At 36.1% G+C, this 72,089-nt stretch overlaps 3 protein-coding genes across 5 annotated transcripts; all 3 read right to left on the bottom strand.

Moving 5' to 3' along the window:
• Nucleotides 1-41,941: 41,941 nt before the first annotated feature.
• Nucleotides 41,942-54,712, bottom strand: LOC122309958 (regulator of G-protein signaling 1). Of its 2 annotated transcripts, XR_006242576.1 has the most exons (13): nt 54,435-54,712; nt 54,098-54,218; nt 53,911-53,974; nt 53,703-53,787; nt 52,137-52,210; nt 50,739-50,930; nt 50,029-50,117; nt 49,676-49,914; nt 49,313-49,437; nt 47,407-47,528; nt 43,544-43,585; nt 42,507-43,417; nt 41,942-42,410 (listed from the first exon to the last, which is right to left on the bottom strand). XR_006242576.1 is itself a non-coding variant. In XM_043123787.1 (11 exons), exons 1-11 carry the CDS (start codon nt 54,509-54,511, stop codon nt 47,095-47,097), a joined length of 1,416 nt encoding a protein of 471 aa, XP_042979721.1. In that variant the 5' UTR covers nt 54,512-54,710; the 3' UTR covers nt 46,805-47,094. The 2 variants fall into 2 exon arrangements, 1 of the variants encoding a protein (XP_042979721.1); XM_043123787.1 differs by lacking the exons at nt 41,942-42,410; nt 42,507-43,417; nt 43,544-43,585 and adding an exon at nt 46,805-47,322 and having other exon boundaries at nt 54,435-54,710.
• Nucleotides 54,713-55,736: 1,024 nt separating this feature from the next.
• Nucleotides 55,737-59,922, bottom strand: LOC122308821. 2 transcript variants are annotated; one of them, XM_043122069.1, is made up of 9 exons: nt 59,711-59,922; nt 59,490-59,586; nt 59,232-59,290; nt 58,891-59,136; nt 58,193-58,253; nt 57,148-57,272; nt 56,756-56,818; nt 56,529-56,653; nt 55,737-56,094 (listed from the first exon to the last, which is right to left on the bottom strand). In XM_043122069.1, the coding sequence occupies exons 2-9, from the start codon at nt 59,575-59,577 to the stop codon at nt 55,953-55,955; spliced, it is 909 nt and encodes a 302-aa protein (XP_042978003.1). In that variant the 5' UTR covers nt 59,578-59,586; nt 59,711-59,922; the 3' UTR covers nt 55,737-55,952. The 2 variants fall into 2 exon arrangements, with proteins under 2 accessions (XP_042978003.1, XP_042978002.1); XM_043122068.1 differs by having other exon boundaries at nt 59,490-59,620; nt 59,711-59,918.
• A 764-nt stretch (nt 59,923-60,686) lies between these two features.
• LOC122309439 (myosin heavy chain, non-muscle) lies at nt 60,687-68,270 on the bottom strand. Its single transcript, XM_043122928.1, has 8 exons — nt 67,756-68,270; nt 67,379-67,678; nt 64,328-67,273; nt 63,268-64,129; nt 62,518-63,167; nt 61,323-61,470; nt 61,169-61,250; nt 60,687-60,971 (listed from the first exon to the last, which is right to left on the bottom strand). Exons 1-8 carry the CDS (start codon nt 67,939-67,941, stop codon nt 60,869-60,871), a joined length of 5,277 nt encoding a protein of 1,758 aa, XP_042978862.1. The 5' UTR covers nt 67,942-68,270; the 3' UTR covers nt 60,687-60,868.
• Between the last annotated feature and the right edge of the window lie 3,819 nt (nt 68,271-72,089).

The raw sequence follows: 72,089 nt of genomic DNA, 5'->3' as shown, positions 1-72,089 counted from the left end.
TTCTCAATATATTAGTCAATTTGTTAAACTTAACTGGGTCTAAGAAGCATATGCCCGAGACAAGCATAAAAAGTTCCATATTTATTTTATACATTCAAAATTTATGCTTTATTTTGCTTTACTCTTACAATTAAATATTTTCCGTACTATGTTTTAAGTTATTGATTATCTTGGATTCTTATTCAATTTTGTTTTCATATTTATAATTTAGTTAAGCTATGGACAAAAGTTGGATAAGAAAACCTTGACATACAAAAGAGTATGTTGATGGTTTCAATGAGTTTTTGAAGTTTGCATGCGAGAATTGTGCTACAGATTTGTCGATTTGTTGCCCATGTAGAAAATGTGGATTACGTAAGATGTTCATGCCCAACATGGTAAATGATCATTTGATTAGCTATGGAATTTCTCAAGGTTACACCATTTGGCATGCTCATGGGGAGAGAATAGGGGAGGCATCTTACCATGTTACTGATGCCCAAAATAATAATGAGCCAATACATGAAGGCTCGAGTGAGATGACAACCATGTTACATAACGTTTTCCCTATGCTTGATCCTGAAATAGTTGAGGGTGGGCCTGAAATAGGTGTGGATGCTGGAGAAGCTGGAGTGCAAAATGAAAATCAACAAGGTTTTAGCGAAAGAGTTAATAAATTTTATAATATGTTGAAAGACGCTGATGAGCCATTATATAAATGGTGCACAAAACATACTAAGTTTAGTGCTATTGTAAGTCTATGGAATATGAACTGTTTGGGTAGATTGAGTAATAGTATATTCACAGAACTACTTGAATTTGTAAATGAGTTACTCCCACTACGAGCATTATTGCCTAAAAATACATACGAGACGAAGAAATACATGAATGAGTTAGGTCTTGCTACGAGAAGATCTTAGTATGTCAAATGGTTGTATGTTATTTTGGAAGGACAATGAGAATCTAGAAACATGCCTGGTATGCAAAGCGTCAGAATGGAAGCAAAAAGAATCTATGGATGATAGGTCTAGAAAAGGGAAAAGAAGTCCAGCGAAAATATTATGGTGGTTTCCATTAAAGACAAGGTTGCAAAGGCTTTTTGTGTCATTGAAGACTTCTTCAAAAATGAAATGGCATTCTATAGGCTGCAATAATGATGGGGTACTAAGGCATCCAGCAGATGACATGGCTTGGAAGACGTTTGATTCACAACATGGTGATTTTGCCTCTGACCCTTGCAATGTTAGGCTTGGTTTATCTGCAGATGGCTTTAATCCTTTTGGTAACATGAGCATTTCCTATAGTACCTGGCCGGTTATGTTGGTACCTTACAATTTACCTCCTTGGATGTGCATGAAACGATCAAGTTTCAAGCTATTGTTGATTATACCAGGACCATCATCACCTTCAATGAATATAGATGTATACTTAGAGTCTCTAATATCAGAATTAAAGGAATTATGGCAGGTTGGTGCACCAACCTATGATGTTTGCTCCAAAGAGATCTTTACAATGCGCGCGGCTTTAATATGGACGATAAATGATTTTCCTGCTTATGGTGATTTGTCTGGATGGAGTACGAAAGTCATTTAGCATGTCCTTGTTGTATGGGTAACACACGATCTAGATGGCTGAAACATGGACAAAAGTTTTGCCAAGTGATCATAGGTGGAGAATGATGGAAAAAAGAACTACATAGATGATTCTTGCCAAGTGATCATAGGTGGAGAATGATGGCAAAAACATTTGATGGTACACGAGAAATTGATCATTCACCTACTATGCCAACACCTGATGAAATTTTGGAACAATTAGATTATTTAAATTGCAATGATAGAACAGATCGTAAAAGAAAAAGAGTTGTGGGGTCAACTAATGTTAAGGAACACTCATGGAAGAAATGTAGTATTTTCTTTAGTTTGCCTTACTGGAAAGACAATTTATTGTATCATAATCTTAATGTGATGCACATTGAAAAAAATATGGTGGATAATATTGTTGACACACTGTTAAATATTGATACAAAATCAAAAGATGGCATAAAGGCATGACTTGACTTACAAGAGTTGGGTTTGAGACCACAACTTCATTCGGTTATAACGGCTGCAGAGAAGACATATTTGCCTCCAGATATTTTCAGAATGAGTAAAAAAGAGAAAGAAGACTTGTTGAAGGTTATACAAAATGTAAAAGTACCAGACGGTTATTCTTCAAATGTTTCACGTTGTGTCAAGCTTCAACACTGTACTATAGTGGGCATGAAGAGTCATGATTGCCATATATTGATGCAACAGCTCTTGCCAATTGCATTACGTGGTCATTACCTAAGAAGGTGATAGAACCATTAATCGAGCTATCTGGATTCTTCAAGAGAATTTGTTCCAAAACGTTGCAGCTCAAAGATTTGGACCGATTGGAATCTAGAATACCTTACATATTGTGCCAATTAGAAATGATATTTCCATCATCATTTTTCACGGTTATGGTGCACTTGACCATACATTTAGTTGCAGAATGTAAGCTTGGAGGACCTGTTCATTATCGATGGATGTATCCCGTTGAAAGGTATGCTATAGTTATTGAATTAAAAACACATAAGTATCAGTGGAATGAGAACATATTTTCTAAAAAATAGTAAAAGTCATCTAATGATTTATGTGATAGGTACCTACACCGACTTAAGTTTCATGTGCGTAATAAAGTTGCACTAGAAGGTTCCATTGCTGAAGGATATTTGTTGGAGGAATTATTGATGTTTTGTTCTCGTTATTTAGAATCTGCTCGAATAGTTTTCAATACACCATCTAGAAACCCGGATGATTCTAAAGGGAAAGTTGTTGACATTCACCTTGATTTTATGTCGTGGACTCAAGCACATCGCTATATTCTCTTCAACTCTAACGATTTCACTCCATTTCTCATGTGAGTTGCAATGCTTAATAAGTACGAATCAAATTACATTTTATTTATATTTGTGTACTTATAACAGACATTTGTGATGTCATGAACATATATAGGATGCACTTGGAAATAATGAGGAATACAGTTGATGGGAATCATTTATCGAATGACGAACTACAGAAGATGCACGAAGACCAATTTTGTAATTGGTTTCAAGACTATGTATGGATTACACCCAAGACCAATTTTATTATGCCTCTGTGGCTAATTTTCATCATTTTAATCAATGCTAATAATCGAACCTTTCAGGTAATGACAATGGAAGAAGTGAATTGGGCCATAAAGTCGCAATGCATTCTAAAGGTCCCAAGCAAGTTGCCAAATAATTTAAGCGAATTGTCATTAATGGCACAAAATTTAGCACTAGGAATCATGAAATTGGGAAGAAAACTCAGAATTGTGGTGTTAGTGTGTGTACTGATCAAGATGGCTCTACTTGGTATGGCCAATTAACATGCATAATTGAGGTTATGTATCATGATGGGTCCCGATATGTGTTATTCAAATGTGATTGGGTAGATGTTGCTCTGGGTAGAGGTTTCAAGGTGGACGAGTTAGGCTTTACTCTTGTAAATTTTTCTCATTTAGTACACACTGGTAGTCGAATAACTGATGATCCATTTGTTTTATCTTCCCAAGTAGCTCAAGTATTTTATGTGGTAGATGAAAGATGCTCAAATTGGGTCGTGGTTATTAAGACAAAACCAAGAGACGTGTATGAAACTGGTGAAGAGGAAGCGACTGATGACGATGAGGATGAATATTTAGTCAACGAATATTGTACTAACACTTCCAACCATGAAGCTATTGAACCTGGTATTGACGATGTTGTGTGGACGCGAAATGGCAGATGGAATGACAATCAAAACTCCTCAATAGTGTTGAGTAAGAAATATATAATGTTAGACTATTTAACATGATATCTCTTATCACATAAATCTATCCCATATCATGCTCCAAATATTATTATTTCTATTGATTTGCATATATGTAAATTTGTTTTTGTATAGGTACAATGGGTAAAAAAAAAGGCAAAGACTACCATACCACAGTTGTGAAGACAATCTACAAGACTACAAGCTATCCATAGTGAGCCACAATCTGATAGGGCAGCCCATTCATTACCCTTTGTCGATGGGCCACCCCTTTCGGTTGATAGGATGGTGGAGTCACCACCTTCTATAGATTGTCCTTCCCAACCATCATTATCTTCACAGCAAGGGACCCAACATTCTATAGAGCCATCATTATCTTCACAGCAAGGGACCCAACTTTCTTGAGCAGAGAGACCGAGCCATGCACATCTGTACCAATAGCACCTAGTTCGAAAGTATAAAATGTCGACTTGTGTTCTGACATTGGAGATCGCTTTCTCATCATCGTCGGTATGTTTTTATTTTTCTTACTTATTATTTATTTCACTATGACTGCAGATTTACAAAATACTAACAATGTAACTAAATCTATTTTTGTAGATAGTAATGGAGATAGAGTAAGGAGACTATTGTACTCTATTCATGACATTTGGCATCTTCCAGAAGGGGAGCGAATTGAAATGGAGCTCAACAATCTTGGTCAGCCCATCAAAAAGCAAGACTCAAAGGTGGTAAGGTTTGGTGGTCTGATAGCGAGAAGTAATAAGTTGGTTCCAATAATTTACAAAGATTGGAGGTTGGTACCTAAAACCATAAAGGAGGAAGCGATGGGTCTTATAAAGGTATATATGATTTTTCATATTAAAACATTATTATTAATTAAATAGGTATATTTTGAAATTTTTGTTAGAAAGCTACTTACTCACTTGTGTAAATTTATTTTGACTGTATGGCAAGTTTAAAGTTTCTGATGACAAATTGGATGTATTCAAAAAATGGATACTACAGGACTTGGGGAAAAAATGGAAAGACTACAAGCATGAATTGAAGAAAAAGTTACTTAATGAAAAAGACACCTCTGCAGTACAAGTTGTGGCAAGGGCAAGTCCCGATATGGTGGACTTAGAGCAACTAGCAGAGTTGGCCAATCTTTGGTTTGATCCAGAATATATGGTTACAATGCGCATATTTCTATTATAGATTTATAAAGTCAACCAACTAGTTATTTTAATTATAATTCTCATAATATTTTACATGTTGTAGTCAAAATGTAATAAAAATAAGGAGTGTCGTAAGAAGCAGGTGGTTGTTCATAGCAAAGGATCAAAAAGTTTAGCAAGATATGCCCATGATGTGGTATTTATTTAATTAATATTTATTTATTGTTGAATATTTGTTAGTTCTTTGTTTTCAATATATGTGTTTAATCTAAAATATTGGACGTAGAAAAAATCAACTAGGACAATGCCAAATCGAGCCCAGTTGTTTGTCAAGACCCGTAAGAAAAAGGATGGCACACACTGCGATGATGACACGAGGAAGAAAGTGGTATGTTTATTTTCAAATTTATAACTTTTTTTAATTTTAAATGATTTATAAGATGAAGAATAATGTTTATTTTTTATCATCTATTACAGGTTGAGATGGAGGAACTTTTAACACAGGACATAAATTCTATATAAATAGGGTCTAGAGGAGCCATGACTTGGGCATCAAATGATGTTTATTTGAAAGTTATGGGCCCAGAACGGCCTGGACGTGTGCGCGGTTTGGGGTTTGGGCCAACCCCTACAAGACAAACTTGTCAACATTCACTACCAACTTCAGACCAAGAAGATGGTATATCAAAGGAAGAGTTTGAGAAAATGCGGAACAAATTAATTAAATTACAGAACTTAGTAAACACATTTGTGCATGCACAGGTGAGCACCCCACATATGTTTAGTTGATATAAATCAACCTTATTTTGAAATTGTTTGACCCTCATTTGAATTTATATTTAGGCTTCAGGACAAAATCGAAAAGAGAATGAAGAGGAAGAGGAAGATGAAGAAGAGGAAAATGCTGAAGAGAAAGAAGATCAAGAGGAAGAAGAAGAAGAGGAAGAGAACGACGAGGACGATGATTGAGGGTCGGGATTATAAGTGAGACTACAATTGAGACTATATTTATGGTATTTGCAATATATCAACGTTTGCTCTGTTTTGGTAGTATTCACAACTTTCCTTAATTGAGACTATATTTATGGTTATGCCATATATCGAAGTTTGCTATGTTTTGCTAAGTTGAACTTAGGATGGATTATAAAAGGAGAAGTGCTGGATTATGCATTATGTTTACTACTTTTTTTAGAAGTTGTGAATCTTAGTATGATGTTTAACATATTTTGTCATAAAGTTCGCAAGCACCACATTCTTTTTTAAAAAAGAATAAATATGAGATCCATATTAAAAGATTAAATTTTAAGTAATAAACTCTATTTTTTCCAAAAAGAATATTGTACGACACTTACACAATTTTTGGGTGTATTTTCGTATCATTTAAATAAGTTATTTTATTTTATTTATTTTACTACCAATAAATTTATAATAGTTTTACCGGCGTTTCATTGATCAAATTTTGACATTTTATAAGCGTCGTCAATGTATATAATTATTTCCGACCTAACAATATAAACATCGGCAAACTACTAATTTACCAACATAAAATTAATCAATGGCCGGCATTTGTTTAAACGATATAAACGTCGAAAAATTCAATACTTTACTGGCATAAACTCTATCAATTGTCGGCATTTTGTGAAACACCGCTGATGTTATATATTATTTCCGGCGGTATATTAAAAACGCAAACAGACACAATTAATATAATGGTGAATAATTAATAAATTATTGGCATTTGTTTAAACACCACAAAAAACATATATTATTACTGGCATAACAATATAAATGCCGGGAAACTACTAATTTCCCAGCACATCATTACTATATTGGCGGCATTGTTATAAACGCCGCCAATGCTATATATTATTTACCGACGTAAAAATTTAAACGCCATGATTCTCATTAATTTACTGGCGGAAAAATTAAACACCCGTAAATTTATATATCTATCGGGGCATAAACAAACGCCGCCAATTTAGCCTTTTTTGTAATGGCTGTATATATCAATATATATCATGTGTAAATGAAGATGAAAAAAATACATATAAGATGAACAACACTTCTTTTCAATTTCATATACTGATCAAAGATTTTGGTGGCCTTAGCTCTTGGGTGATTCATTAAAATTGGACATACCAGTATTCAGCACATGCACACACCTATTTTCCCACATTCAACGCCCAAGACCTAGTTCATTTAAGAATTGGTTGTTAAAGGATATATCCATTTAATTCAGCTTATATAAATTACACAAACTAGTTCAGTTGACCAAACTTTGCTTTTCTCCTTCTATTGATTGTCTTTCGAGAAAAGTAGAAACTATGGACATGCTTAGTTATGGAAAGTTTAGAGAATATTTGAGGATTTTGATAATTCTTTTAGATTGGATTTTTGAAAATGAAAGAAAACTTTAATTATTTTTAAAAATTAGTTTTGGTACTAATTTTATGAATTATTTGATTAAGCACCCATCAAAAGTGGAAACTCATATAAAGAACATGTTCAAAATCTAAACCACTCCGGGTGTAAGTCACCACCTAAAATTTACTATAGAAATTTAGTTTGTTACAACCAATTTAAAAACACTCACAGGATCCTTGTAGTAGCTAAATCTGGCTTGCAACATCAAGAGTGACCCACTTGATCTCTACACGCATGCAGCTCCGAAACTCCAGCCTTTCTATAGCTTTACCATAAAAACCTCTCGATCTCTACTTTAGCGGCAGCTCTGGAATCCCTTTGGGCCAAAGAACATTCACACAAACTGATTTAGCAGTAGTTGACCTCAACCACCACAGGATGGAGATCTATTTCAAGAGAACATTGAAGTATATGGAATGAAATCTTTTTCTCTCTATCTTAGCTCTTTATCTACTTTGTACGTGCTTGCCCTATGAAGGAACAAACAAGTTTCCTTTTATAGCCACAATAGGAATCAACGTTGAGACCTTAGTCAAAGTCATACTTTTTATCATTTGCTCGAGCAAGCTATCAAGTGAATGTCAAGCGCACATTCAATCCAAGTTTCACTCAAGCCATGAGTCGAGCACATGTTGTAACAACAATCTATCTGGGTTACCACTCGAGCGTCATGTGAAGCGGGTGTTGAGCAAACTCTTGGTATGAACTTCCACTCAAGCACTATGTCAAGCAGGTGTCAAGCAAACTCTCTATGCTAGCTTCGCTCAAGCTCCATGTCGGCGAGTGTCAAGCAAACTCTATATATGAGCTTTCGTCCAAGTGTTAAGTCAAGCGAGTATCAAGCAAATTATCTGTATGAAGCTTAGCTAGAGCCATGTTGAGCTGATTTCAATCCCTTGTCATTTAATCAGTTTTCTTTAGCCTCTCAACACTAAAAATGTTACAACACAATTTAATACATGTTGTCACATGAATATACCAACACACTCATTTTACATAACAATCTCCCTATTTAGCATTTCTGTGATAAAACTCTGACCTATACATGAACCTATCTTGACAGATCGTATGCAAGATTGCCAAGTACATGTAGATCTCGTAATAATCTAGAATTTTTCTACAATCACTTAACAAACAGGTAAATACACCAAAAGCATAGAGATGCAAGAAATATTCTCACATGTTTAATCAATGCCTGCTAATAAATCAAAAAACAAGAATTCAAGTATAGACATGACAAGTACATTTTTCATCAAGGAAATCATCATTAAGAAACAATCAAACATTGAGTTTAATCAAGGACTACAGCAACATAAGAAATTGCGTTTCATAAAAAAAGTCAAATTTCTCCCTTTGTTTCCAAGCTACTCAGCCTAAATGTATCCTATCCTACTTCCCCTACATATATGTCACTCCCCTTTTTTTATCATGAAACGACAAAGGGCTCTCGCAATCAATTCTCATCATCCTCTTCAGTTGAGGCAGCTAAGACCTCATTTATGTCGTTGAAGTGCCATGTTACTAGTTTTGTTGAAGGCTATCTATGCAAGCATCTAGATAATCAAATCGACAATCCATGTGATCAAGATGAACATTCATGCAGATCAAGTGATCAAAAACTATTTGTAAGGTTGGCTCAGTAGAATCTGGTGTAGAACTAATTGGTATCGAGCTAGATGGAGCAAAACTATAAGGCCGAGTGGTGGGTGCAGGAGGATGTTCAATATCCAAAGGATTAGGATGAATGTGTTGATGACTTAGCTAGATGGTCTTACAACCAATAGAAGCCTTAAGCGTAATTCTAGGCTCACGAGGAGAAATAATAATGGATTGGGACAAGGAAATACGAGTGATAAGACATTCAAAAGGTAATCCAGTTCGTGTCTTACTAGATTGAAACACCTCAAGAATAACTCAGCAAAGATGACTTTCCAAATCAATAGGAATTGATCAAAGCAAAGAGTGGAGTAGCTCTGTCTAGGCCTATATCACTATGACGGACTGTAGGGTAGAGATTAGTGAGCATCACTCAATTAAGGAAGAGATAGTTAGGTGTAAACTCAACTGTATGATATAGTATCCTACCATCCCAATTAATTTCATACCCACACAAGAAAGTGGCAATGGTGTCCTTACTGGGAGTAGAACTGGAAGTATAGGGATAAGGGGCATTGGTCACACGGGGGACGTTAAGCAAGTCAGCTAACATCTACAAAGTTACTCAGAATTGGATGTTATGTAGGCTAACTCCAAATGAGTCATCTTTCGAGATGGAATGAATATTGGAGTAAAATTCCTAAACCAACTCCATAGAAGGGGAGGGATGAGCAGTGGTTAACAACACCTACTAACGAGATTAAAAAATGTGAGGCACTATGGTTGTCAAGCTCATTCAGAGAAATCTCAGGCTCAGCAATTGAAGTGCGATGAGGAAAGTTTTGAGCATAAAGTTCCCTAGCCCAAGCATCATAGAATTGTGCTTAGGTAGGAGCGGAAGTATTTTGTCAGGGATGCACACACCGAGACATGGTAGCACTCTATAGATAGTCCACACAATAATAAGCATTAGACATTGTGTGCAAGAGTGACATGAATGACCCAATGAATGCATGCAATGTTTATGAGACCCAAGAGGCCTAACATGCCTAAAATGAGATGTCTCAGTTTGGATGCCTTAGATGACATGATCTACATGCATGTTCTAGTGAGAATACCGTTTATGATCAATGCAAGTCTAATGCATAATGGTTAAATAAGAAAAAAATATGTAAATGCAACAAAGTGCACCATTTAGGCATTTTATTAAGCTCCTGGTGTGCATTCTATGCCAAGGTGGGAGTTCAAACTCCATGCATGTTCCATGGCCTTTGTAAGTACAAACATCACTTAATAGTGATTGGGGTTCTTTAAAACACAAAATTGAGACCCAAAATACCTCCCAAACTGATTTTATGGTGAACCACATGATGAACAAAGCGTTATGTTCAATACACTTATCAACCAGAAATATTATGTTCAATGCACGGGGAATTAAACAAATGTGGACCAAACATTATGGCAATGATCAAAGATTATAGTGAACCATGTGATACTCAAATGGATGTAATGAAAACCAATATGGACCAAATATTTAACCTATGGAGACTCAATACTGAAATCCCTATATCAAAACAAAATTGATAGAGAATTCACTTACCATGATTAAAAGAGAATTTGGTAGGAATTGAATGGCCAAAGCACGAAGAGGTGAGAAATAGGGAGAAAAGTCATGCAGGGGCTACTTTTGGGGGTGTTTTTGCAAAATGCTCGAACAGGAGTTAGGTTTTTAAACATTCGTTCAAGTGAAGTTTAAATGCCTCGAGTAACCACTCAAGTGAGAGAAACATGTCTCAAGTGGTGTGTCGAGTGAAGGATCGATTTGATAGGCAACAAACCCAGTATCACAAGGTTTGACTCCAAACATTAGTGAAGTCAATTTTAAAACCTAAAATGCACATAAAATGTAAAAGAGCATCATACTCACATAAATCATGCATGTAGCAAATACAAAGTATCACAAGTAATACGGACTTGCGTGTTCAAGTAGTCCTTCATCAAGAAGTTTCAGCCTGAGGATGTGAGTGGGGCCAGGCTGTAACAAGAAACTAGTAATGCTTGTGAAGCTCTCTCAAGATATTAGAAGTCAAACCAAATTCTACTAGGACTTAGAAACTTCTGTTTGAGTTCTTGAATCACTAATAGCCAATGGGTAATACTGACCCCATGTTTTTTTTTTTTTTTGTCCATTTTTCTTTTCTTTTCTTTTTTCTCTTTTATTCTTTTTAAACAAGAAGAAAAATAATGGTGTAATCTAGCCCATGGTCAATTTTGTATGCAAGTAGAGCTCCCTCACACCTCTAATTACCTCCCTAAAATCTCACAAGGTGGCAAAACATCAATTAACTGAGCAAGATGTGTAATGTGTGATATGCAAATTACAAATAACGAACATGCTCCAAACCTTTGTGACGTATATAGGCATATGATACCGTTTTCAATAGATACATGCACTTAGATTTTTCAAATTGTCAGACTAATGTCCTCTATCACATCCACGTGCACAGCACCTTGCATGACATTGTTTTTAAACATAATAACATGAGGATGCATAATTGAAAAAAAAAATAAACATGAGAATACCAAAGAAAAAAGAAAAAAATGCACAAAACAGAAACACAAAATATGCATGTAATGTATGCAATGCATGACTCTCAACCTTCAAGTCAACACAACAATACCAATAGCCTTTCTAAGACATTCAAATTGAAGCCCATCCAAGGGTTGGTAAATAGATCGGCTAATTGGTGTTAAGTGAGAATGTATTCAAGAGACACCACATGTGTTTCCACAAGTTCTCAAATAAGATGATGCTTGATGTCTATGTGCTTGGTCCTCTAATGTTGGACAGGATTTTTTGAGATGTTTATGGCACTAGTATTATCATAATACACACTCATTCAGTAATGCCATAATCACTCAACATCTACTTCATCCAATGCAATTGTGTGCAACAACTTCTAGTAACAATGTATTCGACCTCAACCGTAGACAAAGATATAGAGTTTTACTTCTTTTTCATCCAAGCCACAAGATTAGTGCCAACATAAAAGCACCCTCCAAAGGTATACTTTTCCTATGATCTACATTACCTACCCAATCTACATCAAAGTAGCCAATAAGCTAAGTATTTGAGTCCTTAGAGTACCAAATACCATAATCAACTATCCCTTTTACATGGTAAAGTATGCGCTTGACGGTTGTCAAATGGGAGTCTTTGGGATTGCCTTCAAATCTGGCACATACCCCAAAACTAAATGCAATGTCTGGTCTACTAGTAGTGAGGTATAATAGACTCCCAATCATACTCCTATAGAGTGATTGTTCAACACTCTTGCCAACCAGATCAACGCTAACCTTGAGACTTGTACTAGTGGGGGCTTTGACAAGACTCTTGCAATCTAACCCAAATCTTTTGATAAGATCCTTTGCATATTTGGATTGAGATATAAACATCCTGCTGTCCAATTGTTTCACTTGGAGACCTAAAAAAATGTTAGTTTACCTGCCATGCTCATTTCAAATTCATTTTTTATTTCTTTTGAAAATTCAAAAGCAAGTGCATCAATAGATAATCCAAACAAGATATCATGCACATATATCTAAGCAACTGTTATATCATCTCCAACTCTCTTAATGAATAGTGTCGTATCAACATCACCTCTAAAAAACCTGTGATCTAATAGGTATGTAGTCAGCCTCTCATACCAATACTTGGGAGCTTGTTTTAAACCATAAAAGTCATTCTTCAACCTATAGACATGTTTTGGATACTTTGGATCCTTAAAACCCTTTAGTTGCTCGACATTTACTTCTTCTCGAAGGATGCCATTCAAGAATGCACTCTTGACATCCATTTGATAAAACTTAAAACACATATGCCAGGTGATACTCAATAATATCCTAATTGACTCAAGTCTAACAACTAGTGCAAATGTTTCATCTAAGTCTATTCCTTCTACCTGAGCATATTCAACTAGTTTCACAATGGTAACATTTTCATTAGACTTGTTTTAAAAAATCCACTTGGTACCAACCACATTATAATTTTCAGGTCTAGGAACTAAGTACCAAACATCATTTATAACAAATTGATTTATTTATTCATGCATGGCACTTATCCAATTCTCATCAATCAGAGCTTCTTCTACTCTTTTTGGTAAAATTTGTGAAATGTAACTTATCACTTTCCTTCTTAGCATCATTCCTTCATTCAAATTACCAATGATGTTATCATGAGGATGTTTTGGAATTTTCATTCCTTCATTCAAATTACCAATGATGTAACTTGAAGAGGGCTCTTTAGCAGTATTGAATTGTTGGTTGGAAGATGTTTTGGAATTTTTGTCAAACTAATGAGAATCTTCATTTCTAGTCTCACTTGGTGCATTTACTTGCTCTTTCTTACTCGGTGCCCCTCTAGGAATTTCATCTAAAACCACATTTATGGATTCCATATTAGTTTGAGTGCGTAGATTGTAAATCCTATATGCACAACTATTTATGGAATAACCAAGAAAAATTCTCTCATCACTCTTCTATCAAACGTAGCCAAGTTTTCCCAATCTATCAACATGTAGCATCTACTTCCAAATACCATGAAGTACTTTACATTTAGGTTCTTTCCTTTCTACAGTTCATATGGTGTCTTGGATGTGCTTGGTCTAAGATAGACTCTACTCACAATGTGACATGCAATGTTCATAGTTTCTCCTAAAAAATGACTAGGTATGTTCTTACTATGCATCATGACTCATGTCATTTCTTGGATGACTTTTTTCTTTCTTTCAACCACTCCATTTCATTGTGGAGTGATAGGTGCAGGGAATTCTTGATGAATACCCTCTTCATCATAGAATCTCTTAAAACTTGAATTTTCAAATTCCCTACTATGACACTTCTAATTCTAGCTATGAGATTTCCCTATTCATTTTGAAATTTCTTACACAATGCTCTAATCAAGCCAGAAGCTTCACTCTTTTCTCTCAAGAATTCTACCCAAGAGTACTTGGTAGAATCATCTACCACCATCAGTATGCATTGCTTTTCCCCTAAACTTTCGGTCCTAGAGGCTTCTATAAGATAAAGATGTAATAACTCCAATGGTCATTTGGTAAGGATGGCTATTGTGTTCTTATCAGTTGCTCTAACCTATTTCCCTAATTGACATGGCCCATGGACTAAAGACTCTACTTCACCAAGCTCAGGTAATCCTTCTACCAATTTTTTGTTGGAGATCTTAGAAGTCATGACCCGCTTTTACGTGTATTTTCACTGAAGGGTTGTTTTTAATTTAATTAATATATTGTTTTATTTATTTTAAATTATTGTATCTTAAATTGGTTTTAATTTATTTGATGCGGTGTTTAATTTATTTTAGTCGTTTGACGGTTTTTAAAATGGTTTTCGGCGGATCAGTTTTTGGATCCCGGAGTGAGGATTGGACTTCATTTCTTTTCTTTTCTCTTTTTCTTTTTCCCTTTTTCCTTTTCTTTTTCTTCTTTTCTTTCCTTTCTTTCTTTTTCTTCTTCTTTTCTTCCCCGTTTTCTCTCTCCCCGCGCAGCCCCCTTCTCCTTCCCTTTCCCGTCGCCGCCTGTTTATAAGCACAGTGCGCCGCCGTTCGGCCACCTTGTAGTACACCACCCCCACCATTCTCTTCCCCTCCTACCAGAGATCATCCCCACCAATTTTCAGAGACATCGGACCAGCCATTAGCCGCCACGCATGGCTAGAAGTCACGGCACCAGTCCTGTTTTTCCTCTCTGTCACCGATTGCTTTCTCAGTCCAGAACCGCCGCTCGCCGGTGGCGTGGCCTACACCACCCACCCAGTTTTCTTCCCCTCTCACCGGTGAACATTCCCACCAAGTTTCACCTCCATCCGAGCTACCGTTAGCCACCACAAGCTCCTCCAAGCCACACTGTTTTTCACCGATTCCGGCGCCGTCGCACCACCTCCGGCCACCATCTCTTCACAGCTTCTTCCCCTACCTCTTGCCGACCTAACCCACCCATTTCTGGCCTCGATCCGTTGCCGGAGCAGCTCCCATGAGCTCATCTCCGTTCAGCCCATTTTTGGCCTTCCACCGCCATTTCCACCACCACCCACGGCCAAAGCTCACTCCCATTAGCTTCATAAACATCTCAAGACCCTTCCCTATCAATTTTGTGACTTGGTTTGTCCCCGTTCGAAAGTGGGTAATTTATTACCCACGACCACAGTGTAAATTACACTGTTACGTTGCTTTTCCTCCTCCGTTTGCAACGCCGTGAGCTTTCAAAAAATACCATATAGCGCTGTAAGTATTTTCCAAACTCTACTTTTAGATTTAAATATATTTTGCTCTTACAATAATTATTGGATTGGTTGATTGATTCTGGACTGAGTCCGAGGAGTTTGGGGGTCGGATGGATTGAGGACGGAGTTGTTGGGTTGATGTTGATGTTTGTTTGAGATATTTGTGCCTTGATATTTGCTTTGTATAGTGCACGCATGTTCATGTTTAAAAAAGGAAAAACCGGGTTTTTCGTGTAGTTGCATGCATGTACATGTGTTTGTAAAATGAAAGCTGGGCTTGTAAACAAGAAATGATTTATGGTATTGTGAACAGTTGGACTGCCTGGTTTGAGTCAGAGGCACGTGTAGAGATGGTGGTAAGCAGGGACGGTGGTAGAATCCCGCCTGTGATTCCTACCTACGGTGCTCGCGTAGAGATGGTGATAAGCAGGGACGGTGGTAGAATCCCACCTATGATTCCCGCCTACGGTGCTCGCGTAGGGACGGTGGTGAGCAGGGATGGTGGTAGAGTCCCGCCTGTGATTCCCGCCTATAGTGCTCTAACAATCTGATTTTTGGGCCATTATCGGGGATAATGGCGAGCTTATGTTTAAAGGATACGTTTTTTGGGCCAAATGGGATTTTGGCGTGCGTGGAAAAATGTGATTTTATGGGATGTGAGCATTTACATTCTTTCATGCATATTGTGGAGTCTATTATGTTTTTATCTAGTGGTGTTTGGATTTTACTTACCTGCTGCACCATTTTTGGTACCGTAGATTTTGGTGCAAGGATCGAAGAGGAGGAGGAGGTTGAGCCCGAGGATGCGGCTCTGCCGGAGTTTTGAGTTGAAGTTAATATCTTGTTGTTGCTTTGAATAATATTTGTATCTTGTAATATTTTAATATGTAGGTTTTGAACAGCTTTGTGTTAAACAAGAAAAATTCAGGTACTTAGTTATGACTTTCGTTATTCGCTGCGTGTTTCTTCGTGCACATTTGTTGCTTATACACACACTTGGCACTCATGGATAGGGTGGTGACCCATGATATCATCATCTGGAAGTCTTGATTTTCTCGTGTCCGTGCGTGGGGATTTGGGGGCGTCACAGGTGCTATCAGAGCGATTTGGCTCTGGGTAAAACGACATGTCCTGTAGGTAGTACCAGAATGTTTTTAAAGTTGTGTTTTAAAAATTTATTTTAAGTAAAGTTGCTATTTGACATGTTTTAATTGTTTTATTTGTTTGAGCTTGTTTGCTTGTATGTATTTATTTAGTTGGGTTATTGCATGATGGTTTCTTTTTGTTTTCTTGTTATGTGGTTTGGTTTGGGTTTTTGGTTTTATGTTGTTGGTTTTTTTTGTTTTTCTAAAAGGGGGTCAAAGGTTGTATTGTGACAGGAAGGCGGTGTAATCGAGGATACTATTATTAGGCATGAACATTTTGTGTAGTAGGCTTGAATTTTTTAGCGATGTGGTTTGCTTGTATGATGTTGAGGTATGAAGGGAATGTCATGGTTTAGGCAATCTTTGTAAGGTGGGAACTTACGTAGCAATGAGGAGAGGAATTAGCTTTAAGTCGCTTAAGATGATTGAGGTCAAGGTTTTGTAGAATTTATGTAACGAGGCTATAGGATAGGAGAGTATAGGTTCAGCGAACTTTAAGGATGTGTTTAAGGGAATTTTATGTAAGGTTTGTGACCAGATTTATGCAAAATGGTAGTTTGCCACCGGATTACAACTTTTCAGGATTTAGTGGATTTGCCCACTCTAGTAGAGCGTGAGGTTAGTTTGAGTGTGGGCTCCCCTCTAGGACATGAGAGGCAGAGTTTGTCTGGTGAAGGAAGTAGTTCGGATTCGCCTCAGAAATTTGTTCAGCAGATCGGGACCCGACCACAAGCGGCCTCAGGTGTACGTATGGGAGGACAGGTGCCAATTTGCGGAATATGTAATAGAGCTCACTGAGGCGAGTGTCGTCTGGGTAGTAACAAGTGTTTTGAATGCGGTCAGACGAGGCATTTAGCTCGTGAGTGCCCTAGTCGAGTTCAAGAAAGCCGTAGAGCTCGTCGCAGTGGTAGAACTAACCAGAGGCAATTAGCTCGGGTTCAAATGTACGCAGTGACTCTTGGTAACGTTGGAGGCGAGGTTACAGAGACTCAGAATGCTGGAGTCATGGCAGGTGGGGTCTAATCTAATCTTTAGTGATAAACGCCTTGTGTGGTTTTTTTTTTTTATATTATCGAGGCTTAGAGAGAGTGGCATGATTTGGGTGATCTTTTAGGGAAGTAGAATAATTGAGTTCTTTGGTTCCGTGGAGTTTATGATAATGGTCTATAACGTAGTAGGTTGTAAGTTCAACAAATTTCGATGTTAAATTTTATGAAGTTTCCTCAAAGTTTTAAAGTTTGGGGCCTTATAGATTTTAAGAAAATAAGTTTATGGTAATTAAGGTGTTAGGTTCGACAAGCTTTGGGGGGGAATAATTAAATTTCAAGTTGTAGATTTCATGATTCGGATGAGTAAATTGGTGGCAATTGGGGCTTTAGATTTTACAAGTTGTTAAGGTGAATGTTTTGGATTAAAGCCACCAATCTTGAGGATTTCAGAAAATAATTTATTATCTATTGATGTTTTAGAATTTGAAAGATTTGGGAGTCGATTTTTCTTTTAGGGGGTGTAAGTTCTTTGATCTTAGGAGTTCCGGAAGATGATTCTTATTTAATTTAAACTTTTAGAATTGCAGAGTTGAAGGACTGATTTATAATAAGAATTGAGTTCTTAGTTTTACAGACTTAGTACTATAGCTTGATCTACTCTAGTGAGTGATTAGTTTGTAACCATTAAAATGGAGTTGATTAGAGTTGAGTTATTGATATGAAAATTTTCTAGAGTAGATTCCTTTGAGGATTGGAGGTAATGATCTAGTTCATGTATTTCTTTGAGGATTGAAGATATCGAGCTAGTTTAGAAAATAATTATTGTTAACTCGAGGTTGTAGTGGTAGATTTTAGGAAATGATTCTATCGATTCGAAAGATATAGGTCCATCAGGGTGTTGGAAATAGTAGATTTTGTGTTGGTATTGAATACGATTGAATTTGAGGCTATATGATCTGTAGACTTTTGGGAATGGATTCTTAGCAGGTTTAAGGTCCTTCTCGGTACCAAACTTTAAGCAATGGCTAGTTGCTGATTTAAGGATATAAGTTGAGTAGAATCAAGAATGATTCTTGTTGAGTTGAGGATATAAGTCTAGATGATAGAAATGTGATAATGGATCACTTGTATGTTCGGATGATTTTTGGTGTTGGCTAAGAGTACATGAGATCGATGAGTGGTAATGGTAAGTGCGTATAGATTCCGGGGAGTGCGGGTCCTAGTCTCATCTATTTTTGGCTTGGTAGGAGTTGAAGAGGAATCTGTGTGGTAATATTAAATTCAAGAGATTTTGGCTTTGAGTTGTTTGGTAAGTTGAATGGAATGTGCAGTCGAAGTGGGTTGCCCATTGGGATGATGGTTTGAAACGACTGTTGTGTTTATCTTGAGAATTAATTGCGACTTGAAGTCATAGGAATTTAAATTGGTGAGACTATACTTTTCTTTGGAGATCAAGTATCCACTTGGGAGAATTGGGGATATGGTTATTTAACTTGAAAAGAGTTGTTAGGTCACCATGTGTGGTATGTAATCTTGAAAATCATGGAAGTTGAAACTTACGCACCAACGGTGGGTAGTATAATCATATGTGTGAAGTAATAAAGCATTAGGATCCATGAGTGTTGTTTAATAGTTTTGATGGATTGAAGATTTAAACAGTGTGGCCTGTCTTGAGATGTTTTTGTGAAGTGCTATTGAAGGAATTAGTTGTGCTAAAACTAAAGTTTTTGAGAGTACAAGTAGGTGGGTGAGTTACCAAGAGCGTTTTGATTATGTCTAGGTGAAGTCAATGGTAATTTATAGTGAGTTAGTTATTGCAAGATTAGATGTTATTCAAAATATAGGTAATGAGCTTGAAGTGTGGGATATCGGATAGAGGTTATAGGCGCTCTCGTTGGTTGGCTGGGAAGGACTTGGGCCTTTTGGAGATGTTCCTTATCTTCAGGAGAGACAGGTGCATTTTGGGATGATGTTATGTGTTTTCAAATTGGGGCCTAGAGGTTGATTAGTACTAGATTTCGTCATCAATCAATGGATGTATTTTTACAGAATGTTGGTTTTCGTTTAGGGCAGCGATGGCCAACGGAGGAATGAGTGGAGATTTGTGGTTTTTTGGAGGTATATGATTTTCTATGGAAAGGTGGTAAAGCTTTTCTTGTGATTAGGTGTGGATTGAGCTTATACTTCATGATATTAATTTTTGAGGACATAGCCTTTATGTATTTTGGTGAGTTATCAGAGTGCGCGCGAAAGTATGATTTTTGGAGATTCTTAGAAGTTCAAATTTTGTTTTGATTTTGAAGAATTAATTAGTAGTGATTCGAAGTTTTAATGGGAGATTAATCTTTTGGTCTTGCAATTTGGTTTATGGATGGTTAACTTTGGAAGTGGCTATTAGGTTACCAAAGCTGGAATGGGATGAAAGTTTGGAAGGTAAAGCAGAGACGTCGTTGATATTAGTAATTTATGATGTGAAGATAATAACCTTTGGATTTGTTGGGAGTTGTCGATGGTATGTATCTCTCAATTAGGTTCAGAGTTGTATCTTGTATCTTTTTTGCGCTGATGGTTGATCTTGCAAATTTCGAGGATGAAATTTGTTTTTAAGGGGGGGAGGATGTGATGACCCGCTTTTACGTGTATTTTCACTAAAGGGTTGTTTTTAATTTAATTAATATATTGGTTTATTTATTTTAAATTATTATATTTTAAATTGGTTTTAATTTATTTGATGCGGTGTTTAATTTATTTTAGTCATTTTACGGTTTTTAAAATCATTTTCGACGGATCAGTTTTTAAATCCTGGAGTGAGGATTGGACCTCATTTCTTTTCTTTTCTTTTCTTTTTTTCTTTTTCCCTTTTTTCTTTTCTTTTTCTTCTTTTCTTTCTTTTCTTTCTTTTTCTTCTTCTTTTCTTCCCCGTTTTCTCTCTCCCCGCACAGCCCCCTTCTCCTTCCCCTTCCCGTTGCCGCCTTTATACCAGCACAGTGCGCCACCGTCCAGCCACCGTGTAGTACACCACCCCCACCAATCTCTTCCTCTCCCACCAGAGATCATCCCCACCAATTTTCAGAGACATCGGACCAGCCATTAGCCGCCACGCACGGCTGGAAGTCACGGCACCAGCCCTGTTTTTCCTCTCTGTCGCCGGTTGCTTTCTTAGCCCAGAACCGCCGCTCGCCGGCAGAGTGGCCTACACCACCCACCCAGTTTTCTTCCCCTCTCACCGGTGAACATCCCCACCAAGTTTCACCTCCATTCGAGCCACCGTTAGCCACCACGAGCTCCTCCAAGCCACACGGTTTTTCACCGATTTCGGCACCGTCGCACCACCTCTGGCCACATCTCTTCACAGCTTCTTCCCCTACCTCTTACCAACCTAACCCACCCATTTCCGGCCTCGATCCGTTGCCAGAGCAGCTCCCACGAGCTCATCTCCGTTCAGCCCATTTTTGGCCTTCCACCGCCATTTCCACCACCACCCGCAGTCAAAACTCACTCTCATTAGCTTCATAAACATCTCAAGACCCTTCCCTATCAATTTTGTGCCATGGTTTGTCCCCGTTCGAAAGTGGGTAATTTAATTACCCACAGCCACAGTGTAAATTACACTATTACGTTGCTTTTCCTCCGCCGTTTGCAACGCCGTGAGCTTTCAAAAAATACCGTATAGCGCTGTAAGTATTTTTCAAACTCTACTTTTAGATTTAAATATATTTTGCTCTTACAATAATTATTGAATTGGTTGATTGATTCTGGACTGAGTCCGAGGAGTTTGGGGGTCGGATGGATTGAGGACGGAGTTGTTGGGTTGATGTTGATGTTTGTTTGAGATATTTGTGCCTTGATGTTTGCTTTGTATAGTGCACGCATGTTCATGTTTAAAAAGGGAAAAACCGGATTTTTCGTGTAGTTGCATGCATGTACATGTGTTTGTAAAATGAAAACTGGGCTTGTAAGCGAGAAATCATTTATTGTATATGTGAACCGTTGGACTGTCTGGTTTGAGTCAGAGGCACGTGTAGGGATGGTGGTAAGCAGGGACGATGGTAGAATCCTGCCTGTGATTCCCACCTACGGTGCTCGTGTAGGGACGATAGTGAGCAGGGATGGTGGTAGAGTCCTGCCTGTGATTCCCGCCTACAGTGCTCTGACGGTCTGGTTTTTGGGCCATTATCGGGGATAATGGCGAGCTTATGTTTAAAGGATACATTTTTGGGGCCAAATGGGATTTTGGCATGTGTGAAAAAATGTGATTTTATGGGATGTGAGCATTTACATTCTTTCATGCATATTGTGGAGTCTATTATGTTTTTATCTAGTGGTGTTTGGATTTTACTTACCTGCGGCACCATTTTTTGTACCGTAGATTTTGGTGCAGGGATCGAAAAGGAGGAGGAGGCTGAGCCCGAGGATGCGGCTCCACCGGAGTTCTGAGTTGAAGTTAATATCTTGTTGTTGCTTTGAATAATATTTGTATCTTGTAATATTTTAATATGTAGGTTTTGAACAGCTTTGTATTAAACAAGAAAAATTCTGGTACTTAGTTATGACTTTCGTTATCCGCTACGTGTTTCTTCGTGCACATTTGTTGCTTATACACACACGTGGCACTCGTCGATAGGGTGGCGACCCGTGATGTCATCATCCAGACGTCTCGATTTCCCCGTATCCGTGTGTGAGGATTTGGGGGCGTCACATTAGATAAGTCTCTATGATTTACAAGAGCAAGTCTTAGATGCCAAAGATTAGTAGCATCGCTCTTAGTACTATTGTAATTGACCTGCTAGACTCATGACTTCATCTAGTTTGTTTGAAGAAACTTTTTATCACTTTTAAAAAGTTCTAACTTCTCAAGATGTACTTTATTGAGTTTCTTATATTTCAAGCACTCCTTATAAAGCTTTTCATATGCTTCTTGCAATTCATCCTCCTATTCATATTAATTTTCAAACACCATCTCGTGATCAAACACATTCTCACTACTGCAACTTTTTCCACCAATAGAGGAGGTGAAAGCCATGTAACTTTACTGCATTACCCAAGAGCATTGGAAACTTACACAATCTTGTAATTTTGAATATTGGTGATAATGGGCTATGTGGCAATTTCCCAAGGATATTGGAAACTTATCAAATCTAGAGCCCTTGGAAGTTGCTCATAATTCACTAGAAGAGATGGTAATCTCTGGAACATTTTTCAAATTTGTTCAAACTTCAAAATTTAAATTTAAGATCTAGCTCCCTGATTTTGAGCTTCAACTATGCATGGGTTCAATTAATGCCTTAATTTGCACTATAGACTGGAAGGGAGGAAATGATTATCCCCAGCCCACGATGGTAATTCATGCTTCGATACAGTGTTCTTCATGTTCATTCATAAAATACGTAATAAATAACCAAGTAAAAATAAATATGTAGAGACATAAGGATTTACGTGGTTCGGCATAAAAGTCTACGTCCACGGCTTGTTTGGGTGCAAAATTCACAATGATAGGTGATTGTACAATCTCTCATGGCTCACACATCTCACAATACAATAGAGGAATTTAGAAAAAATTCTTTGGATTCGTTATGTGTGGTGGAGTTTGGTGTAGTGAGCTTCTGTAGAGAGATTTTGTGTAGAGAGTTTGTGTGTTGAGTTTGTGGAGAGCATTCACATTATGTAGAGGCACCGCAAGTCTTTGGACTCATCATTGGTGTTTAAGGGTCCCGTGGTCTGTTGACTTCTACGCTTTTTTTCTTGGGCAATGTGAGTCTTTAGACACATCATTGTTGTTTAAGGATCATGTGGTCTCATGACCTCTGCACCCTTTTTCTTGGGCACTACCAGTTTTTGGACTCTTTATTGGTGTATGGGGGGATGCTCGACCACACTGTTGTGGTGGGTGGCTAAGTTCAACCTCCCTAAGAGATTTTAACTAAAAACTAAATAGGTTAGTGTTAATACAAATTGTCTTATCTCTTCTTAACTTTATCTCTTAGCTTGATTTTCAACCTTCTCTCGAGACTAAATTATAGGCTGCTAATTTGACCCCTGAATTTGAGATTCAGGTATGATTGGGTTCCACCATTCTAGCTAGATGTTATTTCTTTCTCTTGCAGATTGGGACCAGCTTTTCCAAGGTGGCTTCAAAGTCAAAATAATTATAATACACTTGATATTTCTAATACTAGAATTTCTGACATTATCCCTGCTTGGTTTTGGGACTTCCCTCCCAAGTTATCCAATTTATGTATGCATAATAATCAGTTGCATGGGAACTTACCAAACTTTTCATCATCTAGACTTGGTGAGTTAACTGTTATATATTTAAGCGCCAACATTTTTTATGGTTCAATATCACATTTTCCATCGAATGTGCTATCACTAGACCTATCAAATAATAAGTTTTTTGGGTCCATTTCCTTCCAATGTGAACTCAATACTCCAACATTATTGGATTCTTTAAACCTCCCAAACAATACACTATTCAGAAAGCTTCCAGATTGCTGGACATATATTCGTGATTTGGTTGTTCTTAATTTGGCCAACAACAATTTCTATGGGAAAATACCACAATCAATGGGCTCCCTATCCTCTCTTGAGTTTTTACATTTAAGCCACAATGGATTGGTCGGAAAGATTCCAAAGTCCCTTCAAGAATTGTAGTAGGTTGAGAACGATGGATTTGGAAACAAATCATTTGTCAGGAATGGCACCTGCATGGATAGGTGATTAGTCTACCTAATTTGGTTATGCTTGGCCTACGATCTAATCCTCTTTATGGAAGTTTGCCTTTAAGCCTATGCCATTTATCACATAATCAAATCTTGGTTCTTTCTTCTAATAATATCAAGGGAACTATTCCAAAGTGTTTCTATAATTTGACTACAATGTCTGATCTAAGAATGAAGATAGCATAGACATGCTTGGCATAGGCACAAATTATTGGGACCATGCATCATTGTTATGGAAAGGAACAGAGTTTGTGTTCCAAAACTCCTTGGTACTTTTGAAGATGATAAATCTTACTAGTAACAAATTACCTAGAGAAATTTCCAAAGGAATTACTAAACTTGCATAATTACTTGCCTTGAATTTATCGAGAAACAATTTAACTGGGTTAATCTCTTCAAAGATCGATTTGTTGAAAAATCTAGAATCTCTTGATTTATCTAGAAACCAACTTTTGGTGAAATCGTTATGAGCATTTCCAACGCTAGTTTTCTTAGTCAATTGTACTTTTCAACCAACAACTTATCTAGCAAAATCCCAACAGGAGCTCAAATCCAATTACTCAATGCTTCTGCATTTTTTGGGAAACTCGGAACTATGTGGCTCTCCACTTCCAAACAAGTGTCATGAAGATCTTCAACCAATTTATGTGAACACTCGGGACCGCAAAAACAACATTCAAATAGATGATAATGATAGACTTATAACAAAAGGATTTTATATTACTGCAATTCTCGGATTTATCAGAGGATTTTGGAATGTATGTTTCATTTCAGTGCTAAACATAAGATTCATTATGAAGCGCCTTACTTCCAATGCTCAAATGATGTTAACATAGGCTCCACGGGGAAGCAGCTCTCTATATGCTCACTTTGCAAATTTAAATTTTATGGTAAAGTCTTCTTCCTATAGTTTATGGTCATATTCATAAATTAGATCTATCTTTCCTCACATATAGTTTGAATATATATATAGATATCAGCATATAGTATGAATAAATATGTGTGTGTTTTCTACTTTCATCCCTTCAATTATCTACTAAAAATTATTAACTGGATCGTATTTATTTGAGAACTTGCAGATTAGGACCAGCATTCTCGGTGTGGCTTCAAACTCAAAATAATTATTGTATACTTCATATTTCTAATTTTAAAATTTCTGGCATTATCCCTACTTGGTTTTGGAACTTCACTGCCTGGTCAATGTTTTTAAGGATGTCTAATAACTAGTTGCATGTGAACTTGCTAGACTTGTCATAATCCAAATTTGGTGTTTATGCTCTAATTGATTTAAGCTTAAACCTTTTTCACATTTCAATACCACATTTTCCATTGAATGTGAAATCACTACATCGATCGAATAATAAGTTTTTTGGGTCTGTTACTTTCGTATCTAAATTTAGTACTAGAACACTATTTGAAATTTTAAACCTCTCAAACAATACACTGTTGGGATAGCTTCTAGATTGCTGGATTTATTTTTGCCACTTAGCTGTTCTTAATTTGGTAAACAACAATTTCTATAAGAAAATACCTATCTCAATGGGATCTATAGTCTCGATTCATGTTTTAGATCTAAGCAACAATGGATTTGCTGAAAAGATTCCAATGTCCCTTCAGAGTTGCAGTAGGTTGAAAACCATTGACTTGGGAACAAATAATTTGTCGAGAATGGTACCTGCATGGATAGGTGATAATCTACATGATTTGGTTATTCTTAGCTAACAATATAATTAGTTTTATGGAAGTTTGTCATTAAACGTATGTCATCTATGAAATATTCAAGTCTTGGATCTTTCTTTGAATAATATCAGGAACTATTCCTGAGTGTATCTGCCAATATTGGACTACGATAGTGTATCTAAGTGGAAATCAAAGTGGCATATACACATATGGCTCCAGCATTAATTATATCGACCATGCATCATTGTTATGGAAAGGAAGAGAGTTTGTGTTTGAAAATTCATTGAGACTTGTGGAGATGATTCATCTATCTTGTAACAAATTGCATGGACATATTTAACATTGTAAAATTATCATTAAAGATAACAAGAGCTCAATCATCCCAAATAGAAAACTAAAGTAGGAACAAAAATGGAAAAACAGAATTTAGTCAAGGAATGAAGCCCTGATGGACTTCATCAAATATTTCCAAGGAAAATGGTTATATAAATCAGCAAAATGACAACTAATTGATAGGTTGCATTCAAGTTATATTATAAAAGTCTGTTTGTTTTGAGGATAAAGCATAATTATCCAAAAACTACAAGTCATTTGAGTTAATTAATTGTACTTCAAACTTATATTGAACTTGGTTTTCCAAAGTACAAGCCAATCTTTGGAAACTCTTTGTAGCCCTGACTCATGTGATCACACCAATCTTTCAACCAACGTCTGGGATAGTTTAACTTTTAAGAAAGCAAAAATTACTGTAATAGTACTTAAGATCTCATTATTTTCAAATTGATCTTTTGGGAAAAAAAAATTCATGGCGATATATTAACGATACATCCCAGAAAATAAGGCGTTTTTCTCCTTCCATTGATTGACATTCTTGAAGGGCCTTAGAAATATTTCTTAGTATTTTCAAATAGTTCTTCTTATGTTGAAAGTAAATTGACTAGGTTGAATAAGATGTGCTTTTCTCCAATTGAATTCGATTCAAGAAAGTCTCCAATTGAAAGAACTTTTCAAGATGTGTTAAATGCAAATTGTCTCGGTTGAACAAATGGTGCTAAATGTCCCACAATAATTTTCTTTTTGGCATACTTGTTATCATTTGGTCTTATCTACCATTTTCTTCTTGTTGCTAAAGTGTATGATGTTTAATGAATTGGAGAATAAATTCCTAGCTAGTACAATAGACGTACACGTTGAAACCATTTGTTAATGTGCATAGTAGATTCTAAATGATTTCACATTATATTAGAAGAATTAGAATTATAAGAATTGGGATCCCTCTTGTTTCAAAATGTGATTGCTGTCAGCAAGGTCTTAAAGAATACAATGTAACAAAATGAAATGCAGGCAAGAAGGACATAAGGATAGTAGCCAAAGCATACCTGAAATACACTGGAACACCAAGAAATGCATGCAGTTGCTAAAGCTAATAAAACATGCTGCAGTACACAAAAAGAGGATGGCAACAACAGCAAAAAGAATAAAGGAGATGGCATAGAAAAGAAGAACATTAGCTGAGGAAATGCATGGCTGCACATAAAGAAGTATGAGAAACATAATACATAAAGTTGCCTCTACCATACTGTCCATAAAGTTCTAAATTGATGCTTGTAATTGGGTAGATAATCAAAAGTTAGTTTTTCAGTAGCTTTTTACTTTTCTGCTTTTTGTAATGTATATAGATATATATGACCTTCGTATAGTCACAAAGATCAATGAGAATGAGACTTATTCAAATCTCTATCAAGCTCTGTTTCATTTGTTTTATTCTCAATTTCATTTTCTATTCTTAACAGTTTCTAACACGGTATCAGAGAATGAGTAATTTCCTGCAATACCTTCTCGGTTTCTAATCACCTTTCATTAAGCTATGACCTCCTCTTGTTCTCCTACAGAAGATCCTAACAGCCCATTTTTCTTGCATCAAAATGACAATGCAAACACTGTCATTTTCTCACCACCCTTAACTGGCTCCAACTACATTTCATGGAGCAGATCTTTCTTTCTCTTTATTTCAATAAAAAACAAGTCAAGTTTCTTGGATGGCAGCATCTCCACTCTTGACCTTACAGATCCCTCATATATGTCCTGGTTACGATGCAACAACATCGTACTAGCTTGGATTTTAAATCTTGTTTCTAAGGACATAGCCTCTAATGTGTTTTTCATGACCTCGGCTAAAGAGGTATGGGATAAACTCAATAAGTGTTTTGCACAACCTGATGAAGCTAGAATATATCATCTTCAACACAAACTTAGTGGCATAGTTCAAGGGCATCTTTCTGTAAGTGACTACTTCACCCAACTTAATGCCATTTGGGAAGAACTGCATAGCTATAGACCCCTCCCTTGTTTCTCTCGCGGTTTATGTACATGTGATGCTTTAAAGAATATTGGTTAAGTTCAACAAAGGGACTATGTTTTTAAATTTTTAATGGGTCAAAACGACAGCTATGATGCTGTCAGAGGGCAAATTATCTTGTTGAGCCCCTTGCCTTCGCTAGATAAAACCTTCTCACTTATTTTACAAGAAGAGAGGCAAAGGCAAGCAAGAAACATGGTTGTCCCTACCACAGAACCAACTGCCTTACTTGCTTATCAGAGCTTCTTGAAAAAAAAAAAGGAGAAAAAAAATTTGGTTTGTGATCATTATGGAAAGATAGGACACACAAAGGAGAAGTGCTACAAACTAATAAGCTTTCCACCCACTTTCAAATTCACCAAATCTAAGTTTGGAAGTGGTTTTGGAAAACATGCTGCTACTACTTACTCTGCAAATCAGGTTGTTCTTGGTGGTTCCATTGTGGATCAAACTATTGCTTCAGGCCATGCACCAATTGCTTCAGGGATGTTACACTAATCTTAGGAGTGATTAATTCAATTAAATTGCTTCTTGAGAAATTCAAGGCTCTCAGCTATGTAAGAGCAGTAATTCATTATTTGAAATACTGATAATTTTTATAAGTCTATAAGAATTTTGGAACACTTACTCTTTTAGAGACATTGCAGTCAAATTATTTTGTCGCACGTGGGTCAAATGAAGACAATGTTGGATGGGCAAATGATGGGCCGACATAGTTATTTGATTCTACTGGGCTGGAATGAACCTTGTTAGAGTTGAAGTCTTAAGAGCCTATAGCCCAATTGCTTCTTATTTTGTGTTGTTTTGTTATTGTCACAGTTACATCCTTGAACCTTGAACATTAGGCCCACTAGTGGCCCATGTTAGGGTTTAGGGTTTCCATTATTTCTTTTAATATCTGATTGGTTAGGACACAGGGAGAGTCCATGTGTGGAATCCCTGATGGTTATTAGTGGTCACCTGAAGCCAATGTCAAGCTTAACCAATCATTTTTACAGAAATCCTATTATGATTATCTTTAGTGATTAAAGGGGGCCGATAAAATAAATTTCTTTTATGATTATCTTTAGTGGAACTTATATTCAGTTGTTTGTCTTCTAAAACTTATTTAATAAATAAATTAAAAGATAGCTTCTGAATATTGAATATAAAATAAAAACTACTGTCACCTCGCTAGCTCCAGTCCATATATGAAAGATAACCTTTATTTCAGCTTCTGCAGACAGTTTATCGATCCTTTCGTGTTCGTCACGGCCATTATGTTCTTTGGGTGATCTTCACGGCCATTATTTCTTCTTCCACTAAGGACCGGAAAAAGAGTCACAACCTGTACGACCTGGCCACAGTCAACTATTGAGCAAGAAAATTCCAAAGTGCATAATATATTCTACCGTGTGAAATCGACTCATGACAAGGAAAGTAATTTTATCTTTTGACTGCCAAAAGAATATAATTTAGATGCTAGTGGGGTTGGTGAGAAATATGAGTCTACCATCCAATAAGATTTAAGATGTAGGGAGAAGTCCAAGAAAAAAAGCTATCACATGATTAATTCTTGGAACTTAAATTGTCAATTTATATATAAAGAGTCCACATGACATAACATGTACCACTACAAGAAATTACGTTATTTCCGGTGAGCAAAGTCGCCAGAAATAATATAGAAAAGAGCCGCTATTAGTTATTTGCGGCTACAATTAGTTGCCCCAGATTAGCCGCTATTAAAGAGCCAAATTAAAGTATTTCCGGCTATTATGAAAAGTGCCACAAATACACCATATTTGCGACAACATTAGTAGCTGCAAATGTCACAAAATTGTGTCGCAAAAAACTTGAGCCAAGAATTATGATCCATCGCCAAAAACACTTCCGGCAGTTTTTTCAGACGCAAATAATGTTTTTGTGGCTACTTTTTTTAGCCGGAAATAAGTAGTAAATTGACATATTCTATTTCAGGCGGATAGAATATAGCCGCAAATAAGTTCTTGGGTCTACTTTTCTTTAGCCAGAAAGAGGTTCCGAAATGGCCAAAAGTATTTGCGGCGGATTATTTTAGCCGGAAAAAGTTTTTTGTGTCTACATTTCTTAGCTGCTAATGAACTGAGAAATGGCCAATAAATTTATTCCGGCTGATTAATTTCACCGGAAATGCTTTAAACCTCAGCATATAACATTTATTTGTATGTTGTTTTTTCCCCTTATATATATATATATATATATATATATATATTTATGACAATTACGTAATTATCAATAAAATACAAAATGCATGATTTGAAGAAATTTATATTTAGTTGCCAACATCATTCATATAACCTCAAGTACATATTTGAAATTCACAACTACCATTGTTTTGTCATCATTTTCCAAAATACCATCCAACATATCACAATGAAATATAAAGGTACAAGTGGAATACTTTCTACATGTATTTAATTTGATTCCATCTTTGACAACTTCTTAAATGTTTTTACTCTATATTTCTTCATATCTTGATTCAATCCTGTGAGAAACAAGAACACAAAATAGATTATGAGATGACACTTACAAAAATCTCAATATGTTGCAATAAATTGATGGTTGGACTAATGATATTAATTTTGGGTATGCTTATATGACTGAAATGTAAGGTTGTTTTGGGATTAGTATTCTGGTATTTTTGTATAATATTGCTCAAAGAAAAAAATTATCCATTGCAAATAGTACATGCTAGATACACTGTATCCTTAACTGTCATGCTAGGTGCACTCAAGTATAATCTCTTACACTCTCATCAACTCCCTAACACCATGGTACACTCATTTGACCAAATCAATTGGAAGTAGACTTGAAACCCTAAGTGATACCCTAACTACCCTAAATGGATGCCATTCAGTTAGGTTATTTTTATTCCAGCCGAAACCCTTTCATTTTTCTAAGCTTCTAACACAATCTTTTCCCCCTTGAATGACCACTACATGGCCTGACCCTATATCCTTGGTTCATCCAAAATTTTATGGCAAGTCAAACACTCAAGTTTTCCTCCCTCAATTTCACCATTCAGCCAAGCACAATTCCAGACCTTCTAGCCATGTAGCTTCATCATCCTCACAAGCAAGCTTCCAATCATGTGTCATAAAATCCACCCACTCCAAGTCAGCCCATATAGCCCCATGCCACCCGCTCTCATTCTCCTATACTTTGTAAAATTTTCATCTCCTTTCTTGAGAGAAACCAAGAGTTCTTGGAGAGAAAAAGTTTGGGTGCTTTACTTCTTGGATTGCCAGCTTTGTAAGCATTTTCCTAACCCAAATCTCTTGTATCTTTATTAAGCTATGAGTTTTGGATTATTGGAAGAGTGTTAGTTAATTTTTATTGGGAATTTTAAGGTTGGATGATGGTATTTGGTGATATGGTGTTCCGTTTGGATGAATATTGTTAAGCCTTGGAAGTTTCTATTGTTTTATTGGAAAGTCTTGAAAATTTCGGTGTTATGGAGTATTACCTTGATTTTTATACAAGTTCATGGTTTGATTTATGACATATAAGGTTTCAATAAAATAGATTTGCATGATCCTTTAAGTGTTAAAACCAAGACCCTCCAACATGAGATTTTTTTGGTTTAGTTTGTCATTTTAGCCTTGGAATTAAATCCATGGTTTTGATTTTTAAACTCTTGTTCATAAAGCTTGATTTATGGTTTAAGTTGGATTTTAAAGCCTTATGACTTAGGTTTTGTTAGATTATTGATGAACATGCAAAGAGTATGTTTTTATGTATAGTTTGGAAGAGTGTTCGTTAATAGTTTCTTCGGTGTTATTATTTGCTAGATATGTTGAATATGATGCTTAGATCAAGTTAGAAATTGAATTTGAGGTATTTGAATGTGTTATTTCAAGATTATATGCATGCAAATCAAGGATTTAGTCTCTATGTTCAAAGCCATTGCATGCCATATTTTGAGTTCCATATTTTATGTGCAAGCAAATTGTTATTTGATGAATAAGTGGAGTTTTGTTGCTTGGTCATGTTCACTATCCACTAAGTTTAAGTGATTAACATACTACAAGTTAAGATTTGTGAACTTTGGGAGTTCTATAAGTTAGAAGTTTGAGTGATTAATTTGTTTGAAGTTTGAGTGATTCACTATACACAGATTTCTATAGGTTAATATTTATGTATGTGAGGTGATAAGGTTCATGCAATTATATTTTTGTTTTAAGGTTAATTACATTTTGCCACCTCGAACTTTCACTCAATTCACAATGTGCCCACAAAACTAATAATTGCATCAAAGTGGATCTACTTACTTTCAAAACTTCAGAATCCCCCCTTCTGTCTACCATTAGCGTTAAATCGAACAAAAATTGAGCATGTGCTTCTCACGTGCAGCTTTTTCACCTGCAAAGACAAAAATACCCCCAAGGAAAATTTTCACTTTACCCCATCGAACTTTCACACAATTCTCAATTTGCCCCAAATGTCAAATAAATTTGATTTTTATAATAAATTAAATTAAATTTTTATAATAAATCTAAATTTACAAATCTGGGATAAAATACTAACAAAAGGATAAATCTTTGAACTCAGTAAAATACTAGGATATAATTTTCTGATTTTTTTAAAATTTTTAAAATTGTATTTGAATAACTCTATATAAAATACACTAAATATATAAATAAATATGACTAAATATGAAATATTAAGAAAAATAAAGGTTTATTTCTCTACCTCATGAATAGTTATTATTCTCATTTTATTCTTAAATTCTTCAATGTTTATTTTATATATTCGTCGTTAATTTTGGAATAGCTTTTGAAATTTTGTAATAATATCTATAATAATTTTATTTCTTTAATTTTGTGAGATTTTATGAAGAGGAGTAATAACTCATGTTCCATAAATAAGAATATAAGCGATTAATCAAAATCAAGAATAAAATGAGAATAATAACCATTCATGAGGTAGAGGAATAAAGCTTTATTTTTATTAATATTACATATTTAGTTATATATATTTATATATTTAGTGTGAATTATATAGAGTTATTAAAATATATTTTTAAAAATGAAAAAAAAAATCAGAAATTATATCATAGTATTTTACTAAGTTCAAAGATTTATCTTTTTGCTAGTCTTTTATCCTAAATTTGTAAATTCAGATTTATTATAAAAATTTAATTTATTATAAAAATCTAATTTAATGTGACATTCGGGGCAAATTGAGAATCACGTGAAAGTTTGAGGGGGCAAAGTGAAATTTTTCCTTTGGGGTGTTTTTGTCTTTGCAGGTGAAGAAGCTACATGTGAGTAGCACAAACAAATGGTATACGGAAGGAGGGGTTGTGAAGTTTTGAAAATAAACAGGTCCACTTTGATGCAATTATTAGTTTCGGAGACACATTGTAAATTGAGTAAAAGTTTGAGGGGGCAAAATGTAATTAACCATTTGTTTTATTTTTTCCTATTAAGTTGGATTATTTTATATTATGCCATGTTTCCATATACATACATATATATATATATATATCAATCACGAATATCTGCCATATGTCATGACCATCATGTCATGAAGCATTGAAGCATGTCATGAAATATTTTTAAGTCAAGCATGAAATGTTAAGTTTACATCATGGTAACCCTATGAGAGAAGACATCATGTATAAGTTTATCTTAGGTAAGCAAGCATGCCATACTCATTAAAGTTATATTTTTTAATAAGCAAGCCCATGTACATCAAGCATACATGTCATGTTTACTATTATGCATACTTAATTATACTATCAATAGCTTAGGAGTATACTTGTTGAGATTTTATAAATCTCACTGTGGTAATCTCAACTAGCATTTTTTCCAAAATAATAAACAATGTCTCAGGGAATAAAAGAACAATGCACCCCCACCTAGACGATGTCAAATGGACCAAGGAGTAGGCTCGTAGAACTTATGGACTCGATCATCTAGTTTTTGGATATTATTTTGGAGTTGATAGCTAAGCTGAGCGAGCGGTTTGGCATTTAGATTAGATTTCTATTTGTTTGTAACTTTGGAGTTCTGTCTCCAGTACAATGTTTTTTGTTTATAGACTAGTTGGGTGAATGATGTGACTTTTGTTTATGTGAATATGAATGAAATGTATTATGTTTTGTGATGAACATTCTAGTATAATGTATGATGTTTTAAAAAAACTTTATCCGCTGTATTTACTACATAGTGTTAGAATCATGGTAACTACATTGCATTTAAGTTATCATGAAATGAGGTATGTAATATTGTGTTGTATGTCCCTACACTTCATTCTCTGTCAAATCTCAAGTAAAATTTAGAGGCATTACACTCACACCCTTGTGCACATCATCATTCCTCACAAAGGTGTGAGCCTCTCGAAAATTCGTACTACTGGATCATTACCGACTAAACCATTAAGTGAAATCCTTGAAATTTGCTATAGTATTTCATTGAATCTCTTGTCTTGATTTCCCCGAGCAGTTTCCTACTATTGAATTAAAATAGCATTTGTATCCTCAATTTACTTTTGTTGCCTTTCTTGCTTTTGTCAAAGTTGATTCGCTAAGTCCAATATTTGATTATAGGATTGAGTACCTTCTGCCATAACTGCTAATACCAATTGTAATGGGCCATTCTGATGATTGAATTCAAGATACTCAATCTCCAAGAATCAAGAATTAGAGAGAGAAGAAATCAAATGCAACTTCTGAGAGATGTTTTCCCTCTCTTTTTTCCTTCTATTTATAACAAATTTGTGTCTTTGATATACAATACCGTTTTAGAACATTACAAACATCCCATACCGAAATTACATCACACTATTTATTACAAAGAATAACATATGTAAAACAATACCATTTTTCTTAATGAGAAACGAAACCGTTTGCGACAAAACTTAACGATGAGATAATAACTTCAAACAAGGCCAACCTGTTTTTCCCCATATAAATAACTAGAATCAAAGCGGGCCACGTAGACCATACATCACAGCTATTGTGAGCTATTGTGTTATGCATTTCAGAGGAAAAAAGTGAAGTCTTCCCCGTTAGTTTGTGTTTGCCCCCCCCCCCCCCCCCCCCCTCTCTCTCATTTTTTTCTTCCCCCCCCCCCCCCCCCCCCGCCGCCCGGGGGAATGCCTCCTGCGTGCAACTATATCCGATGTGTGACTGTGCCCACCCCTGAAATTAGCACTACCTGAAACAGAGCCATTAACCTCCAATTAACAATCAAAACTAGCACTCCCTAAAACGAAGCCATTTCTTGGTTCTCTTATCTACCTTCAATGGCTTTCATGGTGGCACTCTTCACCCAAACCCCGTATCCTCCCCCATCCCTTAACAAGATTGCCAACACCCATTTCATTCCAACCCACAAAGTCTCCTTATCTCTTTCTTTTGGCAGAAAAGCATAGAGAGGCTCCTAGTTTCATCTGTGTTGATATAACCCGACGATGGGAAGCTGGAGGAGCTTCTGGTGGACGAGCCTTTTAGAGATTTGAAGAGGAGTACAGCTTTGTCTCCACCAAGAATTATGCTCTCGAAGATTGATCTTCAAAACTCATACGATGGGTGCTACAATTACTCTGGTAATGACAATATTGCAGTTTCATTTCATTAGTTTTAGTTTGGTTTTTCCATACTTACAATACGAGAATAGTGCAAAATCTAAAGTTTGAAAAGGAAAGAAAGGCTCAGCTTAGTTGAGGGACAGGTATGGTTTTTTGGAATAATGGTGTTTCGCTTGTCTGTTGGGTTGTAGATTTTGTGGATGTATCTTTAAGTTTTGGAGGAGGGAGGGAGATAGCGTGGCGAGAGAGAGAGAGAGAGAGAGGAAAAATGTTTCAAGATAGAGAGGGGGGGAATTCCAAATTTCTATGGTTTCAGTATAAGGGTTTGTGTAATTGTCCCAAATGCCCTTGCTATAATGCAATTAGTTCTAGACTTCAATTTCATGCAATGTGAAGTTTCATCTTACCATTGGTGTCCAATAAACCCACTTTATTGGATAGCCTTGCCCAAAGATACTCTGTAACGATTTACTATCACTTATTCCTTCTATGCATCCTCCAGCTGATGTTTCCCTTTTTTCTAGTTCCATTCTCGTCCCATGAAAGAGACGCTTGTACCAATGAAACTAGGTTTTGCCATTGGTTGACTCGTACAAATTGACGAGGCTGGCTTCCTTTGCTATGACTACGTTAGGACCCCTTAAGTCAAAAGAATTAGCAAACACAAAGCCGTTGACAATTTTCAAATAAATGAACCTCATTTTTCTTGTGGGTAATGTGGTGGAACCAAGCCGCAACAAACAACGTCATTTCGAAAGAATTAATAGCTTTTACACCGCATATTATTCATATTATATAATTTGATTTGGATGATAAATTTTAAAATATAAATTTTATAAATTAAATTATATCACGTGAATAATATTTGATTTAAATGCTTTCAAATACAATTTTTTTTAAATGAACATTTAAATATATTATGATATTAGATAAGGTAATATCTAATATGGAGGGCCTCAACATGGTGTCGTTTTGATGTAAGAACGAAATTAAATACCGTTCCACATTAACATAACTGGAAATGAAGTCGTATTAAATATTAATCTCTCCTGCAACGGAGCAACCTTCCCCTCGTTTTGTATACCCTAATCTCCACTCTCGAGCTTGAACAACCGTACACCGTCTCATCAGCGGCCGAATCTCTTCGCTAGAGCCTTCAATTTGCTCGATGTGTGGATTTCTTGGGTATGTACCAATCATTTCTCCTATTTCTACCGTGCTGTATGTTGATTTTTGTTGCTGTTTCAATGGTTATTGGGCTGCTAGAATTTAAATTGGATGTTGTTGTGTATGTATGGTTGGCTTTTGGGCATTTTCCTTGCAATGATTGGGCGAGATTTATTAGTCAAGGGAGGTTGAAACACATTATTCCATGACTGAGTGACCCGACTTGAAATGGGTTGTGAGAAAACATTGTGTTTGAGGAGATTAAGCCTAACTATGGGGTTTCTTTTCATTATGATTCTGATAAAATGCAGTGAAACCTTGGGATTTTTAGTGCAAAATGAAGTCACTGTGCTTTTCTTCTTTTATGTGTAGTTTGGTTGGAGTTTTGTTGTTTTGTGATACACTCATGAATTTAACCAAGAAAATCAGATGGAACAAATAAAATCAGATGGAAAATGAGAGAAAAGAATGAAGAATGGGAGGAAAAATAAACTTCTTACTTGCCCTTCCATTTTCCGCCCAAGCCTTTATTATACTACAATCAGAAACTCAATTACTTGTAAAGAGTTACAACTACCATTGGCAGACACCTGGGTCTAACTTCTATGTACAAGAAGGAAAATGCTATTTATACTTACAATTTTACACAGAATCATACGTGCTGATTGCTAGAAAATAAAAGATTTGAAAAATAATTCTGTTGAGTTTGACTTCATGTTTTACTTTGCCATGTCCCACACAAGATGTCATCACTTTCTTTGGGTCCATCACACTCCATGGCTTCTTTGTGGATTTTCAATATCCTGAAACAAAAACGAAAAAAAATGCCACTTTTTCAAAGTTAATAGTTCCTCACTTTTGTAGAATAGGACTATAGGAGTCATTCTGCTCAAGTTGAAGTTTAAGGGCTAATTTGACTCTCATCTCTAATTCTGAAACCATTTTAATTCTACAACATTAGTGGCACAGCGAACTCTAGGAATTTTATTTTTTTGTTTTTTTTTTTGGATAAATATAAAAGATTTTATTTCCAAAAAATAGGCATAAGCCCAAGTACACAGGACATGTACAAAGGAAATACCTACTACTTTCCAAAAACGAAAGGAAAACTAAAACAGATTCTGGAAATTATCTTCCATTATAAAAGTATAGCCCACAAACTCAAAGTACTAAAAAAAAATCACTAAGTTCTCCCAATGAACGTTCTTTGTTTTTGAAGCATCTCACTTTCCTTTCAAGCCATAGGCACCACATGAGACAAGAAGGAATCATCTTTCAAACATGAACAGCATTCTTGCTACCCTTCAATCCCTTCCACCCTACCAATAAATCCACCACTTCATTGGGCATTACCCAAAGTAAACCAGTCTGATTCAAAACCTCATTCCACAAGAACCTGACCACCACACAATGAAAAAAGAGGTGATTAACAGATTCCCCATCCTTCTTGCACATGACACACCAATCAGCAATGTACATACCTCTCCTTCTAAGATTTTTAGTTGTCAACACTTTGCCCAAGGAAGTGGTGGATTTATTGCAAACATAGTAATGTATACCAGTATGTTTATATGCCCCACAAGCCCTTTCATGCTCATAGGCATCTGTTCATCCTTTTCTGCTGTAAAGTATTCAATTTAGGTATGTGCCACTTAGGATTTTCCCATTAGACAACCATCACTTTGATATTGCAGTTCAAAACATTTTGAAAGTCAAAGTATTTATGAACCTCCAATTACAATCATATACCCTGGTATAAAAAAATTAACAGTCACATACCAAACTCCTACTACCCATGAGCTGTTTGTTGATTCTTGGGCAAACTCCAACCACCCCCCATATTTTGTTTGATAAGTTACCTCACCCCATATATACCTTAATGGTTTTCTCCATTCCCATCCACCGTATAAAACTCAGTGAAATAGATCTTTCTTATTAGCCTTAATATTATCTTAACCTACCCTTTAAATATAATAAAATGCTACGGAGCACACAAAAGCTGTAAATTATACAAATATAAGTACCTTTTCAAGCCATACTCCCAGGTATCCTTGTCTCAAGGGTTCAATCCCTTGCACATGTGGCCTTGGTGTCCTCAAAGAAAACAATTGTCTATGAAAACAAATGTTGTGCCTTTCTTGAGCACATTTACTCATTGTCAACACCAAATCAAATAGACAATTTTTTTTGTTGGAAGGGTACGTTAAATGCTATATTCTCTTTGGTTTAGATATTTAGTTATGCTTGTCCCTTGTGATCATCTTACTTTATGAGAGAACATGTTTCCAATGTTGTTGGTCAAGTTTCAAATCTCCTGCCTCTTTGGGTTTACCATTAGCACAATACACTACTTAATTCATTAGTTGGATGACTTTTTTTCCTTTGTACAAAGTAAAAGATAGTCACTTTGTGGGAGCTTCTAAAAGGTTCAAAGTATATTTATTGTCAAACTCGTGTTTTAAAACCTACAGTATCAACATCTCAAAATAAGCTATACTACCCAACTCAAGCTTCTTTATTTTTTGACCGTTAGAATTTTCTCCAGTTTGCATGGTAGACATTTTTGTTTTTCAACTTTACGTCAATAACATTTTTGCATGTGGTGCTCTTAGGAAATGCTTGAAAAGGAAAAGCCCAGTTGAGTATGGGCTTGCAAATTATACTAGATTTTTAATTTTTTTATGATTTCTTTTAATATTTTTTTAATGTTATTTCAGCTTCTTGTATTTTTTCTTTTTTTTGTTAAATTGTGATAAGTTATCATGTGTTGATTTTTTGGTGGTTGGTTATGTTATTATGCAATAACAGATGGAAGATACGTTGGGTTGTAGTATTGGTAAGACACACAGGAGTGGTAGTGACTCTAATTCTGGTCCTATAGATATGGAGGAGCATGAGAGTCTTCCAATGCATTCCTTCTCAAATACACAAAACCTTATCTCTTTCCTCCCACTACGATCAGTGGAGTATGATCCAGAAGAACTAAGGGTGGCAACAGCTAAGTTCTTTATTATATGTGAATTGCCTTTTAGGATTGTGGAGAGTGAAGCTTTTGTGCAGTTTGTGGCAGACTTGGAACCTAGGTTCACATTGCCATCACAAGCCACCTTACGAAAAGATTGTATGAACTTGTACAAAGATGAGAAGAGAAAGTTAAAGAATTTGTCTTACCATTGAAACATGGACATCGGAACTAACTTTGAACTATTTGTGCATTACTGCACATTTCATTGATTGCAATTGGGAATTTCATAAGAAAATCCTTAAGTTTTGCCAAGTTCTTGACCATAAGAGTGATACCATTGCAGCTATGTTGGAGTCGGTATTGGTAGAGTGGGGGATTGATAAAATTTTGATAACCATAGTTGATAACGCTTGTTCTAATGACGTCGCCATTAATTATGTGAGAAGGGAGATGCAAGAGAAGAATCTCATCATTTTGGGTGGTGAATTTCTTCAGATGCGGTATGCTTCCCATATATTGAATCATATTGTAATCGATAGTTTGAGAGATCTCAATGAATCGGTAACAAGTATTAGGGATGCAGTTAGATATGTGATATCTTCACCAAAATGGTTTGCCAAATTTATGGATTATGCAGATAGGGAAAAGATTAACGAGATGATGGTCTGCGATGTTCCCACTAGATGGAACTCCACATACTTGATGTTGAGTATTTCAAAAAAATATCAAAAAGCATTTGAACTATTAGCGTCTGAGGATTCTCAATTTACTAACCCTACATGTGATGACTGGGTAAATACTCGAGCTTTTGTGAAGTTGCTGAAAATTTTTTATAATGTTACATTGAATATTTCAGGTTCTTTGTATGTTACTGCCAATACATATTTTCCAAAGTTTTGCATTCTTGAAGATGTATTGAATGATATGTGTAAAAGTAATGATCCTATCACAAATGTCATGGCAACTAATTTGAAAATTAAGTATGAAAAACATTGGGGAAGCATTAATAGGATCAACTTGATGATATATGTTGCTTTTGTTCTTGACCCACGATACAAGAAAATGGCCATGACATTTTGGTTAAAAATGTGCAAAGGGGACAAGTTGGCAGATAGAATAGAGGTGGAGGTGAGACTCCTTTTGAGCCGTTTGATTGAGGAATACGATACATTTCATGGGATTACTTATGGGAGTTCTGATATGACTCAAAAAAGGTTCAATGCTACTTCCTTAAATGTTGTTGATGACTCGAGTCCAGTCTCAGATCAGTTTGATTCTATTTTAAACCAATTCCTTGAGGAGGAGAATCATATGGAGTTCAAATCAGAGCTGGATTGCTATTTGCTAGATGGGCGTGAAGCAAGATCACCTAATTTTGATATTCTAGAGATGAATGCAGTTAGATATCCTATTTTTGCAAAGATAGCACGTGATGTGTTAGTCACCCCCATTTCCACCGTTGCCTTCGAGTTTGCATATAGTGCCAAGGGACCCATCTTGGATCCCTTTAGAAGTTCATTGGGTCCAAAGACTGTTGAAGCCCTCATTTGCACCTAAAGTTAGTTAAGAAACAAGCTAATCAACGTTCGAGAGCTAGAGGAATACTTTGAAGACATTTACCTTGGAGGTTAATATCTATACAAATTTAGTTGAAACTTGAAAATTTGTTTTTATTATTCACTTATTCATTTAACTTAATTTCTTCATATTTTCAGCTAATCGTTCTCCTTCATCTTCTGATCCTTCATCTTCCGATCTTCATCTTCAACTTAAGCATTTATTGGCTAAAATTTTAATCGGGACCAAGCAACTAGTGTGAGTACAGTTGATTTGTGTGGTAAAACCAAATATATAGATATTAGTATTTTAAATTGTCTATTATGGTATAGTTGATTTATGCTTTAGTTTATTTAAAATAAGACACAATACCAATTTCACATATTGCATTATAAACTTTTATTTTACATTGCATGTGACCATTGGTAGAAACAAGTGTCTCAAGAAGTAATACTCGTGGATAGATCATGGAGCTGTGGGTAGTATTGAATGTCTCGAAAAAATATTTCCAATATGAAAAACAGTTATATGAGTATTTCATTCACTCTTTCCATAAACATATGTTGTATGAGTATCTAACAATGTTTTGATTTACAGGACGAAGCTGGATAGGAATGTTGAACTTTTGGATTTCACTGAGAAACTAGAGGCTGCTTGTGTTGGAGCCATGCAATCTAGGAAGTGACCAAGATCTGCTCGTGTTAGGAGTACCCATTTAATGATTTTGCTAGATTATAGATTTGGATGAGACTTTGGCAAAGTTCGGTAAATTGAGCGTACATAAATCATTGAAGAAGCCCCCACTGCCCTTGTGATAGGAAGTTGTATGGCAAGGCTATTAGATTTGTGACTTCAAGTTGGTTGACAACTTTCCACCTATATTTCTTCTGAAAGAATACTTCAAGAATGCTCCTTTTGACAGGCCAATGCATAGTGGAGTGGTTATGACAGGCCAGTGTACAGTGATTGCCAGCAGCATCCTACTAAATTTACGTAAAAGAAAACAAATATATAAATTTACATAACATATAAATCAATGAATCATTAAAAGATATAAAGGAAATAAATTTGTTACGTACCCATATTTAGTTGTTTCTCAAAATCATCTAGGTTATCCATTAAAGTCGAAGTCTAATTGAAGTAGAAGAAGAGCGAAGTCAATTTTGTGCATAAAGAAGGCCCTTTACTATCATCGAAGATAAACTATTTTAAAAATGAGACTTATCATGCTAAATGTAGATTTAGAAGCCAGTGTAGATATCAATGTTGCAAGTACATCACGTATAATTTTTGAAAGTATGCAATATCTAAATGAACTAACCATCTATCAATTTAGAATGTCAAAACTCACATATTGTTTTTCACAACTTTTAGTTAGGAATCAATCAACTTCTAACTTGATTTCAAAAGAATTTTTCATTAGTAACTGTTGTTTAAATTAGTGGTGCTACTTGCATATTATGGGGCAAGGTACCCCCTAGCGCATGGGCTAGGGCTAGGGTTTTCCCTTGGGACCCACCCCCACACACGGATGTCCCATCTGGATGCTGGGGTGCAGGGACAGACTAGAACACGTTTTGGGCTAAAAAACACTTATAGTGGGCCAAAACTAGCCCAAAACATTTTTGAACCATTTTGAACACAAAAATTAACTTAAAAAAATACAAAAATATAAATAAAAATAATAGTATATGATAACATAAATTATATACTACTCAGTTGCAACTAATAATCATAAATTACAATAATACAAAGTAAGATAAAACTATTACAAAATTACAAATTCATCTTAAAAATATTATAAGTTGTCACATAATTTAAATAAAATATGATAACACAATAAACAATTAAGGGACAAATTATAGCAACATTACAATTAAGTGAATTAACACAAGAATATCATTTCAATTTGAGAATTGACTTTGACTGTCTGACATTGGAATTTGTGGTGGCTTTGGTGGTGGTAAAGTTGGTGAGCTATGCTGTGAAACTGTGAGATCATAAAACATGAAACATTAATAAAAATAAATAAATTAGAATTACAAACAACAAACAAAAATACAAAATACAAACATATATTAGAAATATAAAAATTACAAATATTAAAAGTACTAACCAAGATGAGATTGGAATGAAGATGACAATGAGACTATTTAAGCTAAAAAAAAATACAAGAAAAAAATTAGAATTACCAAAATTTATATAAATACAAAAAATAAGTAAGAGACAAATTGTACAAACCAAGGTCAAATGTCAATGGTGGGCAGTGGGTCTAACAGACACGAAGTCATATTGCAATGGATTTAGATGTCATCTCATGTATCACTACAACAATTAAATTTGAAATTAATACTAGTTAAATGAATATAAATAAATTAAAATAACAAAATGAAATCCATGATTACCAAATCCAGGTTAATCACCACCCTCCTCCTCGTCGGCCCCCTCAAAGTTAAGAACATCATGAACATGAAGGAAGGTCTTGTTGATCCAATTTTGCATACAAATTAATGCCTCTGTAGTGGTAGCAAACAATGAATTCCGGAATGGACCAAATATATGCCTCTGATGCTTAAGGTCAACTCTGAGGCTACAGTGTTAATAGGAATAGCCAAAATACTATGAGCTATCTCTCTAAGAAAGGGATACTTCACAACATTGGTCTTTCACCAAGATAATATATTAAAGCCCCATGTAAATGGGTGAAGATCCGCTACCAAGTATTTATGTACATCTGACTAAGCCTCTATAGGATGATGAACTAGGGGGTTTTGCTCCAACCTCTCACCCAACTCCGACTTCTGGAACAAGGGTGTAGGTGCCGAAATATTAGCACCCATGGTAAACTCATCAAATAATCTAGCAAGAGTTTCCTTAACGGTTGTCGTAATATACGCCACCCATGTGTTCCTGTGCGTCAATACCAAGCCACATACCATGCCATCAATCTTGTACTAGAGGTTAAGAGCTACTACCACATATAACAAAATATTCACCCTACTTAATTCTCCCCAATATTTTTCATACTTAACCCTCATATTCAATGCCATCTCCTGCATTCTAATATGGTTACTCACATACGTCATCTTATTCTTCTTTTACCTTACATATTTGCTGACAGAAATAATTAGATGTAGGGTATAAAGAACCGGATAATCTCGTTGTAACCTCATAGAAAAGCCTCAAAAGTCTACATAAGTTGCAACAACCTCCAAATCATTATCAGCAGACTTGCTTAATCCCCCGTGGTCATCAAAATATTTGACATTCACCCAATAACACAAAGGCCGACTTATATTCTTGGGCTACCTCCAACATTAAGAAGGTCGAGTTCCATATTGTATAAACATCTTGACAAAGGCCCTTCTTGGATGTTATACCCGTACCTCTCACAACTGTAACTGTCACAACCTGTATCAACTCCCACTCATTTATGCAGCCTATAAGGCCTTCCCAACCATCTCACCCTTGTGATAAAAAATTTGACAAAACTTTAAAATTTTCTTGTTTAATTTTCAATCACAATTAATAAAATGTACAGTCAAATACATATAATTATAATTTTGGATGGATGTCTATGTATTGGTGGTGAGGCAAACTCTTTGACCCACCAATTAGCCCATCAACAAACCATGCACAAATCACCCAAAACAACATGGGCTTTCGATATCAAAACCCCAAAATAGATTGGGTTTTTGATATGAAACTCCAAAACAGATCAAGGTTTCGATATCGAAACCTCAAAATTGATAATGAAACGACACCACTTTACACAACTAAGTTTATATTTTGCTTGCCACTGTATTGTTTAGGTTCAATTTTACACAAAACAACATCATTTCTTTAATGAATAAGAGCCCTTTTAAAATTTAAAAAAAAAAAATCTTTTCTCATCTCTAGAATTTGGAAAATCTTGTCCTATGTATGCTCTAAAGCCCAACAAGCTGAGGCTCTCCGTTTCCATTCTTGAAGGAGATTCAGAGATTGTATAAAAAGGTCATTCAATGCAAGATCCCTAACGCAAGAACGGCAACTCTTCCTCCATTATTCACTCATTACATCCACTCACTCACACCTAGCTAGAAGCAACCCCCAATTCAAATATCTCATTTGAGCAAACTCTAGTGCAATAGGTACACACGTCTTCTCCACTTAAAAGAAAACACATCCATCTCCTTCTCTACTCTTTTTCCCCTACTTCCTTCCGCAGGCAAATAGACCCCAGTTGTGCCCCAAATCTCTTTTAGCAATCAACTGCAATTTATTGAATTAGAGCCTAAATGCAATTAGGGCTCTTTTGTTAAGTTTAGAAAGAGAAGTTCTGACTTCTCTCTAGAAAAACAAATCTCTCCGTTCACTTTCACCGGAGAGGAAGGTGTGAGTTTCGGCTCCACCTTCCTCTCCATCTCGCTTTCCTTTTCCGTTCCTTTTCTACTACCTATAAGTGAATATGTTTATATGGTAGTGTTTTTCTACTGGTTCGGATTTTCTCAAATCTGTAGCTTTCTGGCCATGAACAATCGACATGCGCCCCACCATCACGATCGCCTTCTGCCGATCTACTAGAAAGATGCAGAACCGCACCCAAAATGTCAGCGCGTGGACCTCACGCGCGGCTTGTTTCCGCACGTGTCACTCACGCGCTGTCGTGCTCTGATAGCTCCGCCGACTACACGCGCCATACCAGCAAACTCGCCACCCTCCGATCCTTCAGATCGGCATGACCCCTCATCTTTTCCATTGGCGCGTGGTCCTCACGCGCCACTCCAGAGGCGCGATTTGGCATTTCGGCCACTGCATATCTACACTTCCGATGCCAGTCTATCCAGATTATCGCTTTCCTTAACCGATGATCTTGTGAAAGAGACTAAGGACCTCACCAACAAATACTTCAAGGCTTTCAACTACAGTGCTTCTGCTTGCACTGCCTTCGGCGGTGACTTACCTTCAAAACGTCTTTTAAGACGATACCCTCTTTGTAGGGTTTGGATAGAGACTAAGAAATTGGTTTCAAAACCCATTTTTTTCTTTTTTTTCCACCTCGTTTGCATTGTGGTTGTTTGCTTTGGGAAATTTGTTGGGGAACCCTACCCTCTCTAACTTGTATCATCTTTTACTTTAATGAAATATGCTTACTTAGAAGAAAAAGAAAAAAAAAAAAATCAACTGCAATTTATTAGTAATTCTTCCATATAAAATTTTGTTTAGTAATTTTACATGTCAATTAACTAGAAGTGTATGAATTTTTTAATACTTTAATTACTAACCAGATTATCACATTAAGATTTAAGATGCCTGCATTGAGCATTCCAATTTCGCCTTAGCAGCAGCGCCACGGCATCTACATTTTGTAACTTACCAAAATATGTCAGTTTGGTTTAGTACAGTTATAAACCGTATTAAATTTATGTTCTTTAATCTCTGATCAATAAATCATATGGTCATGCCTGTACAGGTATAATACATACAGCATGCCACTGCACTAGCTACTACCCAATTCAACCTTTCCTCATCAATTTTCTCTTTCTATTTTTCCCCATTTTCATCTTATTGGCTTCATTTCCATGGCATTCCAAGCCATTTTGTTAGGGATGAAAAATGCCAACCCTAATTTTTCTACTGATAGATCCAAGTAATAAAACGGAGCTCGAAAATTCCTGCATATAACTATTCACCATTCCTAGTTAATTGTATGTCTGAATCATGAACGTCGATGCCTGAGCTCTTGGAAAAGTGTTCTTGGTGAAAGGGATCATCAGCACCATGTACAGAACTCAACCTAGGAGAGAAGTTCCAGCCCGTCATCTGTTCTGGCTCATGGCCATTGGATCTCATACTGGCGTCTTCTTTAAACTTCATGAAGTACATGGATGACCAGTAATCTTTTGCCAAATTCTTGAGGGGAGAAAGCATACTCAGACATGATACCAAGCTAAAGGAAACCGGCAAAATTGCATTAACCTGGGTAAAATGACATACCATTTTTATCAATTGCATCAGCTCATTTAACGCATTACTGAAGAGAGTAGGGTGCGCCAGATCAGCAGTAGTCAAAATTTCTTGTCGGCTTCGGTGAGAAATGTTTACCTCCATTGCCGCACCTATATTTGTAAGTAAAAAATATAGATAAAGAAAGAGTTGTCCGATAAGCTTGGTAGGTAAATGGAATATGATTTGCTGAGCAGAACAGAACCTAGAGAATTTTGATCTTGCTGACATAGTGCTATAAAGTTTATTTGCTCTCGAACAGACATGATTGTGATGAAACTATGTTATTATATAGTTCGAACTTCAAACAAAAATCATGCTTCAACCATCAATCACTAATTTATAAAGGAAAATCTTTCTTATGGGCATGAAATTACAAGTAAAAAATAACATAGAAAATGGGGGTGAAATATGCTCATATGTCCAATTTCATAAGAAGTAAGACAATGGAAACTTTGTTGCTGTGCTATGACTGACCTAGATTCAGGACCCTATGGACCCTCTATTAACTTTTCATTCCATCACCATTAACAGAAAACACATGACCCAATCGCCACATATCAACCTAATTTTGTCTTACAAAAAAATATTTTTTTTAAATAACATTTTTAAAATATAAAAAATTGATATCTAGTTTTTAAAAATCATAAAATTAATAAAAAAAAACTTGAATGCCCCCATGGTGGCTGGTAGATGCGGCCACCATGTGGGAGCAATGGGAGGGCCAATTTCCCAGTTTTGGCCACCCCATGGGATGGTCTTCAAAGTTTTTTCTTTTTCAAATATAAAAAATTAGTTTTTATTAAAAAATATTTCTTATTTTGCAAAATATTTAATTTAATTCTTTTAAGAAATAAATAAATATATTTAAATGCAGTGGTTTGTAATTGGGCCATGTGTTTTCCATTAATGTTGATGGACAGAAAATTAACGGGGAGCCCTATTTCTAATTACTCGTACCATAGGGAGTTATTGTTGAAATAAAATTGCATAAAAAATATCCGAAGGGTACTAAATCTAAGTTATGGCAGAGAGGATGTTTGAGAAAAAATTTCTAAGACAAATCAAACATCCACAAGCCTGGGGTGTGATACCCCATACTAAGTAGTAATTGTTAGTAGTTTGTATCCCCTATTGCTTGGGAGGGTAAAGTGCTTGCTTTTTATAATGATTTCAATGGGGCTCCAATTGTACTGTTGACTAATCCTAGAGTGTGTCCTAAATGTGGCTTGGTCCCCTCTTGGAGCGTTATATAGGGAGATAGAGAAGGGGGTTGCCATACTCTAAAGATAAACATTTCAAGTACCGAGGTGCTAGAATTGCACCACTGAAAAGAAAGGAAGGCAAGCACCACAACACTTGACACAGATGAGTGGGACTAGAAACAAGCTACACAAGCTTGACATATTTACCTGACTAGCAAGCTTAAACATTCTCTTTATTTGTCTTATCTCGAATTGCTGGACAGAATGAAGTTGAGCTCAGTGGTAGGTTGTTGGGGATCAAACAAGGTTTTGAAGAGTTAGGCCTTTTTATCACCAAATAATGTGTTCGTGTGAGGAAAATACCATGAAGCCTTTCTGTGTCAAGCAATCTATTGCGAGGATATTATGCATTATTTATTGTATTTATATCATGCTGGAACAGTAAAAGATAAAAAGGACAAGTAGTTACAGTTCTCCAGATGTAAGAACATCTCTCCTGCCAAAACTACCACATGAACATTGTTCTTGATTGAGTCACTCTACTCTATTGAGGTCCCTATAATTGAGTCATTTACAACCCAAAAGAAGCCATATGAACAGATGTATTCAGAGATTACTAAAGATTGGGTTAATTCATATTAGTATGTAATGTTGGAGCTAATACTGTAGATGGAATATCTCTGGCCACATACCTGCAACTATGTACTTGTCAATAATATGTCGTGCCATATATATCCTTCTTACAGAGTCATCTAGAGATATTTTACCAAGCTCATGCACCTCATCATAGAAATGCACACTCTCCCCGGCCAAACAACTGCAAATAAGAAGAAAACAAAAAGTTTAAAAGAAATTAAATTTTTATTTCTTTTCCTATTCTTTCTAAAGAAAAAGGACCAGGTGATATCTTGCAGTTTCTAAAGCTCCTTTTTTTTTCTCCATGGAGTTACTTAGAAAATGACAAGTGCCTCTTTTCATGTAGCTCTAATGAGGCTACAAAATAATTTCCACACAAAGGTATACTCAAAAAGTTTATTACAGGAGAAATACAACACCTATCTGCAAATGCCATGAAGGACTGGCGAAATCTTTTGTCTAGAAGAAGCTTATCCAATGGTTCATTAGGATCTATGACTTGAGCTGGTTCCCTCTGCAGTAGAAGTCCACTGTCAGGTATACCCAGAGCCTCGCCCATTGACCCAAACTCTCGAGACTCCCTTTTCCTTAAGCTGATTTGTGAGAGTAGAGGTTGTGAACTTGATATAGAGAAGAAAGCTAGCACTAAAATACTTGCCTGTAGAATATACCTGAGAAATGTTAGCGAGTAAACATGAGCTGAAGACAGTAATAAATTAAAACATCAATATGACAAATTCATAAGGAAGAGATACAAATCAATAAAGCATACCATAATCAAAAGGAGAAATCTGGAGGCAACCTGAAGCCATGAGATATCATCATGAATTTCATTCAAGACGTAAGCAGGGACCCATAATACTGGAAGTGATAAACAGCACAGATGAAGAGCAAGAAAAAGGTGAGATGTCTTGACCTAATCAAATTTCTTTATGCTTTATTACAACATCAGGAAGGTTATAGCCCTAGTACATGGGACGTGTAAAAGAGACATGCAAGAAATAGATACAACAGGCATTATCCTATTTTCAGCTGGTTATGAATTTATCAAGGAAAGATTACAGAACTTTGTTCTATCTTTCATGGTGTCATACATGCACTTGTACTTTAACCTGCCTAATGGCCAGACAAGGCAGTTTCCCCCATCCCTCCCCCCCCTTTCCTCCTCCTCCCTCCCTCCCCTTCCCTCCCTCTTCCCTCCCTCCCTTCTTTCCTCTCCCAGTTTTTTTTAACAGTTGAGTAGTGGAAACGTGGAAAGATGATGGAGACTACAACATATGCTCTCAAAATCCTAGTTACAGCTTCCTTATAGGATATCTAAGTAGTTCCATTGCATAGTCAACCAACATCCATTATTGGCTTCTCCATTGAATTTTTGCAGGTAATTTCCCCTTATGAGTCCCAAGAAATATGTCATAGCCAATGAATATTGAGCAAATCAAGAAAAATTAAAGAGCCTAGTAGAACTAGAGAAACGTGTACCAATGGAAGATGCTGAGACAAGTATTCCTCGCCAGAGGTCTCTGAGTTCATCAAACCTGAAGTCTATATGCCGAACAGCCCCAGTGAATCCAACTAAAGCAAAAACATATGATATGTGGAGTGAAACGACTGGAATGATCCAGTAAGCCCCCATATGGCACCTATAATTTAGAGGCTGCTTCATATGGATAACTACAGAAAAGGTCAACAATCAGACTACTTATTGTAATGAGCAAGAAGAAAGAAAAGCTATATAATCATGACCAGTTCATAAGAGCTCCAGGATGAGGACTATGACATGTACAAACAAGAACTTCAGTTGCAAGACATATCAAGCCATATAGACAGGAGAAAACTTAAAATAATTTGCATGAATATAATGAAGTAAAATAACCCCAGATTGTTCAGCAAAAACAGTGTTATAATTTAAACAGCAGAATATGATAACTTGGAAGACATTTGTGATAACTGGAAAACATAGGGCTTAATAATTGTCACTCAAGGACTCTTTTTGATGAATTTCATTGTGCACACCTTGCTCATCAAGAATTCAGGGATAAAATGTGTCATTTTTCTTTGGAATTGTGTTCCCCTGTTACACAGCCCATCATATATAATTTTTGTAATTTTTTTCCTTTGTTGATAAGCATATTATGAAATTTATGAGAATGCAATAAAAATTCATGTCTAAGAACATCAAGCTTGGAGCTCCATCCAGAAGTATGGCAAAAAGGTAAAAGAAAAAGCTCCAAGTGTTGGAACTAGTGCTCTCAGTGACAGATTGCATAATAATGTTATTCCAAAGCTAATGATTTCAATGGGCTTCATTTTCAATGATTTCCTTGTATTTATCTCTCCCTCTTAATTAGGTGTTTCCAGTTGTATTCTTCCTATTTAAGTGGGCGATGCCAATTCTTCTATTAGCATGAATAAATTCTTTTAGTTATAGAAAAAAGTAATGTTATTCCAATGCCTCTACCTCATAAAAGTGTTTTCTATATACAAATCAAACCCCAGAAAACAATGCTGAGAACTGCGCATCAAGCTGCTATAGAGTTCATAAATGCAAAAGGAAACTAGCAGAAGAAACCGGAGGACAGTCAAGACAGATTATGTTAAAGAATACTGGAAGAAGGAATCACAAAAGGGCAGCCAGAGCCAAACACAGCAAACATAATTTCAGCAGTATCAGAAGTCATATAAATCAGACTTCACATATATGTGATATCAAAATTTAAATAAAGCCAGCATTGGTAAGAAAAGTAGCATCTAATTCAAAGATATTACTGCCAAATCAAGTAAAAAATTAAAGCTCCAAATATATATTTTTTCATTATAAGGGAACATGACAACATAAGTGTCCAAATATATAAATTTAATCATTTTAGGGAATCTTACATGCAGCCCCAGCAATCCATGGGAATATAATAAGTGGAAGAATTATATAAGATCTGATTGGTGGTAAACGCCGCCTGAAATATCACTAGCAATAATTAGAGCCTTTTTCTAATAAAAAAAAAATAGTTACACATAAACAAATGGAAGATACTTCAGCCACAAAGGGATTACACAAAAATAAACCAATAAATTGACGTGGCTCGATGTAGCACATCAGATTATAAAATTACTTTTATTGTAAAGAAGGTCTAATGGGTCCTATGAAGCCATGTCATTTTGTGAGTTTATTTTTGCATAATTTCTTTGTATTTGTAGCAGTTCTCTGAACAAATTAGGCAAAATATGACAGGGCTAAAAACTTATTCGCTAGACAAGAACAAGTCATGGCTTGAAGTACTTGGGTAAAACACAATGTCCTCTCTGTAGCCTACTCCACAGAAGTTAATTTTGTGGACATGTTTATTGTTTGAATCTCACCCAACCCAAAATTTCTGTGATAAACAATCTGCTCAATGAGTTGAATTTTCATGTGAACAGAGCCATGAGGAGCAATATGCGGTTTCTGAATGTGTTTTGTTAAGGGAAAACAATGTGGTGGCAGTTGTAAGCTTCAATGAACTGCAAGGAAGTTAACGTTTTTGCCTGTAATGGATCGTACTAGGAATTTTAATGTGGTATTCACTACTTAATGGATGGAGAAGAAGGAGGTAACAATCTGTTATTAGGCAAAACTCTTGTGTGTTATTTTCTCCAACTCTAACTTCTTTTTAACAAATTTTTTTTATAGGTTTAACAATTGTTTTTTCCTCCAACCCTAAGTGGAGACTATGTTTACTTAATTTCACCCCAAGGGGTTGGCCCAAGTGGTGAAGGCTTTGGTCTTGGGGTCTCACTCCCTTCAAAGTCCAAGGTTCAACACCTAATGGATGCAAACAATCCTTCGGGGCCACACCCCCTGGTGAAAACCCAGCAATTTAACCAATTCTGCGTAGGGAAACTTTCAAGGGTGCGGTGAACGGGAAAGGAGTTTACTCTGCAGGAGTGGGTCCGAAGGGCCTTGTCTTTGAGAGGTTCCCCGGTATACAACAAAAAAAAAAAAAGGTGCGCACACACACAATTCTGTCAAAACTCTTACTAGGACCTATTATTGCAATTGTAAGGCCCAAGCCACATCTAAGCCCATACTAAAAAATGACTAGTTAAGGTTATGGTTGGAGTCTTGTAGATTAATTATAAAGGGCGAGAACTTATCCTTCTCATTTAGTGTGGCATCCCATTCACATCCTTCCCGGTCCAGTCCATTCTTGGTGCCACAGATCAAATCCCAAACTTCTGGCTAGGATTATGCACAAGATTCCCCGTCTTATGCACAATCTGGCGTATTACAACAATACTCCATTAATTCCAAGGATCTTGGCTTTGGTTTTAAATGGGTGGATGGGATCGAGAGGGGCGATTACAGGCAGTAGATCATTGACTCAAGGGCCAAGTTACCACCTGAAGGCAAGTTTTGTTGAGTTGCAGTCAAGTATTAACTACGGAAGTAAGTTGAAGCTTTTACTTAACTTGACAAATATGTAATATAGTTGGAAGGCCTGTGTCAAACGACAGCTTAGCAGCAAACCAAATCCAAGAGGGCCTTCAAACCAGACTGAAAGCAAGAAGATAACTCAAAATTAATCCGCTGAAGGAAAAAGCATTAGCCAAAAATACAAAACTGAAAGCTAAATAAGTGAGTTAGAGCTCGATGACGGTGAAAGAAGCGATGACTAACCTGCCCAAACATAGCAAGACTGCCACCAATGCCTCTTCTTGAATTTGAGGAAATTGACGGACATCTGCATGGAAAAGGGGCCAACTGTATGGTAACAATTGCAAAACTAAAATGCCCACTACAGTAACTTTTTGGAGATAAATTCATCAAAAACATAATCACGATAACAAAGAAATCTATAGTCTACCACAATCGACAACAGCAGGTTGAAGCTAGCAAAAACTTGGATTACTGGAATCCAGAAGCCACTGTTTTTTGTACGAGGAACTTTGTGAACCACAAAGGGTAAAATCAACCGTGAGAGAAGCCTGAAACAATGAACAAAAATAACGATACAGCTTATGGATCCATAACAACAAGGTTACTTCGGAGACGAGGCCAATAAATTCCCAATCTTTGGTCTAAACCCGAAATAAATTAGACATTTCATCAAACAGACACACTGCAAGTAGGACGGCCGCGAAGACTCCACGAGTAGAGTTAAAATGAGGAAAAAAAAAATGAAGAAGATGCAGAAAACGCACAAGATCATAGCTAGCATGGATATGGCAATAGCCAAGTAGTCAGTAGCACAGCCTCCTTCCACTGCACAGCTTGCCATTTTCCTTGGTAAAATTAAGATGTTTACGCCGCTGAATCAAAATTCGGTAATTCAGGCATTAGAGCAATGAATCTAGGCGTAACATCCATGGTTAAAGTCATGGAAGAGGAAGCGTCGTCGATTTCTGAGTCCATTTCCAATTTCCACGTGGTGTTTGACTGAAACGAAAACCCGAGTGCGAAAATTTGGTGGGGGTGTCTTGGATTTGCCAAAGTTAAGAACCTAATTAGTCATTCAAAGTGTACACATGGTCCAATCATATCATTGATAACGGGCCCACCGGACACTGAATTTTGGGACATGTTTTCGTCCTCTTTGGGTCAAACTAATAAATTGTGAATTTGTGAAGATAAAAGATTTTTTTTTTTTTTCTTATAACAAGAATGTTAGGTATTGATAATAAGTAAAATAATTTAATTAGTTTAATAAAAATAAAATAAAATAAAAATAATTTTTTAATATATAAAATATATAATATGAAATGATGAGTAGCATTTCTCATATTTTGAATAGTTATCGTGTACCTTTCACAACATATTTTATAATAAATATTTTTTATAAAATATTTTCTAAAAATATTTTTTATTTTAATACATAATTATATAATATATAATAAAAAGTGATGTATATTTATTATTTTTCTTATATTTCTAGTACATAAAAATATAAAACAAAAACAAAGACATTTCAAAATAGAACTAAAATATTCTGTAATGGCAAGAAAATAAAACAATCTACAACTTCTACAAAGTAATATTTGCAGTTTTGTAAATTGGGTTTCTTTACCTTGTCATATTTTTTATTTTTTGGTTTCTTTCTTATGAAATCATATATATCTACAAATCATTAATCGGAAACAAACCGATTGAAAAAATGTGGCTAAGTTGACTATTTCAAATCATGCATTTATTTTCTCCAAGGAAAATGAAAGGTGTTCCTTTCCTAGGCTAAGCAAGCTAAATAATTTTGTGCAAGTTGTGTTTGGGTAACGGAGTGATTTCAGAACACTTCACTACTATTCAATATTTTATCATTATTTTTTCACCACTTTTTCACAGATTATTTGAGTTCGTCTCATTCAATATTCTCATTTGAGAGAAATGGGAGAAAGGAGATTGGATTCCGCCATCACATAGATATGAGGACTGCAGCTCTGTTCTAATTTGAATGTTGTGAACAGAAAAGTGTCCCCACATGAAGGATAAAAATGTGATATAAGTTAGGGTAGTGCTTTAACAGTGACCTAAATGATTTAATATTTGTTGCATTACAACACGCATTCTACACTATGATGGTTGTGCATGAATTTACATATACAAGACAAGTTCATTGGTAAAAGTTTCAATGTGTACCACATATTTACACCACACTGCATAGGAATGCATCTTGACCAGCTGTGGATATGCTTATCCAAAGTACCGTAAATCATGTGGGCTTTGTCTCATGATTTCTCAGATGTGTTTGATGTGTATCTCCACAAAATTCCTCCAATCAGATTGTTCACTGCATGAGAAGCCATTGGAACGATGGCGCTGGAAGACACAATCGTGGCATAACCATATACAATCCCAACAAAAGATGCCCTGAAATATTTCAAACAGAATAGGATTGATTGGAGCCGAAGGTTGAGCAATAGACATCAAACCAAACATTCAGAACTCTTTTTTGAGATTCTACTAATAAGAATTCTTTTCACTTAAAGCACAATGAGAGTGGATTTTTCTTCTTCTTCTTCTAATTCATTGCTGGAGCCTTCAAGACTGTTAAAGTTGTTCGCTTATAATATTGGTGGAGAATGACATGAGTGAATGCTTCATGCTTTAATTTGGCCTAAATGGAGAACTGAACTTGTCATATCAACTTTGACAGTCAGAGCAAATGAGCATCAAGACAGTGAAATATTACTAGGGATTAATGAAGAGGATATGTTTAGCCTATTTAAATAAACCAGACAGTCAACCAGCAAGACTTAATTTTGCGAAGAAATGAATCTCCATCAAGTCAAGGAGATAAGTACCAGACTGCAAAGGAGTACTTGCGACCATTGCCTAAGTGTAGAATGCCAAAAACTGCAGCAACCAGCAAGACACTCTTCCAATCGAATCCCAAAAGTGGTAGAAGTGCACCACGGAAAAGCAGTTCCTAGAAGATATGCAACTACAATCTCAATAAACTACAATTAAAAAAGAAACACAGACACGCACAGATATCAAGTAAATGGAAATAGTTTACCATGCTTGTTACCTCACTAATACCGGGAAGAAATGCAACAATTATGTAATCCAAAAGCAGAAGTGAAGAAAGGACCTGCATTAGAAATAGGATGGTGTGGAATTCACCAAAGCAGTTTCAGATCAATCCAAACTTGTAGCCCACTAGCCACAACAAATCCTAAAAACAGTGGACATGAACAAGGTAGGTCTGACCTAAGATCAGCTCAACCAATTTAGTCTCTGTTTTTTTTTGGGGGGGAGGGGAGAGTGTGAGTGGATGAGCCTATTCCGTATACATTTTTCCTTATATGGTTCAAGCTATGCTGACAGTTACAGAGATGATAATTTACAAAAAGCATAATTACCGACATACACATGTGAAGCTTGGACTAGTCCCTCTGGGGACAAAAAAAGTACAGCTACCTGCTGATTAGCTGCTTCACTAGACTCAGCAAAATCTGGCCACGTTTTCAGTAGTAGATATCTGCACGATGATACGAGTACAACTAATCCAGTAACCAACCCAAGATGCCAGATCTCAAAACCAACTGCACAAGGGGAAAACATGGAACCCTTTAAATTAATGAACTTTTAATTCCAGTCTGCAAGTAGAAAAGAAAAATAATAAATATTGGAAAGGTAATTACATAACTATGAAACTGCATGCACTGTTATCAAGGAGAAAAAATCAATAAACAACCTGGGAGTTTCAATATATATCTTGTTCACTTTGAAGAGTTAAAAAAAGAGTACATTGATATAGTAAGATCTCTTTCCAAACTCAAATCTAAAAATTAGTTTTCAGATCTTTGAACAAGGAAAGTTCTGTGTTTCCAAATTCTACAAAAATGGTGCCAACTTTTGCATTTTTCCATTAGAGGATAATGAATGAGCATAAGAAGAATTGAAGTCAAGCTGCCTTACGGCACAATTTGAACTGCACTGGACATAACCTGACCAGTGATCAGAAATATGAATCTTCGTCGTTTTCATCTTCCTATGCTGTCTCTGTATTTATCAACTTATTCATTCATGTTTGCTAAGCAATATGAACCTGCCCCACTTCAAACCCACACCTTTACCACATAAGCCAGGTCTCTGTGTTAGTTGATGTTCTCTTCATAACTAGCATTACTTCTGGTTAAGATGAGGAATCAGATGTCAGGCTTAGCCATGAGAAGTGAAGGCTACTACTTGCACAACTGGACATATTAAATTAAGCCAATCCTTGATGTTTTTCCATACATTGAAATTTACGATCCCACATATATTAATAATGATTAATCCAGTTCTACATATTAGACAGCAACCACTATCCCATTTGTGCAGTTTTCCATATTTGTCTTCTAAATTAAATTGTCTCTGCGCATTGTGCAAAAAGAAGCTAGATATTGCACCTAAACAATGTCAAAAATTGCAAAAGTTTCAATGAAAAACTTGCAATAAGAAGTGAACACAAATTTTATACATGACACTTCTGTAGAACAGTCAAGGATTGGCAATCCTTCCAATGATGCAACATGAGATACCTGCAAATCGCAATTAAGGAATAACCATCAAAACACAGATGATCGGCAAATTTAAGCATAATTTTGCCCATCAATTTGTTTATCTTGGTTATATCGAAATTGAGAATACTCGTTTGCTTCGAAGCAACAAGTCCTGACTAAAACCAACAAGCACTCTGAGTAACAAAGCTTTAATTCATAATCCAATTGTAATGATTGATGTTTGGTGTCTGGTATGAACATTAATAGCCAATAGTCTATAGAAGTGAAAGTCCTATGGAGGCTGCTTTTATATATATATATATATATCAAACAACATAATGGAAGACACAGCATAGCCAGATAGATGAATGCATTGTGTTTCACAAAGAAGAGCATGAAGAGAAGCGGATCTAGCTAAAGCATGTTTAGATTATCAAAAAATATTTTGTTCTGCTTCAATTTCAGTCTTTTGAAAGACGAAGGAATCCAAATGGTAAAAGAGGATGAAGTGAAAACCTTTGATTCAAATTTCAAACATCAAAACGAGAAAAATAACTAGAATAGAGCTGAAAAAATTGTGAGTAATGACTAGGTGGCCACCAAGATTCCAAGGGAATAACTCTTGGACAAAAGCATAGCACAACACCAAGGTAGTGACACAAGAAAGTAAGACTACCTGCCGAATTATAATACCCAGAGCTGCTATTAATCCGGAAGTGACAGCGCATGCCTGAAGCACAGTACTTCTGGAAGGAATTACTGAAGAACTCTGTGCAGCTGAATTTTCAGAAGAGGAAACCATGCTGTCAACTTGAACATTTGTGGGAGTGTTATCTGCTTCACTTTTTGGTGGTTGTACATCTCTTCTCGATTTCCTCACCGAATTCCGACTAGCAAAAGCCCTTGTGTTTAGTCTAAAACCCTGCAAAAAATAACTATGTTGGTTTAAGACATAGAAAACGAAAATCTAGTATTTTCTCTAATTTTAGAGATCACATTACAGAATGAGAATCTCACGTTGAACAATTTAGCAGGTAGAACCTTTTGCACACCATAAAGATGAAGGAGCTCCCCACCTGAGAACATGTAATCACATTTGACAATCATGAGATATAATTTCTACGGGAGAAATCAAAGCAGCCAAATTCTACTTGATAATCACACGAAAAATAACATACAGATAACTGTTGCTTTGAAAAAACAAAAAAAGATAACTGTTACTTTCTCTAAAAAGAAATATATGTTCGCAATATGTTAGCAGGTGAATGAACCAACCATTGAAGGTAGAACTTCGACAAGGTAAGAGGGTTGTAGAGACGTGCTTTGTTCTGCTCCTCCAACAGTTTATAGTGAGCAAAGTCATCGAAGATAACTGCTCCAAATTCCAAACTTGAGAACGTGAATATCTGTCCATGTTCCAGCTAGTACTTCAATTACAAGGAGAAAATAAATGGGTGGAGAAACTAAAAAGAAACTGGAAATCAGAAAAACCGAACCTGTTTTGGGTTCCGCTTGGAAAGTGCGCAGCTTTTGTTGTTCTGTCGGGACGTGAAACTGGAACTATGGAATGCCCCTAAGAAATGGCTGATGAATGGGAAACTGAATTCTGATAGAAATAGACTTCAATTCCTACCTTACCCTCTTGTTCAGTTTTCTCACTGGATTTTGACCTTCCGCCACGTTGGCTGTTACGGCGAATTTTCTGTCCCATATATTTTTTTTTCCTTCTCCTTCAGGTCCTCGGAAATGAATCCAAAAAGAAATCGACTTCCATAAATTAAAATTTTTTAAATTCTATATACTATATTATTATTATAATTATATTAAAATATGATATATTTATCACTATTAAATAATTATTTATTACATATTTTTTTATCATTAAATAAGAATGAGATAGTGGTATGATGTATAACATCACTCGAGATCATATAAAAATAATTTTACAAATTAATGTAATTTCGTATAATTTGTTAGATCTATGAACTATATCATGTCACATCAGTTTATGAGATTATTTTTATGTAATTTATTTGTGACTTTCCTTTCCATATATTGTTTTTATTGTTGATAAGTAGGAGCGTTCATAGATCGACGAGCACACGACATCTAAACGGGAAGGATGTAGATCTAACACAACTTCAAAGAACATAACGAAAATATCTATTTATTGAATAGAAGAGTTATTCTTCATCCTAGATGGTTAAAAGAGAGACTATAAAAATGGATGATGATGATTGCCACTCAGATTAGATGCTCATATACTGTACTTCATAGCTCAAGATTCCTTCCTACCGAACAAAAAGAAATGTAACGTTCTTTCTTTCTTTTTTTTTCTTTTTTTCCCTTTTTTTTTGTTTTTTTTTTTTTATTAGAGAACCTCTTCAAGGCTGAGCCCTTTAGACCCAACCCTGTAGAGTAAATCCCGATCTCATTCACTGCAACAAAAAGAAATGTAACAGATGTAGCACATTCTCTAAAAGCCGAAAGACTTGGATTCCCTGAACCCTAAAATGTGATTGCAGAGAGTCATTATGGTAATGAAACCATTTATACATAAACGTTAACCACAGGTATAAAGAATCGGGGAAAAAATGAGTATCCTATTATACAATTTGTGGTGTTTCCAATGGATAGACCGATCACAGACTTCATTACAAAACGGTTCCCAAAAGCCATATATGCAAGAGGAGGGAATAAGCCATAAGGCCTAGCCTTGCTCGGGGTTGACTCATCAAAACACGACCCCCAGAGACCCTGCATGCATAGATTGGAAAGAGACTTAGAATGAATCAAGTCGTTATGCAATTAATACCCCCTCAACACGACAATGGAAGTAAACAATGGAGGTATTGGTTGCAAGGGGCTACTAAACGGTAGCTACTTGAATGCCCTGGTTTAAGAAATTGACCGCATTACGATAACAAACTTGGGCAGAAAATGCAGTACATTACCATATTCCATCAACACGATCTGCTACCAACTTTCCTTGTTTGGGAATGAGACCTGATGTGTTCAGAGACTTGAATACATGACCTGGGAAAGAAAGACATGAGTTTTCCGAGGTTTAAACTTAACTTTTTGGATGATATTATAAATAAAGCAAACCTTTGTCCTCATCAGCTCCGTCGTTGTTTATCAGACGTTCAGATTCCCCGCCAATATTTATTGCAAGTTGGTCGGTTGAACCCTTTCTTAGAGTTCGCACCTGGGCAGCTAGGGGGACAGGAGATACTGTATTCTGTCCAATTGGGCCCTGCATTACACCATTGGAAATCAACAATTTTCACCTCTATATTTTAAAAGGTTTTGAGCCATCTATTTTTTCCTCTTTAAGTCACCCAAAATCACATGAATAAGATAATAAGTGAAACAACGCTGCTGTAAGCAGATCAACAAAGAAAGTGTCACATGGCATTAATCCTCTGCCTGAACTAGTCTTTTTTTTCTTTTTGTTTAATATTAATCTTGAATTTTGAAGTTCAGTTTGGAGTGAGTTTGACCTTTTAAATTGAGATTTCACATTGTTAAGATGACCTCAACCCATCTCAAACCAATTAATGATGGAACCCATTACTTTTTCAACTATCCATAAAAGTTAAATTCATCTCAAATTACTTCATACATTCAAACACATATCTCAACCTATTTATATTTAGGTATAGTTTGGTAGTAAAATGAGAATTTTGAATTTTAAGATAAAATATTAAAATATTAAATTTTAATATTATTATTATTTTGGGATTTGAAAAAGTTGAATTATTTATTATATTTTATATGGAGATTTGAGAAAGTTGTAATGATGAAATGAAAATTTTGAATTTGAGATGAAAATTTTGATGGACTAAACCGAACCTTAAAATATATCTCAATAGAACTCACAAAATACTACTATTCATATATCAACTCAAATTATTTAAGATAACCTCAGTATCCAAACGCAGCCTATGGTCACATTGATAAGCAGAAAAGATATAATATGAGAGTAAAAAAATTGTATAGCATAGATTGATTGATTGATCTAATTTGTCTAAGAGATGCAGGTTCATATAAGCTTCTGCAACCAACAAAATTATGCTTGATTTAACTTAATAAAAAAATTTCTGCTTAATTTTTTTAATTATAGAAAAAGTATGCTTAATTTTTACTTATATATATATATATAAAGAATTTTTTAATTTTTACTTATATATATATAATTTTTATCCGTGCAGTTTTGTGGTGTACATGATTTCTTTTCCCCAGATCACAAAAAAGTACGAATAGAAGAAAGCAATAGTGGAAAATCATATAAGATATTTACCGAATCTTCAATTTCGGATATCTCTGACCCTGTAGGCAACGGTGGTGCTTCAAAAATGCTCCTTTCCTGAACAATGTCGGGCTCGGCATTACTACCTTGAACTGAATCTTCAAGTAATTTAACCTTGATTGACAATTCCTCTACGACATTTTGGCTCGCCAGCAACTCTGTGGCAAGCTCCTGAGCTTTTGATTTTGAATTTTCAGATTCTAAAAGCATGGCCACGACCTGCTTTTCTAACAAAGACAGAAGTCCTTTCGCTCCAGGATATTTTTGCTCACCTAAATCACTAACTTTGAACATACCTATAATTTTCTCCAATCCAAATATGAGCTCAGATAATTCATTATTCGTTTTTTCCAAGTCTTGTCCATCTCTAATGTGCTTTTCAACTTCCCCCTTCAGATGCTCAATTTCAAGAACCTGTGTTGTTAGGTTTGAATGTAGCTTTGTTCTGTCATGAGATAAAAATTTTACTTCTTGCTGCAGCTCAGTAACACTATCAATGATGTGAAAGAGCTTCTTTATATCAGCTGAGTTATGCGGGTCTAGGTCTCCTACTTCTGAGACTGCGATAGGGATTTCTATGTCTCTAATTTTGTCAAACAGTATTTTCACTTGGGATGCTGACAGGGGGGAGTCTTCTGCCTCTGAAGCAACAAACAAGAATAAACAAGTCAGAAGAAATCATACAGCTAATTATACCAACAAAAATACATTTATGCAGCAAGATCCCATCAAATTTTTTACCTTGTTCTTTAATTAATATAGAATTGTACAAAGAGGAAACTTCTGCCTCTCTTTCCTTTATCTTTTCCTCTTTTGTTTGGTAATCCTCTAGATTAAGCCTCAGCTCACTGCATGAATTTTGCAGTACATCCACATCAGTCTCCAACTCGGCAACCCTATTTTGGTTTAGATCCCTTTCTTCTATAGCTTTTTCAAAACCTTTTCTGCTTTCTTTCAATTTAGTCTGCAATTCTTCAATTGTAGATGCCGCCATATTACTTGTGCTCTCAAATTGTTTAATAAAGGCTTGTACTTTTCTAGCAGCAAGTAACAACTTTTCAGCAGCTTCGACATATTTGCTACCATCAAGCCTTTCCAGGTGCTCTACTGTGGCAACTCCCTCGCTTCCTATCATTTCCAGGGACAAACCATGGTTAAATTTCTCAAGCTCAGGGACATGGCTGAGATCCAATAGATTGTTCTTCACCTCAAATTGCAGTTCCCTGGCAACGGTAGTACAAACAGACAGCAAAGTGGAAACATCGTTTTCCAGTATGCTTATACTAGTTGCCTGTTCCTGTTTATACATTTCCAGATCCTTTGTTTTCTGTCTCAAAGATTCAATGTGCTCAAATAGAACTACTACTCCATTCTCTGCTGCCTGCAATTTTCTCAACAAAGATGCAACAAACTCATCTACAACTGATGAGAAACCTTCAAACTTATCTGCAAGAATTTTGTTTCTCCACTGGAACCCTTCCACGGCATTTCTAAAATGTGAAGAAATATTGTCACTATCTGCACTCGCCCAGCTGTAATCGATTTCAACACCAGCAATACTGTCAATGCTATCTGAGAAAGGTTTTGTAAAACGTGAATTGTCCTGGAATAAATAAAACATTATAATTAGAGAAAAGGTGAAAAGATTAGAGGGTAAGAATGAGATTCTCCCTTGTCAGAATGTGATAGGGGGTAAGGGTCTTGGCTTCAAAACCTACATTTGTGTGTAACTAAAATATCAAAAAGGGGTGCATTTGACTAGATGAGTTTTGGGTCTACAGAAACACGCATGTAATTTTACCTCCATAAGCTGGTGACTTTGCATGTCTTCTAAGTCCATAGAAACAAAACGGTCCCTTATGTTATTAATCATGAGATCCATAGTTTTCAAGCTCTCAAATTTCTTCTCAAAGCATTCTTTTACTTTGGATGAAAGAGTCTCATCTTTCATAATCACTTGAAGATCATTAAAGTGTCCAGCGAGTTCTACAGATCTGGTCTCTAAGCTGCCACTGGTCCCAGCCAACTCTTCCAGGGTTGCACTTAACTTGGAATTAAGCAACAACACCTCCTCTTCAGCATTTTTCTTTTCGCCTTGAAGTACTGAAATATCATTCTCTGCCCTCAAAAGCTCATCTTCCTGTGATTTTATACTTGCATATGCATCTGCTAGCTTGTTAGCCAAGGACCCAACTTCCTCTTGCAGCTTCTTTACCTCATTCTCAAAACTGGTTCTACCCATTTGTACATCGTTATTTTGCTCAGTCAGCAAAACAACATTGCTCTCTACCTGAGATAGTGAATGTTCAAGTGCCTTTATAGTTTTGTAGGCCTCTGTTAGTTTAGTGGCCTGAATAGCAACTTCCTCTTTCTCTTTATCTAGCTCCATCTCTGCAGCAGCTCTACTCACTTGAGCCTCTTCCTTCTCTTTGAAGAGCACGGAAATATTATTTTCTGCCAGTGATAGTGCCTCTTCAAGTGACTTCATAGTTGCAGAAGCCTCAGCAAACTTGCTAGTCTGAGAAAACGCTTCTTCCATTGCTTTCTGCAATTCTTGTTCCACATTTGTCCTGCCAACTTCCATTTCCCTCTTTTCTTCAGAAAGTCGAGAAACATTGTTCTCTGCAATTGACAATGCATCTTCCAGTGATTTCACGGTTGCTTTGGCTTCCTCTAACTTACTAGCCAGAGTATGGGCATCCTCTTTTGCCTTACTCACCTCTTGATCTGCATGTGTCTTAGCATCCAGACATTCATTAATGTACCCAGCAAGCCAGATAACCTTTTCTACAGGGCCCTCAAAAACTGATTCATTGGGAAGAACAATTCCGTCAATACATTCAACTACTCTTTGCAATAATTTATTGCTCTCCAGTAAGAATTGCTCTAATTGATCTCGTTGATCTTTCATGGCAACAAGATCAGCCTCCAACTTTGGGATGCACTCTACATCAGAAGTAAATCTATTGATCTGGTCTCTGCAGTCAGCAACTGCAGATTCTTGCTGCTGTAACTCAAGCTTCAACTTCCTGATTTCTAAGTCTTTTTCATCCAGAAGATTTTTCATGTTTTCCCGATCTTGAACCAGTCCCTTGCCTTTCTTAACAGCCATGGATAACCTCTCCCTTAGCAAAGCAGACTTCTCTTCTGATCTTTCAATATCCTTATGGAGAGAGCCCTTTTCCTCTTTCAATGCTACAAGTTCTTCAGATAGTAACTTTATCTCATTCGACAGTTTATTAACCTCTAATCTCACCACCATATCCTCTTCAAGTAACTTCTCACACAGCATCAACTCTTGATCCCTTACATATAAGATACTTTGAACTCTTTGAAACAATTCTGTGTTAACATGGGAAGAATCCAAAGCCACACTGCTCTGTTCTTTTATCTTCTCAAAGCATTTGTGAATGATCGCAGAATTGTCAGACTGATACATCCCTTCTTCATTTTCCATTTCGCTTCCAGAAAACTCAAGTAACATTTTAACTATCCAATCTTTATCCAGTGAGACTTGATGCTCCTTTTCAACAATCTCTTCATATCTGCTCATCAGATTAGCCAACTCCATTCGAAGAAACTCCTTTTCCTCTAATGCTTCAGAAAGTGAAGCGCTTATACGGTTCTTCTCCAATGAAACTTTTTCATCAATCCCTTCATATTTGCACATCAGGTCAGCTACCTCCGTTTGAAGATAATCCTTTTCCTGTAATGCTGCCAAAAGTGATGCGCTTAAGCGGTCAATCTCACTGTGTGCATTTTCCCTTGTTTTCACAATTTCATCACGCAAAGTATTTATTTCATCCTTTGCCCGATAAAATGACTCCCTAAGGTAACTCCCTCGAGCTTCCCAGTCAGATGATGAAATGGTTTCTGGTAGATCAGTAAAGGAAAATGCGTCTTTCACGATTTGGAATTCCATTGAAACATCTTTCAGTGATTTTTTCTCGTCCACAAGCCATCTAAATCTCTCTATAATATCCAACGATTGAATTTCCTCAGGTTCAGCAGCCTGGGACAAAATTTCTTCAAGTTTGTCAAGGATGGAATTCCTTTGCAAAAGCGATTCCTGCAGAGATGAGACCAGGTTTTCACTTCTGACCAACTCCCCTTTACTTAGTTCCGCAGCCACCAATGAACTTGACTTCTCTTGCAATTCAGTTAAACATTTCTCGAGCTCACTTGTTTTCTCAGCCAACGATTGCTTCAACGAGTCCCTCTGTTGTACCAACGCCTTTCCTTTCGTCACAGCCATAGAAAGCTTCTCTTTCGTATTAGCACACCTAAACTTTTCCTGCTCAAGTTCCATTTTCGTCTTTGCAAGTTCCTCATTCACCGACTCAACGACCACTTTATTTTTATCAAGTTGAGCCACCAATTTCCCATTTTCATCTTCTAGACGGCGAACTTTCTCAAACAAATCTTCTTCCTTTCTTTTCAGCTCAAGCAACTCGTCACGAGCAGTGACACTGATAGTCCCATACTCAGTAACCCTGGCATTGAGATATTCAATCTCTTGGTCCTTCGAAAAAAGAAGGGCATGAAGATCTCTTACTGTCGCCTCAGTTTGCAACCGTTCTTCTGAGGCGGCTTTAACAAACTCTGAGCAGTCATTCACCATTTTAAGCAAAGGGTTGTCACCCACCAAATGGTTTTCCATACCCGGCAACAACAGCTGCTTGTTAGTCAGTGCCTTAAGCTGATGATGAAGCCCAGCAACTTCTTCAGCAAAAGCCTCTCTCTCGCTCTGCATCTTCAACAAGCACAATGAATCACGAAAACCAAAACAATATTGATTCTTGAAAAAGAAGTAAAATTTCTAGTAGAATAATAAAAGGAGCTTTTTCTTAACCTCGTATTCCCGAGCAATTCTTTCTCTCTCGTGAAGCATCTTATCCAGCTTTTCCCGCAGGTGTTCCAGCTCACCGTCCACCACATAACCAACCTGCGTCCCGTTTTCCATTTCCTGAACTCCACTCTCATGCACGCCATTCATCTCCTCCGAACTCTCTTCGGTCCCTACCGCCACCACTGCTTCCCTGTTATCAGCATTTGTAGTAGATAACTCGTCCGGGCAGTCAACGAACATATCCTCTTTCCCGGCTTCCCCAAAATCGTGCTCGGCACGATTCATTGGTGATGACACCGATTCCTGCAATTGGCGTTTACTTAGCATACATAAGATCGAAACCCCCTAATCTTTCAACTAATTTTGCTAAGTTGGGTTACCTGGTTAACCGGTTCGATGAAGTCGTTAGAATCGCCTCGCTCGACCGCAACCTCGGTTTCTGGTGTATACCCATTCGACTCTTCGGGTACCATGACATGATTGTGCTCCGAATCCAATGCTTCAGTAGCTGGGCCAGAGTCCCCAGAGCCTTCCATTACCTGCTCCGAGTTATGGTTCTCAGACATGTCGACCGGTCATAACCGAATTGCGCCAGAAATCAGATCCGAAAATCGAAGAGTGAGAAGGGATCCAACTCCGAAACCTGAATTCATTCCCAAGAGCTACGAATCTAGAAAAAGAAACCCTAGAAATGGATACAGAAATCAGGGTACTGTTGGTGATATTAATGGATTATCAATTTGACCCGTGAATGAAAACGGTGTCCTATGCTCTGTAAAACAAACGGCAATCGGCGGCGAACTCACGAATGGCTTCGATTGGAATCGGAGTAGGAGAGGTTCAATCTGAAACTGGACAGAGGAGCAGAGTCAAATTAACGTTTTTATTTTTCAATTTAATTCTTTTAACTGAATTTAAAATTGTTTTTTTTTTAAATGATGTATTTAAAATTGTCGTGTCGGCGTGTAAAGCGTTACATCTTTTCCGTTGGTGTGTCCGACAGTAGTTTTACTCAAAACCAAAATCTAGTAACGGTGGAAAACGGCCCGTTTGCACGTGGTAGCTAGAACTCTTAAGGCTTGTTTGGATTAAATGTTTTAATTCAACTAATATCATCTTATCATTACAATTTTTTTAAAATTTTACATAAAATATAATAAATAATTCAATTTTTTTAAATTTTAATTTAACTTTTTTAAATATCAAAATAATAATAATATTAAAAATTAATATTCTAATAATATTTTATTTAATTTTTAACTTTTATAAAAAATCATTTTTTCCATTTCAAATGAGCCCCTAAAGTTTTTAATAGAATTCATGAACTCGGTATGTTATTTAAAGTAGGACTATACAAAAATCAATGGGACCTATTGTTACTGATATAGACCGACTGACAGAGTACAAAATCGACTAAAACGGCAAAGAATCAATCAGCCAATGGTAAAATTTAATGAAATCAAAGTTGACCAGTTTGGTCATTGTCTAAACCAAGTTCAAACGGACAAACCAGTCAATAATATATATACTGTTGTAAAATAATATTGTAAAATTGTATGACCACCTTGAGCTAGAAGTCAAATGTACAGTGCATAGTACCAGCATAGTACTGCATAGTAACTGGCATAGTAAATGGCCGACATCGCACAGTGTGCATAGTGCCAGCATAGTACTGCATAGTAACTAGTATAGTAAATGGCCGACATCGCACAGTGCGCATAGTGCCAGCATAGTACTGCATAGTAACTGGCATAGTAAATGGCTGACATCGCACAGTGCATAGTGTCAGCATGGTACTGCATAGTACATATGCATAGTACTGCATAGTAATTGGCATAGTTCCCTTTGTACGCCTATATATATCGTTAAATTCTTTAAGAAATTCATAAGTTTCATAACTTCTCTGAGTTCTATCTCTCTCTCTCTCTCTCTCCTTTCGATAGTTTTATAACACGTTATCAGCACGAAAGTTCTGACAATCTTGAAGCTAATAGTCCTCTACTTCAAGTAAGTTTTTCAATATATTTTTATATTCTTGATTTATATATGTAAAAAATGTCAAATCTTACAAAATTAGAATTCGTTGCTCTTGACATTTCTGGAAAAAATTATTTATCTTGGATCCTTGATGCTGAGATCCATCTGGATGCGATGAACCTGGGAGAAACAATTAAAGAAGGAAATCAATGGTCCCTGCAGGACCGTGCTAAGGCAATGATTTTCCTTCGGCACCATCTTCATGAAGAATTAAAAACTGAGTATTTAACAGTAAAAGATCCACTTATTTTGTGGAATGATTTAAGGGAGAGATATGAACACCAGAAAACTGTAATCCTCCCAAAAGCTCGTCATGATTGGATGCACCTGAGGTTGCAAGACTTCAAGAGTGTTAGTGAGTATAACTCTACACTCTTTAAAATTAGCTCGCTATTGAAATTATGTGGTGAAAAAGTCACTGATGATGACTTGTTAGAGAAGACATATACTACTTTTCATGCCTCGAATGTGCTCCTGCAACAGCAGTATCGAGAGCGAAAGTTCAAGAAATATTCTGAACTTATATCTTGTCTTCTATTAGCTGAGCAAAATAATGAGCTTTTATTAAGAAATCACCAGTCACGTCCTACTGGTTCTATATCATTTCCTAAAGTGAATGGTATTAGATTTACATAATTCCCAGAAGCGAATAGTGCATCTTTTCAAAGAAAAAGAAGACGTGAACGTGGTAAGAAAAACTATAGAAGTGGAGGTCCTAGAAGTGACCACACTAAAAGGGATAATAATAGATATACACCGTACCACCAGAAGTGGTTCAACTCAGAGAAGGGCAAAGGTCCTCAAAACAAATTTTTAAAGAAAGATGAAGATGGATGCCATAGATGTGGTATGAATGGACATTGGGCTCGTACCTGTCGTACAGCCAAGCACTTGGTTGACTTATACCAATCTTCTATAAAAGAAAAAACAAAGAAATTTGAAACAAATTTTGCTGAACCATCATATGCTTTAAATTCTATAAATGGAGAAGATATTACAAGTCTTGATATTTCTGATTTCTTTGAGGATTCTAGTGGTAGATTTGATCATGAAAGTGTTCCTTTTTAATTAATGTATTTCCTTTATCTTATTATAAAATATTTTTATATTCTGCAATGTTTTGTAGTAATGAAAATTTTATTTATTCTTTTATACTTGTTATAAATTATTGATGATATGATTTATCTGAGAATGGAAATGGAGCATCCCTGAAGGATCGCCCTAAATCAATAATTTTATTGAGTATCTCATATGAGTGATACTTGTACCAAAAACTCATTATGATTTATGCACCTGAAGTTGCATAATTGAAATTGTGGAAAGAATATATATTTGAATGAACGTCTCGAATATGCTCCTGAAGTAGCAATATCGAGTATGCTCTTGAAGTAGTAATATGAAATACAAACGTTCACAATATATTCTAAATTTGTGTCAGGTATTTCAGTGACTGAGCAAAATAATGAGTTTTTGATAAGAATCATTAATCACGTCTTACTAGATCTATATCATTCCCTGAAGTGAATGATAATGAATTTATATCATTCTATTCCCTGAAGTAAAAAGAATGATGCGTTTCATTCAAAGAAACTAAGAGATTGGACGTGATAATGAATATCTTTTTGGGCCAGAAGCTCGTATTGGAAAAGCTGTAAGCTTTCTCTTTGAGATGATATTATACAAATTATTGAATCAAATATTATGATGCATCAAAAGATGATATGATTCAAAATATTTGTATCTTTTCATGGTTATCTTGATCATCCAAAATCAATTATGATAAGTCGAATGATTTTCATATGGACGTCCATAAAAGAACCAGAAGATTCTTTTACTATAAAGTCTTACCACCAGAAGTGAAAAGAAAAATTTGCTTGAAGCAAATAAGATGAAATTATTCAACGTTATCTTGATTATCATATGTGAACCAGAAGTTCAGATGATAATTAAATTTTGGATGTAATAAGATAAAAAATGTCTCATATTCTAACTGCTAAAATCCCAGCGAGGATTGAAGTCCCTGTAGGACAATTAAGAAATTCAGCAGTCTAAAAATATGTATAAAGGCATGTGAGACTTATCGATACAAAAGATAGAGTATCTCAAAAGAGAAAGGCACAAATAATTTGGTGCTCCTGAAGAGGCCATACCCACAAAACAAGCAATAAAGTCCATCCAAATTCTTTGTATAAAATTCTCCTATATAAACTCTTGAAAAGTGCATCCTGAAGAGGTTTTTCATGAAAATGTCTTCCCTTGAAGAGGGACAGGTACCTGAAAATAACGAGATCTCGAATAATGGAGAAATTATGGATAGAAATAAAATCGTTGTCAACAACGTATTTCCATATGAGATGGCAATTGACATTACCAGAAATAATGGAGAAAGTGAATCAAGAACCGTCGAAGAAGACCGACGTAAAATATTGGCCAATATTTGAAAGAAACAACTCCTGCAGAATTGATTCACTAGTAAAATATGATGCATCGGGACTTATAGTCCAAACACCTAAAGAGGTGATGCTTGTTGAATGTCAGTGGGTATTTATGGAAAGGAAATAAAAATGTGATATATAAATCACGAGTCAGTTTCTCAATTCCTGCAGAATTGATATCACTAAGTAAAATGTGATAAATATGGACTTGAAGTCCAAACACAAATGAAACAATATTGATA

This window comes from Carya illinoinensis, chromosome 5 (genome assembly GCF_018687715.1).
Source record: "Carya illinoinensis cultivar Pawnee chromosome 5, C.illinoinensisPawnee_v1, whole genome shotgun sequence".
Taxonomy (NCBI): domain Eukaryota; kingdom Viridiplantae; phylum Streptophyta; class Magnoliopsida; order Fagales; family Juglandaceae; genus Carya; species Carya illinoinensis.
Note: the sequence above shows the minus strand (reverse complement) of the source record. Positions and strands in the feature narration are given on the sequence as shown.

Coding starts and splice junctions, on each gene's coding strand:
- LOC122309958 (XM_043123787.1), bottom strand. CDS start 54,511: ATGGCAAGCTGTGCAGTGGAAGGAGGCTGTGCTACTGACTACTTGGCT. Junction 50,118..50,738: donor TGTCTCAGCATCTTCCATTG/GTACACGTTTCT, acceptor TATCACTTCCAG/TATTATGGGTCCCTGCTTAC. Junction 47,529..49,312: donor TGACAAGTACATAGTTGCAG/GTATGTGGCCAG, acceptor TTACAAATATAG/GTGCGGCAATGGAGGTAAAC.
- LOC122308821 (XM_043122069.1), bottom strand. CDS start 59,577: ATGACTTTGCTCACTATAAACTGTTGGAGGAGCAGAACAAAGCACGTC. Junction 56,654..56,755: donor TTCTTCCCGGTATTAGTGAG/GTAACAAGCATG, acceptor CATATCTTCTAG/GAACTGCTTTTCCGTGGTGC. Junction 56,095..56,528: donor AAGTACTCCTTTGCAGTCTG/GTACTTATCTCC, acceptor GAAATATTTCAG/GGCATCTTTTGTTGGGATTG.
- LOC122309439 (XM_043122928.1), bottom strand. CDS start 67,941: ATGTCTGAGAACCATAACTCGGAGCAGGTAATGGAAGGCTCTGGGGAC. Junction 67,679..67,755: donor TCATCGAACCGGTTAACCAG/GTAACCCAACTT, acceptor CGCCAATTGCAG/GAATCGGTGTCATCACCAAT. Junction 64,130..64,327: donor AAAGTCACCAGCTTATGGAG/GTAAAATTACAT, acceptor TATTTATTCCAG/GACAATTCACGTTTTACAAA.